Source organism: Lucilia sericata, unplaced genomic scaffold, assembly GCF_015586225.1.
Source record: "Lucilia sericata isolate MDLA Ls3-8-SP2 unplaced genomic scaffold, ASM1558622v1 Contig002335F_arrow, whole genome shotgun sequence".
In the NCBI taxonomy this organism is placed as follows: domain Eukaryota; kingdom Metazoa; phylum Arthropoda; class Insecta; order Diptera; family Calliphoridae; genus Lucilia; species Lucilia sericata.
In genome coordinates, this window is record NW_023996148.1 from 1 (window position 1) to 58,369 (window position 58,369).

General features: G+C 29.5%; 1 protein-coding gene and 1 long non-coding RNA gene across 2 annotated transcripts; one reads left to right on the plus strand and one right to left on the minus strand.

The window, feature by feature from the left end:
- The first annotated feature begins 11,098 nt into the window (after nucleotides 1–11,098).
- On the plus strand, nucleotides 11,099–17,219 carry LOC119613822 (structural maintenance of chromosomes protein 1A-like). The gene is given in 15 exon segments (XM_037969879.1): nucleotides 11,099–11,421; nucleotides 11,481–11,847; nucleotides 11,913–12,081; nucleotides 12,135–13,028; nucleotides 13,097–13,225; nucleotides 13,297–13,379; nucleotides 13,448–13,820; nucleotides 13,882–13,995; nucleotides 14,062–14,317; nucleotides 14,377–14,681; nucleotides 14,746–14,861; nucleotides 15,975–16,478; nucleotides 16,564–16,577; nucleotides 16,580–16,740; nucleotides 16,806–17,219. Coding segments are annotated over 15 exon segments (3,723 nt in total). The 5' UTR covers nucleotides 11,099–11,246; the 3' UTR covers nucleotides 16,869–17,219.
- Nucleotides 17,220–17,511: 292 nt separating this feature from the next.
- Nucleotides 17,512–19,735, minus strand: LOC119613823. The gene is made up of 2 exons (XR_005232275.1): nucleotides 19,560–19,735; nucleotides 17,512–17,684 (listed from the first exon to the last, which is right to left on the minus strand). It is a non-coding gene; the product is annotated as an uncharacterized LOC119613823 (long non-coding RNA).
- Nucleotides 19,736–58,369: the final 38,634 nt, after the last annotated feature.

Consider the following 58,369-nt stretch of genomic DNA (forward strand, 5'->3'; position numbering starts at 1 on the left):
TTGCTAATTTATATGTGGTTAGTGTTCTAGTCTGGTAGACCGGAGGTGGTGGGTTCGATTCCCACCTGAGGCACTGGTTAAGGAGCGCACAACAGGCCCGATAGAGGCCTAGGTGTATTTCTTCGGATTTGATGTATATACATCCTCCTTTCAACTACTAACTAACTAACTAACTAACTAACTAACTAACTAACTAACTAACTAACTACTAACTAACTAACTAACTAACTAACTACTAACTAACTACTAACTAACTACTAACTACTAACTAACTAACTAACTAACTAACTAACTAACTAACTACTAACTAACTAACTACTAACTAACTAACTAACTAACTAACTAACTAACTACTAAACTAACTAACTAACTAACTAACTAACTAACTAATACTAACTACTAACTAACTAACTAACTAACTAACTAACTAACTAACTAACTAACTAACTAACTAACTACTAACTAACTAACTAACTAACTAACTAACTCTAACTACTAACTAACTAACTAACTAACTACTAACTAACTAACTAACTACTACTAACTAACTAACTACTAACTAACTAACTAACTAACTAACTAACTAACTACTAACTAACTAACTAACTAACTAACTAACTAACTAACTAACTAACTACTAACTAACTAACTACTAACTAACTAACTAACTAACTAACTACTAACTAACTAACTACTAACTAACTACTAACTACTAACTAACTAACTAACTAACTAACTAACTAACTAACTAACTACTAACTAACACTAACTAACTAACTAACTAACTAACTAACTAACTAACTAACTAACTAACTAACTAACTAACTAACTACTAACTACTAACTACTAACTAACTAACTAACTAACTAACTAACTAACTAACTAACTAACTAACTACTAACTAACTACTAACTAACAACTACTAACTAACTAACTAACTAACTAACTAACTAACTAACTAACTAACTAACTAACTAACACTAACTACTAACTAACTAACACTAACTACTAACTAACTAACTAACTACTACTAACTAACTAACTAACTAACTAACTAACTAACTAACTAACTAACACTAACTAACTAACTAACTACTAACTAACTAACTAACTACTAACTAACTAACTAACTAACTAACTAACTAACTAACTAACTACTACTAACTAACTAACTAACTAACTAACTAACTAACTAACTAACTAACTAACTAACTAACTAACTACTAACTAACTAACTAACTAACTAACTACTCTAAACTAACTAACTAACTAACTAACTAACTAACTAACTAACTACTAACTAACTACTAACTACTAACTAACTAACTACTAACTAACTAACTAACTAACTAACTAACTAACTAACTAACTAACTAACTAACTAACTAACTAACTAACTAACTAACTAACTAACTAACTAACTAACTAACTAACTAACATATCAATATGAACAAAACTATATAAAACTGGCTTCATTAGACTGCAAAACCTGTCAGGAAAATATATATACTGTTAAAATAGTACCCAACTCCATCCATAACTTATTTTTTTTGGAAAGTGAACTCATACCACTTTGTATATTAACAGTACATATGTATGTTGTATGTATGTATGTATGTATGTATGTATGTATGTATGTAGTATGTATGTATGTATGTATGTATGTATGTATGTATGTCTGTATGTATGTATGTATGTATGTATGTATGTCTGTATGTATGTATGTAGTATGTCTGTATGTATGTCTGTCGTCTGTCTGTCTGTCTGTCTGTCTGTATGTCTGTATGTCTGTCTGTCTGTCTGTCTGTCTGTCTGTCTGTCTGTGTGTCTGTCTGTATGTCTGTCTGTCTGTATAGTCCCTTTCTCCTTGGCTCGTCTCTCTAGACTCGTCTGTAGTGTATATCTGATCCATGGACCTCTAAATACTATATTGTCTCTCTATCTATTAACTTATAGAATAAAACAATATGTAGACTAGATAATAGAATTGTCTAGACTATAGTGTAAAGAATTGTTCGTGTACTAGTCCAAAGACTAATTTATATTATAGTCCATAGAACAGTTGATAGACTATATTATTGAAATTAGAATAATCTAAGGAGGGGCTTTTGTAATCTATATAACACGATAAATGGAAAACCTGACGTGGTGGAGAAATTTGAGATTCAATCAAATAGAAGTACACTTTGGTCTCTGGGTTGCGACTTTTTAAAATTTATTATGTCATCTGAAATCTAATCTGTAGGTATTTTAATAAAGATTTATAAGTTCTATTATAATTTCTTTCTTTTTCGAGTTATCTTATACAGATTCGTATTCAGCGCTGCTCATTGATTTAGAATATTATACTTTGGTCTCTGGGTTAAGACTTTTTTAAAATTTTGTTGGTCTGTGTTATATAAATTTCGCTTTTCTTTAATTTTAAGGTTTCCAATAATGAATCTGTATTAGTTATGATTTTTAAAAAATGTACTGGGTTATAACAATTAATCAATTTCTTTTTGTTTAAACTAGGAAATTTAACAATGTAATAATTTAATTTAATTAGATAGACATTGTAGCCTCATTTTGCATTGATTAACAACCAGACAGACAATATGTGCTTTATACATACATACAAACATTAATTATAGAAAAAAGACAATGACACCAAGTCTATAAATTTTATAATAAGTGATTATTACAAAAGTTTTAATCATAATAAAATAGTTTTAAAAGAGAATTTTATGAAAATCATAATAACTATAAACGTAATAAGTAGAGCATCAGAAATTTTGAAAATAGACCTTCGTCTTCCGTATAAAACTGATATGAATTTACAATATTTTTAACTTTTTCTAAGAAATTTATTACTGTTTTTTTATGTATGTATGTATAAGTGATAGTACTGATAATATGATGATATTGCGTGTCAAAAGAAATGCAAGATTTAAATTGCACATATTTCCGGATGGACATTACGAAATACCTATTAATAAATAATTCTTAGGGTATTATTAACTAGATCGAAATCTTTTTTAATCTTCACCATATATGGTGCTAAAGGATATATGAATGTACCTATGTACATATGTATATTGTTATTGTTACGTCAATGACAATAACCACAAAATATGTACAAATTTCTATTATAATCTGCAGAGATAAGTTGTTTGTGGTTACAGCAGAAAAAAATACAATTAAGAATATTAGAGACGAATTGTTAAAAGTAAAATTATTATAGTAATATATGTACTATATTACAACAGTGCTTTCTAGACGATGATCGTTTCAATTTGCTTTTTCAAACGATTATAATTTTTTTAACATTCTAAATTTTTAGTCGCTTTAGGAATGTCCGTGTGTATGTCAATATTTAAATTGTTATGAATTTTCTGATGGCGTCAGATTTATTCAAGATATGGTAAAAATATTAGTTTTTAAGGGATTTTACATTTCAAGGAGTCAAGAATTGTACTACAATAACTTCTAGTCGTTCTTAATGTTTTATAAATTTTATAATCTATTATAAAATTTATTAATTAAATATAATATTAATCCTATTTAGACCCATTATCTTAACCTGCGGAGTTTGATTAAATGGGAGTTAAAGTTTTTATACCAACCATCAAAAGATGGGGGGTATATTGTTTTTGTCATTCCGTTTGTACACATTGAAATATTCGTCTAAGACCCATAAAATTATATATATTCTGGGGTCCTTATTAGATTCTAAGACGATCTAGCCATGTCCGTCCGTCTGTCTGTTGAAAACACGATAAAGTCCAAACGGAAGTAGCCAGAGATTTTGCTTTACTTTTAGTTGATGCAGTTTGTTGATGGGCAATATCGGTCCACGATTTCGCCTAGCCCCATATAAGGTCCCCTTCAGAAAATGACTTTAACGCTCATAACTGAATAAAAGAAGCAGCTATAGCGATGAAATTCGACATAAACATATTTTTTAGGAACCTTAATATATTTGTAGAATTTCGGTCCATATTGACCCTACCCCCATATAAGGTCCCCTTCTGAAAATGACTTTAACGCTCATAACTGTCTAAAAGAAGCATCTATAGCGATGAATTCGACATGAACATATTTTACAGGAACCAAAATCGCTTTGTAAAATTTTATAAGGATCGGTAAATAATTATAATTATATAAGGTCCTCTTCAGAAATGGCTTTAAACGCTTATTACTAGCCTAAACTAAAAGCGTTCTAGAAAATTTGACGAGGATCGGTCCATAATTGACTAAAAGAAAATAAATGTAATATGGGCATTTACATGATCTGAAGAAATAACCCCTTCTAACTTTCGCATCTTTCGAAAATTGATATATGGGTTCTATTATAAGTACTATGAATATATGTATATAAAATCTATCCATTATTTCACTTAGGACCACTAAAAATCGGCAGATCTTCAATTTATATAACCGCTAACCATAATGCCGATTTTTGGAATCATTAGACCCTCATTTGACCCTAGCCCCAAACAAGGTATTTTTTTCAGCGTTGTCAACATTACATAGTGTTGTTGTACTTATTGAAAAATTTGGTACCAGGCGTGTATATTTGTTTTTTCTCTGTATATCGATATTTCAATAATTTCTTTCAGTTGGGAAATGATCACTTTTAATAAAGAGTATTTTCATAACAACCAAAACAAAATAAAAAACATTCTAATATGTATTAATTTTAATTTAAAAAAATTCCATAAACTCATTCTCTTCATGAAATATGGACTATTATGTTTTAAATAACACACTACTTAATGCACGTGTTGCGACTAATATCGAGTCAGTTCCACGACAAAATGTTTTTAATTTCAATATTTTGGCAACAAAACAAATAAATTTTTTAATATTTATTCATTTTGAAAAAAAATATCATAAAACATTTAAAAAAAATTTCCACTAATAATGTTGTTGTTCGCTATGTGGAGGAAGGTCATACAATAATTTTTTGTTCCCTCTGGATGATACATTGTGCATCTTTAGTTTATCTATGTATATTTGGGGAGAATTTAATGTTAATTGATATTCCTTGGGCGGTTCACTTAGACAAGGTCATTGCTGAAGAACTACAAAGTGACACGTTTTATTTGAAATTGCAAAAATAAACATTTGATTAATTTTTATTTTTTTTAAGATTTAAAAATAACTGTTTTTGAAAATTAAAATAAATACGTGATATTTAAACATTTGAACATTCATATGTATGGGCTTTGAAATATAATAAGGTTTGCGGATTTGTTTATACTATTATTACTACTTCTACACCATTTCAAATTGTATTTCAAAAGTTTGTATTGCAGAAATTTTTATTGATGCAAATATTCAGAATTTTCCAATTCTCTTTCAGACATTCGAGGTATATTTTCGAGATTTCTGATTTAGATATTAAAAATAATAATTATATTATTATAATTTTTTAATTCAATTGCACAATTATATAAATAAAATATGTACTAATACAAATACTTCTGAAATTCTATTGTATACTTATTTCTGATCATAGATTTTAACAAAAGTCTTCTCTTATCGTCTTGTACGTAGACAATGAATTTCAAAATTTAGTTAATGACATTTGCAATAGATCAGGTCAGAAAAATCAAAAAATAATGATAATTGTTGTAGGAGCTACAAAAACAAATACAAATGTCTAGTTTTATTGTTTGGCAGATGAATCTAGTTTTGTTTTTAGATTTCTGATCTGATCTTTAACATTATTTTCAAATAAGAATATCATGTGTTTAGGTTTAAATTCCAGTTTGTCGTGTGCTTTAATATTTTTTTATAATAAGCCTAAAGTCCATATGCTGTCACTGTTGGGATGAGACGTGTTTACACCTTGTTTTAAAGATGAAAATTGAGGTGCTGCTTATCAAGAATTGCCGTGAAAATAATGCATTTAAATGATGACAATAGAAAAATTATATGTATTATGGAGTTTGTATTTGTGGTCATTTAAGAATTTGAAAATTGATTAGACATTTTAAAGGTTGGTCTTAAAATAATACAAGATTTGCATCCCGAAGATATCTGATTTCTAATATACAGAATTTTTAGAATATTTTCATTGTTGTCCAGATATGTTACTTTACACTTTATTGGTATTAATAAACACTCAGTAAAGTTATTGATGGTTTATTATAGAAAATTTGTATGGAAAAGGTTCTTATAAACGATGAATATATTTATGTATATGGAGGATCAGGCATGGAAAATTGAGATTTTGAATTGGTTTAAAATTTTCCCAAAAAATAGTACTTTTATAGGATTAAAAGTACTAGGGTTCTATAAATCGACTTTGAATAATCGAACAATCGACTTTTTGTCGAAAAAAGTCGAAGTGGACTATTTTGTTCCAAAAAAGTCGATAACTCGACTATGGTCTGTGAAAAAGTCGAAAAGCCGACTTTGTTAATAAAAGTCGAAAAGTCTGAAAGTCGAAAAAAGTCGATAAGTCGAAAAAAGTCGATAAGTCGAAAAAAAGTCGATAAGTCGAAAAAAGTCGATAAGTCGAAAAAAGTCGAATAAAGTCGAAAAAAGTGAAAAAGTCGAAGTCGGAAAAAGTCGAAAAAGTCGAACACTCGAAAATTGTAGAACAAGTCAAAATAGTCAAAAATCTTAAAAAATAAAGTCGAAGAAAGTCGAAAAGTCGTAAAAAGTCGAAAACTCGAAAATTGTAGAAACAAGTCAAAAATAGTCAAAATCTTAAAAAAAGTGGAAAAAAAGTCAAAAACTCTAAAATAGTCGGAAAAACTCGAAAAAAAGTCAAAAATAGTCGAAAAAAGTCGAACGAAGTCGAAAATAGGCAAAAAATCGAAAAGTCGGAATAAGTCGGAAAAAAGTCGAAAAAAGTCGAAAAGTCGAAAAAAATCGAAAAGTCGACTATGTATAAAATACTTATAGTCGAAAAGTCTAAAAGTCGACTTTTAAATTAAATGAAAAAAGTCGAAAAATCGACTTTTCATAAAATGCAAAAAGTCGAGAAGTCGAAAAGTCGGCTTTTAACTAAATCAAAAAAGTCGAAAAAGTCGACTTTTCGTTTCAACTATAGAACCCTAAAAAGTACTGAATTACATTTCAAAGTCTTTTGTGCAGTCTTTTAATAATGTATTGACTAGTCTGCTGATTAGTTTATGGACTAGTCAATTGATTAGTTTATGGACTAGTCTATGTAATATTCTATTGAAAAGTCTACTGATTAGTCTATTGAATTGTCTGTAAACTAAACTGTTGACTTGTCTATGGACTTTTGAATTTACTAGTCTATTGAATATTCTATTGATTAGTTTATTGACTAGTCTATTAATTACTTTATTAACTACTCTATTGAATAGTCTTTTGATTAGACTTCTGCCTATTCTAATGACTAGTTTCTTAATGTTGACTGGTCTTTTGACTAGTCCATGGACTATCCTATTGACTAGACTACTGACTAATCTATCGCCTATTATATTGATTAGTCTATTGACTTGTCTGAGAACTATTGATTAGTCAGTTGACTAGTCTATTTACTATACTTTTGACTAGTCTATGGACTATTTACTGGTCCCTTAACTATGCAGTCTACTAACAATCCTATTATGAGCAAGTTTTCATTTTGGAAACTACAGTTTGGTCTATATAAATATGGCAGATATCTTTAAGAACTAGTTTTCAGTTTAATATTTAGAGGTTAAATTAAAATTTTAATTGTTAATTAAATTTTCTTACGTTTGTAATTTTTTTATATTTCATTCGCTCACAGCTTATTCGTTCACGATCAAATATATTCTTCGTTCTGCTTATCTCATTTTATCTTCTTTCACATCCTATTCTTTTTTCAATTTGCAAATATTGTAAGATATCATCTTCACACACATTTTTTTTTAATTTTAGGAATAATATCACATGATATGGAATAGATTTGCATTAGGAGTAAAACTTAAAAAAATTAAGGTTGGATTTTTGTTTATGTACATTAGGGTGGCCCAGAGTGTAAGAAGAATAAGGAGGAGAAAAAAGTATTTTTAACGGTTTTTCAATTTCCTTTCATATTGTATTTCTTCATTTTGCATTAGCAAGGGAGAAAAATTTTGATAAGATATGAAAGGTCTCAAAATTGGACCTTTCAATCCTTTGATTCGGATAAATTAGAGAAATGGTATATTAGAATGAACTAAATATAAATTTTACTGCGGAAACAGAAGTAACTTTCATTTCGGGGCCGCCCTAATGAAATTTTGTACTCGCAGATGGCATAAGATAAAAATGAGCGTTAAAATGTTCGTTAAATACAAGAAAAGTAAAGAACATAGAAAACAATGACAGAACTTCGAAGGCCAAAGAAGAACAATTTAAATAACCCTTGTCGTATGTACAATAAAAAAACTTTCTTAAAAATTTTTTGAAAAATTTTCCATTCAAAAACCATTTAAAATAAATGCAGATTACCATTTCAAAAAAAAAAAAACAACAAACCCAATAAATTACCTTATTGTATTTCTTATGATGCAATCTTTGTAGACCGGATATATTGCCAGGAACATCGCTATCACCATTGCCCCACATACCAAGACGGTCACGAGGAGCTTTCTTCAAAGGACATTCAAATCCATTTAATTTAGTAATTTCCATACTGTTAATATTAATTTATTTTAAAAAATAAGGATGTTTTCTTCCGACAAATTTATTATTCTTTTCTGAATATTATTTAATTTTGTTATTTTCTTCTTTATTATTATTTTTTATTTCAAGTCTCTCACTAGACTAGAGAAAATAGAAATTGTTTTGTTTATTGCCAGACGGCGTTCCAACTTGTACTAATTTTTACAAAAACTTTGCTATATCATACATCTACTCTCATCCACAGATTTGTTCATTTTCGTATACTAGGTACTCGCTGTTTAGTGTTAGTTTTTGTATTTTCTTATTGTTATGTTTTATTTCGGTTTGATAAATTTTTGCAGTCGTATGATTTTTCGTTTGTTTAAAATATTGCGCATTCCCTCTGCCACAACAACTATATTTTAGTGTGAGCACACGGGTATGTGTGCATGCTAATTTGTTGCTCTTGAGGAAATCCCTCTTGTGCTTTCACGGTCATGGATGAAAGTATATTAAGTTGTACTGTTGTTGCTTTAAACGGCCAGCTGTTCCAAATTCCTATATCAACAATCTATCTATCAGCTGTTTGTGTTTATTGTTTCTCATAATGAAACAAACCTTTATTTCCCAACGCAAAATGTCTACAAAGTTCACATTTAATTAATTAGTTAGTTAGTTAGCTAGTTAGTTAGTTAGTTAGTTAGTTAGTTAGTTAGTTTAGTTTAGTTAGTTAGTTAGTTCGTTTAGTTAGTTAGTTAGTTAGTTAGTTAGTTAGTTAGTTCGTTAGTTAGTTATAGTTCGTTCGTTCGTTAGTTAGTTCTTCGTTAGTTAGTTAGTTCGTTAGTTCGTTGTTAGTTAGTTAGTTAGTTGTTAGTTAGTTAGTTAGTTGTAGTTAGTTAGTTCGTAGTTAGTTAGTTAGTTTTAGTTAGTTAGTTAGTTTTAGTAGTTAGTTAGTTAGTTAGTTAGTTAGTTAGTTAGTGTTAGTTAGTTAGTTAGTTAGTTCGTTAGTAGTTAGTTAGTTTTTAGTTAGTTAGTTAGTTAGTAGTTAGTTAGTTAGTTAGTTAGTTTTTAGTTAGTTAGTTAGTTAGTTAGTTAGTTAGTTAGTTAGTTAGTTAGTTAGTTAGTTCGTTAGTTAGTTAGTTAGTTAGTTAGTTAGTTAGTTAGTTAGTTAGTTAGTTAGTTAGTTAGTTAGTTAGTTAGTTAGTAGTTAGTTAGTTAGTTAGTTAGTTAGTTAGTTAGTTAGTTAGTTAGTTAGTTCGTTAGTTAGTTAGTAGTTAGTTGTTAGTTAGTAGTTAGTTAGTTCGTTAGTTAGTTAGTAGTTAGTTAGTTAGTTAGTTGTTAGTTAGTTAGTTAGTTAGTTAGTTAGTTAGTTAGTTAGTTAGTTAGTTAGTTAGTTAGTTAGTTAGTTAGTTAGTTAGTTAGTTAGTTAGTTAGTTAGTTAGTTAGTTAGTTAGTTAGTTAGTTAGTTAGTTAGTTAGTTAGTTAGTTAGTTAGTTAGTTAGTTAGTTAGTTAGTTAGTTGTTAGTTAGTTAGTTAGTTAGTTAGTTAGTTAGTTCGTTAGTTAGTTAGTTAGTTAGTTAGTTAGTTAGTTAGTTAGTTAGTTAGTTAGTTAGTTAGTTAGTTAGTTAGTAGTTAGTTAGTTAGTTAGTTAGTTAGTAGTAGTTAGTTAGTTAGTTAGTTAGTTAGTTAGTTAGTTGTTAGTTAGTTAGTTAGTTAGTTAGTTAGTTAGTTAGTTAGTTAGTTAGTTAGTTAGTTAGTTAGTTAGTTAGTAGTTAGTTAGTTAGTTAGTTAGTTAGTTGTTAGTTAGTTAGTTAGTTAGTTAGTTAGTTAGTTAGTTAGTTAGTTAGTTAGTTAGTTAGTTAGTTAGTTAGTTAGTTAGTTAGTTAGTTAGTAGTTAGTTAGTTAGTTAGTTAGTTAGTTAGTTAGTTAGTTAGTTAGTAGTTAGTTAGTTAGTTAGTTAGTTAGTTAGTTAGTTAGTTAGTTAGTTAGTTAGTTAGTTAGTTAGTTAGTTAGTTAGTTAGTTAGTTAGTTAGTTAGTTAGGTAGCTATTTTGTTTGTTGCATTTGCAAACATCTGTTACACCGTGTCTGTATTAGACAAATGTATATCATTTATAATTACAATTTAATTGCACAAAAACAAAATTCTGTACTAATTTTACAATACTATGACGTTTGCTATCAAGACAACGTTGTCTAAACAATTGTTTAGACAACACTGTCATAACGACGCTATAACGCTAATTAATGCTGTCTATACCTGCTAATTTTGTATCACGATAATAGTTTGACGTTTAATATAATAAATATTTGTCTAATATAGACACGGGTTTAAGATCTATAAAACGCGTTCTGTTATAGTAAAGTAGGGTGGGTATAAATAATTTTAGTAGCAAAGTATATGACAATTTAGCGATTTTCAAAGTAAAATCTAGTGATTTTTAAATCATTAGTTGTTCCAACATCTGGCATCACTATTTAGTGCTTACATTAATATCGATTACTCTTTTGTTATTATTGTCATCTCTAAAAAGCGCGTCGTTTCGCTTGTTTTTCTATTTGTGCTGAAAAATATTTACATTTTGTTATTTTTTATGTTTAATTAATATTGTAATATTTATTTAAAATTGAAGTCAAATAAAAACATAAAGAATATATTGAATAGCAATGACAGAAGAGGAGAATGCTGATACAACATTAACGGATGCTGGACAATTGCCGTCTGAAAATGATGTGGCTTTCTTGCAGTTCATTGAAATGGAAAATTTTAAGTCCTATCGTGGCCATGTAGTTGTAGGACCATTAAAACAATTTACAGCTGTTATAGGACCAAATGGTTCCGGTAAGTAGTGATAAATGTTCATATTTATGGAGTTAAAATCATCTGTGTGTTGATTTTAGGAAAATCAAATTTCATGGATGCCATCAGTTTTGTTATGGGTGAAAAGACGACAAGTTTGCGTGTGAAACGTTTAAATGATTTAATACATGGTTCATCCATTGGTAAGCCCGTATCACGCAGTTGTTATGTTACGGCCAAGTTTCTTATTGGTTCGACACAAATGGATTTCCAACGTGCTGTTATTGGTGGCTCTTCGGAGTATCGTATTAATGGTGAAGTTGTTTCAAGTAATACCTACTTGGGCAGACTGGAAAAGTTGGGAATTAATGTCAAGGCTAAGAATTTCTTGGTGTTCCAGGGAGCTGTCGAGAACATAGCAATGAAAACACCCAAGGAACGCACAGCTTTATTTGAGGAAATTAGTGGGTAAGTTAAAAAATAATTCTTTCTTGTGCTAAAGCTAATAGTGCAAAAAATATTTTTCTTTAAAGATCTGGTACTTTAAAAGAAGACTACAATCGCTTGAAACAGGAAATGATATTGGCAGAAGAAGAAACTCAATTTACTTACCAAAAGAAAAAAGGCATTGCGGCAGAACGTAAAGAAGCCAAACATGAAAAAATGGAAGCAGATCGTTATGCGCGACTTAAAAATGAATATGTAAGTTTGCGATACAATAAAATAGATACTTTTTCTAATAGTTCCATTTGCAGAATGAAAAACAAGTTGAATATCAAATATTTCGTTTGTATCATGTGGAAAAGGATATACAGCGCTTAAATGAGGATATCGAAAGCAAACAACAAGAAATCAAAGAAGTTGAAAAACGCAAAGAAAGTGCCGATGATGTTCTAAAGGAAAAAAAGAAAGAAGCTGGTAAACTAAATCGTGAAATGGCTAAAATTGATCAGGAGGCCAGAGAATTCGAGACACAAATGAATAAAAAGCATCCACTGTATATAAAGGCTAAGGAAAAAGTGGCCCATTGTCAGAAAAAGTTAAAATCTCTGGCGAAGACTTTGGAAACAGCACGCGAAGCTGACAATGCTCATCAACAGGATATACGTAAACTGGAAAAACAATTGGCTGATGTTGAACAAATGAAAAAACGTTTCGAAGATGAAATTGAAAATGAATCACAAAAACGCGGCAAAAGTGTACACATGGAAGAGGGTCTGGTGCAAGAATACGATCGTCTCAAACAGGAAGCTGAAGCTACTGCCACACAATATCGTTCTCAATTGGATTCAGTGAATCGTGAACAAAAATCTGATCAAGATTTATTGGACGGTGAAACCAATCGCAGAGCTTCGGTAGAAGAAGCACTCAAAAAATTGACACTGCAACGCGAGGAAGCTGTTAAGAGGCGTGACAAATTAATGGATCACATTAAATCATCCCAGGCGGCTTTGGAAGAACAAAATCGTATTAAAGATGAACTTAAACGTGATGTGGGTTGTTCAAAGGAGAAAATTTCCGAAATCCAACGGGAATTAGAGAATGTACGTGATCAATTGGGTGATGCGCGCAGTGATAAACATGAAGATGCTCGTCGAAAAAAGAAACAAGAGGTGGTGGAATTGTTTAAGAAACAGGTACCGGGAGTGGTAAGTTGTACAGTGCAGAAATGCTTTTAAGCGCAAAAAGTAATTTTTCTTAAATTGTATTTTTTTAGTACGACCGCATGATTAACATGTGTCAGCCCACACATAAACGTTACAATGTGGCCGTTACCAAAGTTTTGGGTAAATTCATGGAAGCCATTATTGTGGATACAGAGAAAACTGCCCGGCAATGTATTCAAGTACTTTACGAAAATAATTTCTTTAAATAAACGTAAACTAATATTTTTTTGTATTTCTTCATAACATAAAGATACTAAAAGAACAAATGTTGGAGGTGGAAACATTTCTACCTTTGGATTATCTACAAGTGAAACCTTTAAAGGAACGTTTAAGGTAATTTTTTTTAACTTGGAAAATTATTTACAAATGGCTACTAATTAATTAATTAATAATTTATACAGAAATATCAGTGAACCACGTAATGTCAAGCTGGTTTTTGATGTACTAAAATTCGAGCCACGAGAAATAGAACGTGCTGTTCTATTCGCTACCGGTAATGCCTTGGTTTGTGAAACTCCTGAGGATGCCATGAAAGTGGCCTATGAATTAGATCGTTCACGTTATGATGCCTTAGCCTTAGACGGTACATTCTATCAGAAATCTGGTCTTATATCTGGCGGTAGTCATGATTTGGCGCGTAAAGCCAAAAGATGGGATGAAAAACACATGGCCCAGTTGAAATCTCAAAAAGATCGTTTAACTGAAGAGCTCAAAGAGTTGGTGAAGAAATCAAGAAAACAAAGCGAATTGGCCACTGTGGAATCACAGATTAAAGTCAGTGTTTATAGTGCTAATTACTTAGTTGACATTAACTTTTCATACTACTTCATTACAGGGCTTGGAAAATCGTTTAAAATACAGTATGGTGGATTTAGAATCATCAAAAAAATCCATACAACAATTCGATAATCAATTAAAGCAAGTTCAAACACAATTAGATGAATTTGGGGTAAATTTTAAAATCTAAATTAATGTAAAAATAATAAAACTGTTTTTATTTTCTGCCTTTTTTTAGCCTAAAATCACTAAAATTGAGACTCGTATGGAGAAACGTGATGAATATATACAAGAAATCAAAGAAAATATGAACAATGTTGAAGATAAAGTTTTTGCTAACTTTTGTCGTCGTTTGAATTGCAAAAATATACGTCAGTATGAAGAAAGAGAATTGGTTATGCAGCAGGAAAGAGCACGCAAAAGAGCAGAATTTGAACAGCAAATAGATGCCATCAATACACAATTGGATTTTGAGAAACAAAAAGATACCAAAAGTAATATTGAACTACTTTTTTAAGGATAAAAAATCTAAAAATTTGTTACCTTTCTACAGAAAATCTCGAACGTTGGGAACGTAGTGTACAGGATGAAGAAGACGCTTTGGAGGGTTTAAGAGCTGCCGAAAAACGTTATCTTAAAGAAATCGATTTGGATAAGGAAAAAATGGAAAAGTTTAAACAAGAAAAACAAGCCAAGAAACAAGCTGTCGACGATATGGAAGAAGACATATCGAAAGCACGCAAAGAGGTGGCAAATGTGGCTAAAGAAATACACAATCTAAGTTCACAACTGTCGGCGATTGAGGCCAAAATTGAGACTAAGAAAAATGAACGTCATAATATTTTGTTACAAGCAAAAGTAAGTTTATGTTTTTATTTTTCCTTAAAGCGGGATTTAAGTTTGTATTTTATTTCATAAATAGATGGACTGCATTGCCATACCTCTGTTGAAAGGTTCTTTGGATGATTGTGTGAGTCAAGGTGATTCGGAAACGACAAGTGCTACATCAACTTCCTTAATTTTAGAAAAAGAAAATCTGTAAGTTTGTTTGCCATCTTAAGTATGAGCAGAGGAGAGAGAATTTTAAGTCAGCGAGATAGAGAGAAATGGAATTAGACTAGAGGATAAATTAGTCTATAGACTACAGAAAATGCTAGACTATATATTACAGAAAAGACTAGTCTATAGAGATAATACTATAATACTATTCCAGACAGTAGCCTATAGACTGGACTATAGATTAGTATATATACTAGACTATATAATAGACTAGTCTATAGATTAGACTATAGACTATAAAAATAATGGTCTACAGACTAGAGAAAAGACTATTGTATAGACTTGAGGAAAGACTAATCTATAGACTAGAGGAAAAACTAGTCTATAGACAGGAGGAAAGACTAGCCTATAGACAAGAGGAAAGACTAGTCTATAGACTAGAAGAGTCTATAGACAGGAGGAAAGACTAGTCTATAGACTAGAGGAAAGGCTAGTCTATAGACTAGAGGAAAGGCTAGTCTATAGACTAGAGGAAAGGCTAGTCTATAGACTAGAGGAAAGGCTAGTCTATAGACCTAGAAGGAAAAGGGCTAGTCTATAGACTAGAGGAAAGGCTAGTCTATAGACTAGAGGAAAGGCTAGTCTATAGACTAGAGGAAAAGGCTAGTCTATAGACTAGAGGAAAGGCTAGTCTATAGACTAGAGGAAAGGCTAGTCTATAGACTAGAGGAAAGGCTAGTCTATAGACTAGAGGAAAGGCTAGTTTATAGACTAGAGGAAAGGCTAGTCTATAGACTAGAGAAAAGGCTAGTCTATAGACTAGAGGAAAGGCTAGTCTATAGACTAGAGAAAAGGCTAGTCTATAGACTAGAGAAAAAACCAGTCTATAGACTAGAGTAAAGACTAGTCTATAGACTAGAGGAAAGACTAGTCTATAGACTAGAGGAAAGGCTAGTCTATGGACTACATAATAGACTAGTCTACAGAATAGTCCAAAGACTAATTCATACACTAGTCTCTAGACTCTTTATTTCAATAGACCACAGAAAAGCCATTAGACTAGCCCATATTCTAGTAAAAAGACGACGATTTTTTAAGTTTTATCCATATTATTTTAAAAGAACTTAGAACTTATTATCTCATTGGTTCCAGAATCGAAGTAAACTACTCCAGTCTACCGCGTGAACTATGCAAACTCAAAGACGATTCTGCCTTTAAGAAAATGAACGATCAACTCCAAAAAGATCTACAAGCCAAACTGGACGTTTTGGAGCGTATTCAAACGCCCAATCTAAAGGCAATGCAAAAATTAGATCGTGTTACGGAAAAAGTACAATCGACCAATGAAGAATTCGAATTGGCTCGTCGTAAAGCAAAAAAAGCCAAAGCCGCTTTTGAACGTGTTAAGAATGAACGTGCTGAGAAATTTATACAGTGCAGTAATCACATATCGGATGCTATTGATGCGATCTATAAGAAATTAGCACGTAATGAGGCGGCACAAGCCTATTTGGGTCCAGATAATCCTGAAGAACCCTACTTGGATGGTATTAATTATAATTGTGTGGCGCCGGGTAAACGTTTTCAGCCGATGAGTAATTTAAGTGGTGGTGAGAAGACAATTGCTGCCTTGGCCTTGTTATTTTCTATACACAGGTAAGGTGGGGTGGGGCGCTCTTATATTAAATTTACTTTTTTGCCTAAAATTTACAACATTCTTTGCTTCTTTCTTTTTTTTCAGTTTTCAACCTGCTCCCTTTTTGTGCTTGATGAAATCGATGCTGCTCTTGACAACACTAACATTGGTAAAGTGGCTTCCTATATACGTGATCATACCACAAATTTACAAACCATTGTTATTTCTCTAAAAGAAGAATTTTATGGTCATGCTGATGCTTTAGTTGGCATAACTCCTGGCGTAAGTAGGCTTTATTTTCCCTAAAGAAATGTTTTATTAAAGAAAACTTTTTTTCTCTTTATTAGGAGGGCGACTGCTTGGTTTCAAATGTTTATCTCTTCGATTTAACGTTATTCCAGGATAAATAATTTACTTTATTTTTTGTTTATATACGTTTTTTCTTTGTTAAAAAAGTTTAATTGTATTCTAAATATAAATATTAATTAAGTTCACAACAAAATTAAAATGTTGTAGTTTATAAGAGACCCTAAAGTTTATTTGTCATATTTTGTGCATTAATATTAAATCAAAGCTAATTTTTTTTTTAAATCAAGAAAAACTGTAATTTAAATTATATAAATTAATCATATACGAGACAACATAACAAATGATCCTTGAAGAAAATATATAACTACAAACATAAATTGTACATTATTTTGTTCGACTATAAATAAAATCTAATGTGTGTAAAGCGGGATTTCTTTAACCAAAATAATAAATATTTATGGTGTTTTCTTTTGAAAGAGTTAAAGGGAGGAAAAATGTTATTTAGATTGAATATATTAACTGACTAAGCTTTTATGTTTGAGTTTTTTATAGATTCTGTTCAATTATACGATAGTTTAAGATATTGTTTCCTTTTAATGCCTCCATTTTTTCAATGAAAATCTATGCAAAATTAATTAATAAAACTCCATTTTATTTTTTTTTTTTTGTAATTAAGTTTTGTTTCTGTTTATTTAAAGAATTGTTGGTGTACTTCTTTTTGTTTGTTTTTATTGTTTGTTATTGTAACTTTTTGTGTTTTGTGTGTTTTTTTTTTACAATTGTTTTTGTTTATTTATTTTTGGGATAAATATCTTTTTTTATATATCGGTTGATATTGTTTTGTAGTTTTTTTGTTTTATATTTTGTTTTAACACAAATTCACTGAATTTCAGCTTTTTGTTGCAGGGCCTTTATTACTGTAAAGAAAATAAGAAGAATATAAATTGTTAATAATTTTAAAGTAATAATAATAAATGTTTTTTTAATAATTATTTCAAAATTTAGCAGATTTAAAAAAAAAAAAAATTATAAGAAATTTTTAATCGATCGATGTTAGAATCATTGTTAAATTCAAACAAGTTCTATATACGGCTAAGTCGAATTTTATATACCCTTCACCATATTGTGTTAAAAAAAACGGCCAATAAGTATTTTGTAAAAAAATACCAGTTGGAAAATGAAACAGTACCGTAAAGCCCAAATTTATTATATGAAGCTGTACGTTTTTATTCCCCCGGGGGCACGTAACCTTTATGAAAGACCCCACCTTGGTGTTATTGCAATCCCAGGGAAAAGGCGCTGAGATTATATACTGGTGATGATCAAATGTATCATTCACCTTTCCTTGGAATGATTTGACATGGATTCGAATTAGAGAACCATATAATCTGGTACCACCTGAGTTTCAGACTTTGTCTTTTCTCAGTTATTGGAGAGGCCCCTTCGTGTTGTACGTGGTGGCTGTTGTTTAAAGCCAAATTCGCGGGGAAGAGATTGTTGGTTAAAAGTCTGTCTCGGTTATTGGAGAGGCCCCTTTGTGGTGCACGAGGTGGCTGTGGCTTAAACCCAAATTTGCGGGAAGAGAATGTTGGTTAAAAGAGTAAAGTCTATAATTCGGGATAAATTCGGTGCTGCAGCCGAAGTCAACAGAACAGTGACTGGGAATATGCGTAGGTAATGAGTTGGTTTTAATTGTATATGATATAGGATGTATGTGGGGGTATATTGAACTTGCCCGCCCTTATACCGAGAGTGAATTTACCACAGTTTGCTCTCTGTGAGTAAAAAATCTTCGACTTATTTGATGAATTCGTATTTCGGTCTACCGAATACGTCTCTAGATGCCGACTCAACTGTGGGACTGACCGTTGGAAATGTGTTTGTATTAAAGGATGAATGTAACTTGCCCGACCGTATGCCTAGAGTGAGTGTGTCGGATGAAAAGTGTGATGTGTTAAATGTTGATGGATGAAAGGTATCTTATATAAGTGATACCATAGAATTTTCCTTCCTTGTACAGGTATGTTTAGGATTTATTCTGTTCATATCAGATTTGCCACAGTGTGTTCTCTGTAAGAACAAAATCCTCGACTTATTTGATGGATTCGTGTTTCGGTCTACCGAATACTTATCTAGATGCCGACTCAATAGAGTCGTCAACCTATGTGTGTGGTTGTAAACGGAAGTGATGTTTTTGCATCACGGAAGTTTAGCAATGGGGCATCAATGGTCAGAGATTAGATAGCTCGAGAAAGTGCTTTTTGTACCGGTCCGGCGTGTATGATACACAAAGGAGCGGTGGTGAGTAGTCTAGTTATCTCACCCAGTGGTTGAAAAGGTATCACCGTGAACTAAAGCCAACACGGCAGGTGTTTACGTAAAGCACTTCGACATCTTGTATGTTGTTATAATTATCCCTTCTTATATAATCATGCACAAAAGTTCTAACATTTTATGAAATTTTAATAGGTTGTCTCGGTTGTTACTCAACACGCCCTTATTTATGGGTCGATTTTGCTAATAGCGATCTTTTCCAAAGCATGTCTGACACAATTATTGAAGGTTCGGATCTTGCTAATATCTGGGGTCGTCAAGATACATACAGACAGAAAGACAGGCGAACATAGCTAAATCGACTTTGCTATCTTTAAGGACTCAGATATATACTTCATAGCGTCGGAAAATTATATTATAGAAATTACAAACGGAATGACAAACTTATATATACCTTTGTCACGAAGGTGAAGGGTTAATATAGATTTAAAAAAAAAAACAATAAATTTAGAACTTACATTGCTACATATTTAAGGCTATCACAGTGTATCTTATACTCCATTGGCACGGTAACAGGTATATTTAATATCCTACGTAGTGTATCTCGGATACGTGTCGTACTGAAGTAATCAGAGGCATCGCGATTCCAGACTGATAATGTACCTTCCTATTTGGGTTAAAAAAGAAAACAATAAATATTAAAATCATTTTAAAAAACTATATAAATTTATTTTAAAGAAGTCGTTCTGTTTAAGGGGAGTTTGAATATGAAAGTGTTTCTTCTTGATAATTCTTACTGTGAGTTGTTATTTAATATTTTAAGAAACCATTTTAAAATAATAACTACCTTTGTTGTTTGTTTGTTTTTATTTAATAATTTTTATTTTTTTTATCAATTGAATATTTTTAAATTATTTTTTTCTGGGTTTTAATTTTTTGTTAATTTTTTAGACCAATTAATTTTTATATAGTTTTTTTATCAATCCAAATAAAAAAAGGAAATACTAATGTAATTAATATAAATTGTTGTTTATTTATTTTTTTTTGGTATTTTTAAATTTTTACGCATTTTTTTATATTGTTAAATTTATTTAATGTTTTTGTAATACTAACACTTAACTTGTTAATTCAATAAATAACTAATGTTTTTTATAATTATTTTTAATTTTAATTAAGTTATTTTTTTTTACTAAGGAAAGAGAAAATATATAAGATTTATTTGTTGTTGTTTTTTAATAATAATTAATTAATAGTTTATTTTTAACACATTTTTGTTTATAATTGTTTTTATTTTTTATATGTATGTTTATATTTAATTAATTTTAAATGTTTTAACAATTAATGAGTATTTTGTTTTTTATAAAAAAATTTTGTTTTTTTTTTCTTTTTTCCATATAAAAATATTTTACACTCAGAAAAATTAAAAGATAAACTTGAGAGCATAACAATAAACTAATTTTGTTGTAATTTTAAAGAAATTTATTAAGAAATAACAATAATTTTAGTAGCCAAAAATGTATTTTAATTATAAACTAATTAATTACCTAAAGAAATATATTGATGGGATTTTTTCGTCCAAATGAATATTAGCATTACAAATAAAGATTCTTAGAAAACGTTCATCCACTTAACTTTTGCTCCATCCACTTATAGGAAAATCGGTTTTGGGACTCCTTCTGTAAATTATTATTTTGGTTCAAATTTTTTGAAACTGTAATTAACTCCAAAACGCATATTTTTGAACATATGTATTTACTGGTATATCTGTAACATATACATATCTATATATATGAACATAGCATCTGATACAGGCATGGATAATTCAGTACTTTAGTAATTTTTTCAATATTTTTTGATATAGAGAAATACTATGGTACCCCCACGACCTTTTCCCTACTTTTCTAACTTCTAAACTTTTGATAATTAGCCATTAGACCAGTTTGTAGTTTAGTATAGTCTATAGACTAGTCTAGTCTATAGTCTGGTATATAATCTAATGTATAGTCTAGTCTATAGTATAGTCTATAGTCTAGGCTATAGTCTAGCATGTAGTCTAGTCAATAGTATAATCTATAGTCTACGCTATAGTCTAGTCTATAGTCTAGTCTATAGTCTAGTCTACAGTTAAGTATATATGTAGTCTAGTCAATAGTTTCGCCTATAGTCCAGTCTACAGTTTAGTATATAGTCTAGCCAATAGTATGTCTAGTCATCAGTATAGTCTATAGTATAGTCTAGCCTAGTCTATAGTCTAGTCTATAGTTTAGTGTATAGTCTAGTCTATAGTCTAGTCTATAGTCTAGTATATAGTCTAGTATATAGTCTAGTATATAGTCTAGTCTATTGTCTAGTCTATAGTTTAGTCTATAGTCTAGTCTATAGTCTAGTCTATAGTCTAGTCTATAGTCTAGTCTATAGTCTAGTCTATAGTCTAGTCTATAGTCTAGTCTATAGTCTAGTCTATAGTCTAGTATATAGTCTAGTCTATAGTCTAGTCTATAGTCTAGTCTATAGTCTAGTCTATAGTCTAGTCTATAGTCTAGTCTATAGTCTAGTCTACAGTCTAGTCTATAGTCTTGTCTATAGTCTAGTCTATAGTCCAGTCTATAGTCCAGTCTATAGTCCAGTCTATAGTCTAGTCTATAGTCTAGTCTATAGTCTAGTCTATAGTCTAGTCTATAATCTAGTCTATAGTCTAGTCTATAGTCTAGTCTATAGTCTAGTCTATAGTCTAGTCTATAGTCTAGTCCATAGTCTGGTCTATAGTCTAGTCTATAGTCTAGTCTATAGTCTAGTCTATAGTCTAGTCTGTAGTTTAGTCTATAGTCTAGTCTATAGTCTAGTCTATAGTCTAGTCTATAGTATAGTCTGTAGTCTAGTCTATAGTCTAGTCTTTAGTCTAGTCTATAGTCTAGTCTATAGTCTAGTCTATAGTCTAGTCTATAGTCTAGTCTATAGTCTAGTCTATAGTCTAGTCTATAGTCTAGTCTATAGTCTAGTCTATAGTCTAGTCTATAGTCTAGTCTATAGTCTAGTCTATAGTCTAGTCTAGTCTAGTTTATAGTCAAGTTTATAGTCTAGTCTATAATCTAGTCTATTGTCTAGTATATAGTTTAGTCTATAGTCTAGAATGTAGTCTAGGATAGATAAAAATTATTTCCGTACTTAAAAACCTAAAAAGTACTATTTTTGTTATTTGTTAGTACTATTTCATTTTCGGAAATTTATATTTTCCCATAGACTAAACTATAGGCTATGCAGCGATTTTAAGTAGAAAACTTATCGAAAATTTCTATCCCAATGATATCTGGAGCCGTCAGAAATGTGTTTTCAACATACATACGGACAGACAGTTATCGCTAAATTGCCTACGATTTTTAACAATTAGAAGTGATTCCGTTCTTATAATAAGAATTTCGTATAGAAAACAGGCTTTTTGAATATGGATTTATAAATTTTAGCAAAAAAAAAAAAATAAAATACTTATTAAAGAAATAGTATAGTTACTACATATTTAGCATAACATTTCCAAGTGAATGAAAAATAATCAAAACATTTTATTTTAACATATTTATATTAAGTTATAAATTCTATTCAAATTTTATATAATCGATCTATGAAATATTTATTTTGCAGTTCATTTTACAAAAATATTACTTTGTTAAATTACTTTAGAAAAACTAAAATTTTAATTAACTGAGTGTAAAATTTTATTTTTTTTCCATTAAAAGTGGCCATTTTGTATACAAAGTTAAAAGTTTATGTAGAAAATCTTAATGAAATATACCCAGCAACCTGAGGCAAAAACACATAAGAAATTTTTTTTAAAAAATTTTTCAAGTTCCAAAAACAGTTTTTAAGCCATTTTTAAAAAAATTTCATAATCCTTTTAACAAATCAGGCAGTTGTTATTTTTAAATTACAATCTGATTTTGTTTTTTATTTTTTTTGTTTTGATTTTGAATTTCATTTAAGAGTGTGATTATGTATGTTAGTTTGTGTATACATTTGTGTACTTAGTATTGGGGGCGTGTATAGTTAAGGGGGCGGAGTAACTTAGTTTATATGTGTATATATTTATGTAGTTTGTGTGTGTGTGCTGTGGTATTTGTTTTATTTAATATATTTTTTAAATACTATTTTATTTCAATTTTCACATTTTGTTTATTTTATTGGTTTATTTGCATAGAAAGATTAAATATATGAATATTTTGTTTTTCTTTTTTTTTCTGCTTTAGGTATAAATATTTTTTTTAACTTTTTTTTTTATAAATATAAGTGATAAACTGCTGTTGTTGTTGTTTTTCAAAGGTAAACAATTTAAATTGCACATTGATATAATTCTTGTTGTTGTTTTTTTTTCTTCTTTAATTTGTTAATACAATTTTTTCTTTTGCTAATTTTTTATTTTCTTTTTTATGGGTTTAATATTTTCAATTTATGTTTTTTTTCTCATATTTGTTGAAAATTTATTAAATATTTTATTATGTATAAATAATGCTAAATACAGGCTAATTCTTTCATTTTATTTTATTTTCTTCATTTTATATTATTTTTGTGGTTTATGTTTTATTTATTCAAAATATTTAATGTAAATTTGTTGGGTTTTTTTCTTTTTGTTTTTGCATTTAATGTTATTTTTCTTTTATTTAAATTTGAAATACTATTATTGCTTTTTTCAGATATATGTATGTATATAAACGTTATTATGTATATTCTTTTATCTTATATATTTGTTTGTTTATTTTTTTATAACTATATTTTGTATTTATGGGATTTTTTTTCTGTTTGTTGTCATGTATCTGTGGGTTTTATTGCTGATTTTTTTTTCTTTTTGATTTCGTTAAAGGAAAATCATATGCATATACTAAAGTTTTTAAGACATTTTTAATATATAAATATTACATACATTTATTGTAAAGAAACCATTTTCAATTTTTCAGTTTGATTTTTATACGTTTGATCCAACTATCTCTATCTACACATACATACATACTATAGTCTTGCATTTATTCGTTATCTTGATGTTTTATTGCCTTTTAAAGTGGCTTAAAAATTTGATATGCTTATTATTAAATTTATTTTGCTGGCATTTCACTTAAAAAATCTACTCATCTGTTTCTTTACAATTGCAAAAATGTAATATATATAAATATAAATAAAATTAAAAAATAACATTTTGAAAAAGTTGTACATAAACATAAAGTTTGTAAGAAAATATAATGGTTTTTTGACATATCAATGAGTCAATGAGTTATCATTTCACAGTGAATGTCAAATAATTTTCAATCGAATGAAAATAAAGCAAACATTAACCACAATTTTATTTTCGATTTTTATAAAGTTTTACAAACTATTAGAAGTTAAAAAATTCCTCTTTTACACACTACGCCTTTTTTGGAAAACAAAATATTATGGACAATTTTGTGAACAGACTTTTAACAATTCTACAACAGATTGCACTAGAACCGGTTCTACTTGATTAGTTTTTGGCAAAACAATATTATTTATTATAACAACTTTATCCATTCTACAATAGGATCCATTTGAACCGGTTCTTTTAGGATAAAAAAAAATACCCAGGATTTATAAACAGGTTCAAAATTTACAACAGCCCTGATAAAATTAATGATCCGTTAAAGAAATCCCAAAACTACTCCCTTGAAAACATGATTGGAGGACATGATCCGTTAAGTTGTCTAATGTAATGCAGGTATGGGTTATGTTTATTATTTTGAAAACAATATGGTCTGTTGTCTGCATTACATAGGACTATGTGGGCGATTAAGTACTCCTATAATTTTAGCAAGGGAGTTGTTTAGGAATTACTCTGATGCAATGCATAGATGGATTACATGGTACTCACATAGGGTCTTACAATGTTAAATGGAATATGTTTTTTCCATCTGGATTCGTTTTCGACCAGTCCTAACCTTTTGTGGAGTAATCTTTACACGCGTGTGCGGAGTGGTCTCAATTTCAGGCAGGTTTCACTAGAACCATTTCTTTAGGCATTTTAGGCAAATACTCTTATATAGCATTAACAATATGCCACGCCCACAATTTCCAATATTTAGATCTATTTTGCGTGACATTAGATTTTTGCAAATCGGTGTTATTAATGAAGTTAATTTCAGAGCCATCATGGGGCTGTAACTGTGAAGCTGTAACTGTTGTTTGGCTTTCGACAATTTTGCGTACCGCTCGCACCAGTTGGGTGGATGTAATACTTCGTTGCCCATGTGTTCTTTGCAACAGTGCTAATAGGACTTCTTCAAGAAAAAGTGCTAAAAAACGTGGAAATTTATATAAAAATTTAATTTTTTTAATAAGATACTAAAGTCGATAAAAAAATTACATTACAGTGCAATGTATGCACTTTAAATAACGATATGATAACACCGGTTTGCGTTAACTGGGTGCTGTCGTTCTACCTCATTTTAGGGTTATATTTATACCCTACACCACTTTAGTGGGGAGGGTATATTGGATTTGTGCTGATGTTTGTAACATACAAAAATATTCGTCCTAGACCCACCTTAAAGTATACCAATCGGCTTAGAATCGTTTTCTGAGTCGATTAAGCTATGTCCGTCCGTCCGTCTGGCTGGCTGGCTGTCCATGTAAACCTTGTGCGCAAGGTACAGGTCGCAATTTTCAAGATAATTGGATGAAATTTGGCACGTACGTTTTATTTGACCTAAGGACGAAGCCTATTGAAAATGGTTAAAATCGGTCCATTATTTCACCTAGCCCCCATAGAACAGAACCCCCCGAAAAGGGCTTCTGAGCTCATAATTATGTTAAATATACAGATATATCGGTAAAATACGGCACAACTAAGTTTTATAGAAGTCTTGATGACCCTGCCAAATTTCATAAAGATCGGGCCACATTTGACCCTAGCTCCCATACAAAGTCCCCTTCAGAAAATTACTTGAATGTCCCAAATTGGCTTATAAACACAAATATCGCGATGAAATTCAGCACAATAAAATATTATGTCAATATAAATATATTCACAAATTTTATCGGGCTTGGTCCATATTTGCCCCTAGCCCCAATATAAAGCCTCTTTCAGAAAATTAGTTTTTCATCCATAAATTGCTTAAATGTATCGGAACAAGGGAATATTGAAGATAAATGCTTTATTATGAAAAATAAATCACATTTAATATTCATAACTGGTGTAGGGTATCATATGGTCGGCCACGCCCGACTATAATTTCTTACTTGTTTTTTAATGGTGGATATAAATACTTTTGATTTTAACTTCGTATACCTATATGTGAAGGTTTGATTCATTGGAGGATATTGGATATTTCAGCATTTATTACTCGCCAACAGTTTTTTAAGAAAAAAAATGAACCAACTATATATGTGAATAACCTGCTTTTATGATATTTTCTAAATTCAAAAATGTTAAAATTAATTATCCAATTCATAACCCTCTTGTATCTGCATAGCGTGTGTATTTTTGTATTAGTAATTTTCATTAAAAAAAGCCCGTAACTTTACGTTTGTTTTTCATATTCGTATTGAATGTCAAACTATCATTCTAATGTGAATGCCCAATTTTAAAGAAGATAAAACAGATGATAAAGTAAACATTTAAAAAAAGTGCTTTAAAGTGCAATAGAATAATAGTTAAATGAATTTAGTTTTTCAATTTAAATACAAAATACAAGACCAGTTATGAATTGTACAAATATATTTGTTTAAAAGCAAGTAAAATGTACAAACGTATATTAAGTCCAATACCTCAACATTGTATATAAATGTATCTTTAGAAATTCACTATAAAAGTTGCATCACAAAGGCATTCAACACAACATTTACGCCTTCATTTTCATGTGAATTTAAATAAAGCAAAATCAATCAAATCTACGACGCACCACAATTTAAATTTTCAGAATTTATATTAAAACTGTATAATCTCTGTCTGTTCACATTTGCCACAATTTTCCGCGAATGACAAACTGATGAAAATTAATCGTGTTCAAATTTTATACAATTTTAAACCGTGAATTAAACAAAAAAAAAAAAAAAAAAATTGAATTGGAAAAATGCTTAATACTTTAAAAATGATTTATCATAATTTTGTAGTGAATGGATATTGAAGCCAAATAATAATACCAAGGACAATATTAAATTGACATTTAAATAAAAAAATTATTTAGAAAAGAATTGGGCTTCTAATTTAATTAGATTATTTACAATTTTATTCTGGTTATTTAATTAGTATTGAAATTGAAACAAATTCTGAAAAAAAAAATTAAATTTATAAATTAATGAATAATTGTTTTGTGGTTTTAATGATTATTGTTGTGCTTATTATTTTGTTTATAACTGTTTCATTAAATATTTTATGTTTTCTTATAGAATTTTTTTATAATATGTCTGTCTCTATACGTATTTATTAATAATTTATACTAAATTTATTAATTGATCTCTTGAATTTTTTTATATTTTTTTTTTTGTTGTATTATTTTGAAAAATATAAATATATTTTATTTAATTTTTTTTTTTATGTATTTATATATAAATTTGTTAGTTTTTTATATTATAATTATGAATAAGTTAAGCATAATAATAAAAAAGAAAAAAAGTAATTACCATAACTAGACATTTAGATTTTTCTAAAAAAAATTAAGTATTTATAAGCTTTAAAAAGTTTATAAAATAAGCTTTTTAAAGTTTCGTTTTTTTTTATTTATTATAATAATTTTCAATGTTTGCAGTTTAATAAAGGGCAAGTTTATATTTTTCTTATTTTTTAATAAGGGAAAAATTATTTACATTTTTGTTAGTATAATTAAGTTTATTTTACATTAAAATGTTTTATTTTATTTCTTTATTATAATAAATATTTTTAGATATTTTTTTCAACAATTTTACATTTAAACTAAAAGGAACAACATATACAAAATACATTAAATATTTAATTAATTTTAATAATTAATATTAAATTGTTAATAATATAAAAAATAATAGGGTATGTTTTATTGTAATAGTTATAGATCAATAGATTTTTAATACATATTTATATAGTTTTTTAACATAATTATAATAAGCTGTTTTCTTTTTTCTTTTCCGGGTATGTTGGAAGAAGTGGGATTTTAAATAAATTTTAATTTTTGACATTTAAAGTTTTAAAATTATATGTTTTTGAATTGAATCGCTTCAAGGTGCTTTTTTAACATGTTTCTTTTTCTAATAATTAATTACAATAGGTATAAATAGCTAGAATACTAAATGAACACTTACTAAAATAGTCGCTTTAAATATTTCAACATTTTCATAGATTTGAAAACTTTTTGTTTTTCAAATCAAACAGGTATTTTATAATTTTTTTAAATCCGACCAAAGTTGAACTAGTTCAGAATCAATGAAAAACAATTGCTAAAAAACTAAGAAGTACATTTCAAGCTAATATTTTTTTCAAAATTTTTGATCACATTCGAGTCATTTATGACGCTTCTGTATGATAAAAGAGATCTCTGATCATGATCGTCGAGAGTAAAGGTTATCCTATCATATTCCTCTTATAAAAAGAGCCCCTCTTTTGATCAGTACTGGCTCATTTTGGAGTAATTTTTTAGGTCATTAGAGTATTTTTGATCTTCCGATTGCGCGAAATATAATTACGAAATAAATTTATAAACAATCTTATTTCGAACACCTGGATGATCTATTTATGATTGCTGTATTGTTTTTCGAATAAATCACATTTTAATCAGTACCGAAAACAAAAAATTTATAAACAATCATATTTCGAACACCTGGACGATGTAATTATGATTGCTGCATATTTTGTTATTGTTTTGTCGAATAAATCACATTTTAATTATTACTTGGAATCCTTTTTTTAGGCTCGAGACTAATGAATCAGATGGGTAAGTAATCACCAGACTTAGTTTAGTGATTAGTCAATCATCATCAAGATTGTTTAACATAGATAATTATAATTATTGCATAATATTATAAAAATTATGTTAACTTTCTAATGCTAGCTGGGTTCTTAAGAACTAATAATTGCAAGGTTGCTGTTCAAGTATCTGAAATATGTAGTTATAGTTGCACTTACGCTGGAACTAGCGCAGGAAAAACATAGTAATGACTTGTACTACCACAAGAACTTATTTTTCAATGTATATACCGCCTGCATTACTTAGAAGGTCTATTAAAGACTTAAAAATAACGGTATACCCAAGTACAGATTTTTTAGTCTTGACGCAGTGGACGTAGGGTTTTATAAATCGACTTTCGAATAATCGAACAATCGACTATTTCTCGATAAGTCGAAGTCGAATATCGTCAAGTCGAGAAGCCGACTTTGTAAATAAAAGTAAAAAAGTCGAATCGAAATCGCAAACATTAGAAAAGTCGAAAAATCGACTTTTCGTAAATGGCATATAGTCGAAAAATCGACTTTACATATATCGTAAAAAGTCGACTTTTTGTTTTAACTATAGAACCCTAAGTGGATGTATCATAGTAGCGTGTAAGTACTTACCTAACTCCCTACATTTAAGAGAGCGTAAGTAAGTTTTTGCTGGGTAGTATACCATATACACACTACACAGTAAAAGGATAAAATTCGTAAACTAGCGGAGATTTACCAATGATTGCTAAATTTTAAAGACGACCACTTTTTTATAAATAGAATTTTTCTTTTCAATACAAATATTTTCAATAAATTATTATTATATTTTGTTACAAAAAAGTTTTAACAACATTTTAGATAAATTATATTTTTAAATTTTCTTATTAAATTGTTATGTGTTTTTTTAATTTATTTAAATTTTTAACATCACATCATACTTTTTTTTCTAAACTTTAATTAAATTTAATTACTCTATTTTCGTGTTTTTTTTGTTGTTATCGGTAAATGTGTTTTGTGTGGGTGTTTTAAGGGATTAGTGTGTAATTATGTTTCAAGGATTTGTTTACAAATGTAAATTGGTATTAACGCTGCCTCTGTTAATAATATTATTCAAAATTAATATAAATTTTCATTAACAAGTGGATTAAACATATATAAAGTGATTTTCGTGATTTTAATAGTTGTGCGTTTTTAAACACTTTAAAAGAGTGGGGGGAAACAAAAATATTTATGAATTTTACCTAAACATTTTATTTATAATATAATTAGCAAAAGTTGAAAGCTAATTTTGTACATTGTTTATTATTTTTAACAGTTTACTTCTTAAAGTAAAATGTTTTAAACAAAATAATAGATTTAAATAAGTCAAAAAGGTGAAATAATTATTATAATTTCTCTCGGAAATAAAGCATTTAAAGTTTATTCTTAACTTGAAATTATACATTTCTGAATAAAATTTGCAATTGTATTTTAATCTTTAAACAATCTGCTATTTAAACAAAAATTTAATTATTCCACAGGTTTTTTTTTTGTATATTTAAATAAATTACTTGGAAAATGTGTAGCACTAAAAATAAATACACTTTTATTTTTTTAATTAAAAAGAAAAACTATTTACAAATATTTAGTTTGCTGTTTTTTTACGGTTTTTTAGATGTATTTTTACTGATTTTCTCGTTTATTTATTTTTGTTTTCCTGTACTGTTTGTATTGCTGTACGTTCTCTAGGCTGGTTTGGGTAACTGCATTCGTTGCTTGCTTTTAGGCGCTTTAAATTTAACATGCTACAATGAAAAAAGTGTTTAAAGGAAGAAAAAAGTTTTATTATAAAACCATTTTTTCGACAATTGTTGAATTGTGTGATTTTGTTTTTTTTTCGCAACAAACCATTTGGAATTTAATTTTTCATAATATTGCACATTTTGTGGATTTAATGGTTTTTATAAACTAATATTTTATAATGAGTGAAAATGATATATATAATTTTAATAACATTTTATTATACAAAAGGTTTATAAAACTAAATTTTCAAACAAAATTTGTTTTATTAAACGTTTATTTAATAAACAATTGTTTATGAATAAAACCAAAGCAGCATACTTATAGGCTGTTGCCTATACATATGTCAAAAAATATTTCTGTAATTTATTTTTCATTTAAATTATGGTTTCAATTAATCTCGATTATTTTAATCATTGAACACAGTTTTTTCTATGAAAAATTAAAACATTTAATTGTAGTTTGGATTTATTTGAGAGAGAAATCACAAAGGAATTTTTTAAGCAATTTAAAAAAAATCGCTACAAAAATGCTTTAAATTTCTAAAAAAAAAAACTGTCACCACAGTTATAATTTTTAGCCTAACTATCGCTTAATTCTCATGTATGTTTTTTTATTTAAAGTTCATTAACATGACATTGTTAATCGAAAAATATGTTAATTTTTAATTAAAAATATTTGTATTTATTTTTGTAGTTCTTTGTTTTTTTGAAAAACGTGCTTTGAACTATTGAGCATGGAAAATAGTAAGTATGTACGAAAATAGTTCTACGCCAAATGAACTTACTGTTTTAGTTACTTACATATTCCAGTCACACAAATGTCATGTTATGTGACATAACACTTCCGAGTACTTAAAGTTTTATTTGCAGGCGTTAAATTTCTTTTAAGACAACCTTCAAAGCGAAAAAAAACATGTGTATGTATGTTTATAAAAAAACGTTAATACACTGTTGAAAAATATCACGATAATAACAATAATAGTAAGAAAACATTAAGGGTATTCATTTAAATCCTAACATATAGTCAAGTCTATAGTGTAGTCTATAGTCTAGTCTATAACCTAGTCTATAGTCTAGTCTATAACCTAGTCTATAGTCTAGTCCATAGTTTAGTATATAGTCTAGTCTATAGTCTAGTCTATAGTTTAGTCTATAGTCTAGTCTATAGACTAGTCTATAGTTTAGTCTATAGTCTAGTCTATAGTCTAGTCTATAGTCTAGTCTATAGTCTAGTCTAGTCTATAGTCTAGTCTATAGTCTAGTCTATAGTCTAGTCTATAGTCTAGTCTATAGTCTAGTCTATAGTCTAGTCTATAGTCTAGTCTATAGTCTAGTCTATAGTCTAGTCTATAGTCTAGTCTATAGTCTAGTCTATAGTCTAGTCTATAGTCTAGTCTATAGTCTAGTCTATAGTCTAGTCTATAGTCTAGTCTAGTCTAGTCTATAGTCTAGTCTATAGTCTAGTCTATAGTCTAGTCTATAGTCTAGTCTATAGTCTAGTCTATAGTCTAGTCTATAGTCTAGTCTATAGTCTAGTCTATAGTCTAGTCTATAGTCTAGTCTATAGTCTAGTCTATAGTCTAGTCTATAGTCTAGTCTATAGTCTAGTCTATAGTTAGTCATAGTCTAGTCTATAGTCTAGTCTATAGTCTAGTCTATAGTCTAGTCTATAGTCTAGTCTATAGTCTAGACTATAGACTAGACTATAGTCTAGACTATAGTCTAGTCTATAGTCTAGTCTATAGTCCTAGTCTATAGTCTAGTCTATAGTCTAGTCTATAGTCTAGTCTATAGTCTAGTCTATAGTCTAGTCTATAGTCTAGTCTATAGTCTAGTCTATAGTCTAGTCTATAGTCTAGTCTATAGTCTAGTCTATAGTCTAGTCTATAGTCTAGTCTATAGTCTAGTCTATAGTCTAGTCTATAGTCTAGTCTATAGTCTAGTCTATAGTCTAGTCTATAGTCTAGTCTATATCTAGTCTATAGTCGTCTATAGTCTAGTCTATAGTCTAGTCTATAGTCTAGTAGTCTAGTCTATAGTCTAGTCTATAGTCTAGTCTATAGTCTAGTCTATAGTCTAGTCTATAGTCTAGTCTATAGTCTAGTCTATAGTCTAGTCTATAGTCTAGTCTATAGTCTAGTCTATAGTCTAGTCTATAGTCTAGTCTATAGTCTAGTCTATAGTCTAGTCTATAGTCTAGTCTATAGTCTAGTCTATAGTCTAGTCTATAGTCTAGTCTATAGTCTAGTCTATAGTCTAGTCTATAGTCTAGTCTATAGTCTAGTCTATAGTCTAGTCTATCTAGTCTAGTCTAGTCTATAGTCTAGTCTATAGTCTAGTCTATAGTCTAGTCTATAGTCTAGTCTATAGTCTAGTCTATAGTCTAGTCCATAGTCTAGTCTACTCTATTGTCTAGTCTATAGTCTAGTCAATAGTCTAGTCTAGTCTATAGTCTAGTCTATAGTTTAGTCTATAGTCTAGTCTATAGTTTAGTCTATAGTCTAGTCTATAGTCTAGTCTATAGTCTAGTCTATAGTCTAGTCTATAGTCTAGTCTATAGTCTAGTCTATAGTCTAGTCTATAGTCTAGTATATAGTCTAGTCTAGTCTATAGTTTAGCCTAGTCTAGTCTATAGTCTAGCCTAGTCTAGTCTATAGTCTAGTCTATAGTCTAGTCTATAGTCTAGTCTATAGTCTAGTCTATAGTCTAGTCTATAGTCTAGTCTATAGTCTAGTCTATAGTCTAGTCTATAGTCTAGTCTATAGTCTAGTCTATAGTCTAGTCTATAGTCTAGTCTATAGTCTAGTCTATAGTCTAGTCTATAGTCTAGTCTATAGTCTAGTCTATAGTCTAGTCTATAGTCTAGTCTATAGTCTAGTCTATAGTCTAGTCTATAGTCTAGTCTATAGTCTAGTCTATAGTCTAGTCTATAGTCTAGTCTATAGTCTAGTCTATAGTCTAGTCTATAGTCTAGTCTATAGTCTAGTCTATAGTCTAGTCTATAGTCTAGTCTATAGTCTAGTCTATAGTCTAGTCTATAGTCTAGTCTATAGTCTAGTCTATAGTCTAGTCTATAGTCTAGTCTATAGTCTAGTCTATAGTCTAGTCTATAGTCTAGTCTATAGTCTAGTCTATAGTCTAGTCTATAGTCTAGTCTATAGTCTAGTCTATAGTCTAGTCTATAGTCTAGTCTATAGTCTAGTCTATAGTCTAGTCTATAGTCTAGTCTATAGTCTAGTCTATAGTCTAGTCTATAGTCTAGTCTATAGTCTAGTCTATAGTCTAGTCTATAGTCTAGTCTATAGTCTAGTCTATAGTCTAGTGTTTAGACTAGTCTATAGTCTACTCTTTATGTTCTAGTATGTAGTCTATTCCAGATGAAAATAAGTTTAGTACTTTAAAACCTAAAATGTACTATTTTTCCTTTAAGTTAGTACTATTTCAAAATTTGAATAGTCTAGTCTATAGTCTAGTCTATAGTCTAGTCTATAGTCTAGTCTATAGTCTAGTCTATAGTCTAGTCTATAGTCTAGTCTATAGTCTAGTCTATAGTCTAGTCTATAGTCTAGTCTATAGTCTAGTCTATAGTCTAGTCTATAGTCTAGTCTATAGTCTAGTCTATAGTCTAGTCTATAGTCTAGTCTATAGTCTAGTCTATAGTCTAGTCTATAGTCTAGTCTATAGTCTAGTCTATAGTCTAGTCTAGTCTAGTCTAGTCTAGTCTATAGTCTAGTCTATAGTCTAGTCTATAGTCTAGTCTATAGTCTAGTCTATAGTCTAGTCTATAGTCTAGTCTATAGTCTAGTCTATAGTCTAGTCTATAGTCTAGTCTATAGTCTAGTCTATAGTCTAGTCTATAGTCTAGTCTATAGTCTAGTCTATAGTCTAGTCTATAGTCTAGTCTATAGTCTAGTCTATAGTCTAGTCTATAGTCTAGTCTATAGTCTAGTCTATAGTCTAGTCTATAGTCTAGTCTATAGTCTAGTCTATAGTCTAGTCTATAGTCTAGTCTATAGTCTAGTCTATAGTCTAGTCTATAGTCTAGTCTAGTCTAGTCTAGTCTATAGTCTATAGTCTAGTCTATAGTCTAGTCTATAGTCTAGTCTATAGTCTAGTCTATAGTCTAGTCTATAGTCTAGTCTATAGTCTAGTCTATAGTCTAGTCTAGTCTATAGTCTAGTCTATAGTCTAGTGTTTAGACTAGTCTATAGGCTAGTCTATAGTCTACTCTTTATGTTCTAGTATGTAGTCTAATCCAGATGAAAATAACTTTAGTACTTTAAAACCTAAAAAGTACTATTTTTCTTTTAAGTTAGTACTATTTCAAAATTTGAATTTTTCATGCCTGGAACGAATGGGTACGAAAACACGAACTTTCTATATTTTCTACACATTTGGTACCTTTTGTATCTAAATAAACGTAAAACTAGTTTACTGATTGTAGTGTGCAACAGCTCATGTGTATAACTTTTATTTTGACAACTTTTTACATTCTAGTACATTGTATGAATGCGTAAAAATATGAATGTATAAAAACAAAACGGCAAAACTACCAAAAAAAGTAAATAAATAAAAATAAATTTCGCGTTATAGCCAAACAGAAATACATACTTATGTATGTAGTAAATAAAAACAACAAGAAGTACATAAAAATGCTCATACAAAAATTGTATAGCGAAAACAGCAAAGTAAAGTACTCGTATAAAGTACTTTACTCGCATGTAACCAAGCTTGACCCAAATTTTTTAGTTCAAGGTTTATTTTAGCATAAAAATGTTTAAAAACAAAAATAATACGATAGACAAATTACTACGATATTCATACGTAAAAGAAATATTTGCCTTTTTTTACTTAATAGTACTATCATTAAAATAATAATAGTACCCCATTATTAAATATGCACATACATACTGACTCACTCATTCACTGAGGCAAAAAGGGTTATGCATAAAGTTTATTTCGTTGTTAAAATAATTTGTTGAAATTTTTTGTTTATAAATATTTTTTTATTAAATTTTTGTTTGGGTTTTTTTGTTAGCTCCAACTCCCTTTAGAGATTTGTAGATTTAATGAATGCAAAATAAAATTTATACAAAACAATTGAATTTTGTTTTCTTTTTATTTTAAGTTTAAGCTTAAGATAATTCCCATATGATTAGTTTGTGTAATTTTATTATTTTGTTCATAACAAAAGTTTCAATTAGAAAATAAATTTATAAAATTTGAAGATTATGCATTTAATCCCAGCAAATACAAAATCAGACGTTATAGCGACACACCCGACCATATGATACCCTACAACAATAAGTGTGACACAAATATACTCATATTTCCAAAGAAAACATTTTCTTTCTTCAGTACATTACGTATTATCATCTATATCTATAGTCTAATCTAAAGTCAAGTCACAAGACTATAATATAGTCCAGTTTCTAGACTTTACTATAGTTTACAGTTAAGTCTAGTCTATAGTCTAGCCTATAGTCAAGTCTATAGTCAAGTCTATAGTCTAGTTTATAGTCTAGTCTAGTCTAGTCTATAGTCTAGTCTATAGTCTAGTCTATAGTCTAGTCTATAGTCTAGTCTATAGTCTAGTCTATAGTCTAGTCTATAGTCTAGTCTATAGTCTAGTCTATAGTCTAGTCTATAGTCTAGTCTATAGTCTAGCCTATAGTCTAGTATATAGTCTAGTCTATAGTCTAGTCTATAGTCTAGTCTATAGTCTAGTCTATAGTCTAGTCTATAGTCTAGTCTATAGTCTAGTCTATAGTCTAGTCTATAGTCTAGTCTATAGTCTAGTCTATAGTCTAGTCTATAGTCTAGTCTATAGTCTAGTCTATAGTCTAGTCTATAGTCTAGTCTATAGTCTAGTCTATAGTCTAGTCTATAGTCTAGTCTATAGTCTAGTCTATAGTCTAGTCTATAGTCTAGTCTATAGTCTAGTCTATAGTCTAGTCTATAGTCTAGTCTATAGTCTAGTCTATAGTCTAGTCTATAGTCTAGTCTATAGTCTAGTCTATGGTCTAGTTTGTCTGTAATAGCTCTTGATTGATTTGAGCACGGATTGCTCAATTGTTTTTTCTACTGTAGGTGAAATAATGGACCGATTTCGACCGTTTTAAACAGATTTCGTCTAATATTAACACAAATTTTAAAATCCAAGAAAGTAATGTACACTAATTAACCAACTCTTTTATAATAACATCGACTTTTCAATTTTAAAGTTAAAATTATATCAAATTAATTTATTTAATATCTTAAATTAAATCAAATAAATAATAACCTAAAATTTGCACTACCAGTTTTTTCCTCTTACCAACCACATTCAACAAATTACAAATGTTTCATCATTAATTTTTTTTATTCCAAATGTTGTTATTGTCTATTTTTTTCTTGTTCCTGATGCCAACACAACAAGAAGTTGATTTTAGTTTTTTTTCTACATTCTTGTAAAATAATATTAAATGTCTAACTTAATAATCTTGTAGTTATATATTTAAAATATCCCTCTTGCTTCACTTCCCATTATTTTTAACTTGCACAATGGTCTAAAAATAAAATAAATGATATACATTTGGTATTGTAAGAATGTTAGAGAAAAAAAGAATAAAAAAAATATAGAAAATATTGAAAAGAGAATAAAAACAATAACAGTTTTACTTAGTTTTAACTGGTATATGAATAGCATTGTACATGCTACAAAAGAAATGTACAAAATTGACCGGATATAATTTCGTTTCCGTTATTGTGCTAAAACACACACACACATAGAGTTGTGTGTGGGATTTTGGATTTCATCATTACAAACACTTCTAATGTATTTTCCATTTAGCTGTTATAGATAGAAAAAAATAACTATTGCAGTTATAGAATATTATGTCAGCATTTACTAGGAGAGGAGAAGTTTCCATTATTAACAGGGTTTAACATAATACATACATACACATTAATAAATGCTTAAGCTATAGCTTCTGTAAAACTGTATAAGACATTGAAGCAAAGTTGAAAATATGAAAGTTTTAAAGTCTACTTTTAGGCTTAATGCTTAAAAATCAACCAACTTATTTAATTCCTTATTTGCAGTCGATCGCAGTAAGCACTTATCTAACTCACTACTTGTTGGCAAGCATGGTAAGTTATTGCTTTCAATATCAACACCGTGTTAAAATAATGACTTACAATGTTATTGTGTAAGTAATTTAAATAAGAAGTTATAGATTGTAAAATAATAGTTAATTTTTGTTAATCTCATCTTAGCACACCCTGTTACAAACGCTAAACTAAACATTAAAAACGAACAATATCTACAGCAACAGCAGCCAGCACTTGTTAATGTTAGCAGTTTTAGTCAGTGTATTGCTGCTGTTAATGCCACTTGGTCTTTGCTACGAAAATTTACGACTACTACAGTTGAACATCATATTTCCTTCCTTCCTTAATGACTGACTCTGCTGACCCTCTCTCTCCCCCTCTACTCATAGACTTTTTTTAATTCTAGTTTACAACAACATCTGAGTACATTTCACTCTTAAACGTATGTTGCATGTTTACTCTATACATATAAAGGGATATTTGTATTAGTGTGTGTTTGTGTTTATTGGATGATTGGGTGTTTACGTGCAATGATTCTCCAGTTACTCACAAATTAAATGAGAATTTTGTTCAACTGTTTTTTTTGTTACTTTGCAGCTCCAACTATTTAATCTTTTTTTTTTTTTTTTTTGTTTTCATATTCGTTATTCTATATCCTTTACCAAAATACAGCACTTTTTTATATTTTCTATTTATTATTGTTGTTCATATTTTTTTTCTGAGGTTAACCTTCTTCTTGCACTACTTCGTCTTGTTGTCTGTAACAATTCTGTTGCATTTTTCAGTTGGTTGATCACAGAGGATTTTTGTGGCGTAATATCCATATATGTATGTATATTTTTTTTTAATTTTCAAACAGAAAAATTCATTTGGCATTTAATTTTCGTATGTGTGTTTTTCAAACACAATAATTTATAAGAATATTAAAATTTGCTGTAATGTTTATTGTGCATACTTATGGCAACATTACTGTGATGTAGTTAATATATAATTTCCATAAAAATTTTAAATTAAATTTATGTTCATATTTCAATGGTATTTTTTTGTATTTGTTTAATGCAAATGATTTCTTTGTTAAAAACAATATGGCAGTAAATTAAATTAAAAGCTTTAAAGTTAATAAAAAAATACACATGTTTTATTTTAAATAGCACGTTTTCATAAAAGAAAATAATTTAAACAATTATTCACAATTTATTATTTATTATCATACAGAGTTTGTAAATCACTTTTATTGAAGGTTTTTTGTAAAATTTCAATTTAATTCCAACCTTGAGGGTAATTGTATTCCTAAAATATCAAACAGTTTCAAAAATTTTAGCAACTAAATTTTATAATTATCATTGTCGCCAAAAAGTATGCACTACAACCATTAAACTCCTTAAAGTATACACTAAATATTAAAGTTCATTTTTAATGGCTCATTAAAAGGGCGTTACCCAATTTCAAAAACAATAATTAAGTAAAAAAAACATTAAAAAAAACTTTTCAATAGTCACTTCTTCATAAAATAATTAAGCTCAAGCCTAAAATTATGCAAGTCATTTTATTTATATGAGGCATGCACATTATTTAGAGCATATAATGAAGGTATTTTGAGAGAGAAAATTTGCATGTAAATTGTACAAAGCAGGCATGGAAAATTTAAATTTTGAAATAAAAGGCAATAGAATAAACTTTAGACTAGAGTGTAGACTAGACTATAAACTAGACTATAGACTAGACTATAGACTAGACTATACTAGACTATATACTAGACTATACTAGACTATAGACTAGACTATATACTAGACTATAGACTAGACTATAGACTAGACTATAGACTAGACTATAGACTAGACTATAGACTAGACTATAGACTAGACTATAGACTAGACTATAGACTAGACTATAGACTAGACTATAGACTAGACTAGACTAGACTATAGACTAGACTATAGACTAGACTATAGACTAGACTATAGACTAGACTATAGACTAGACTACTAGACTATACTAGACTATAGACTAGACTATAGACTAGACTATAGACTAGACTATAGACTAGACTATAGACTAGACTATAGACTAGACTAGACTAGACAATAGACTAGACTATAGACTAGACTATAGACTAGACTATAGACTAAACTATAGACTGGTCTATAGACTAGACTATAGACTAGACTATAGACTAAACTATAGACTGGTCTATAGACTAGACTATAGACTAGACTATAGACTAGACTATAGACTAGACTATAGACTAGACTATAGACTAGACTAGACTATAGACTAGACTATAGACTAGACTATAGACTAGACTATAGACTAGACTATAGACTAGACTATAGACTAGACTATAGACTAGACTATAGACTAGACTATAGACTAGACTGTAGACTAGACTATTCTATAGACTAGACTATAGACTAGACTATAGATAGACTAGACTATAGACTACTCTATAGACTAGACTATAGACTACTCTATAGACTAGACTACTCTGTAGACTAGACTATAGACTACTCTAGACCTAGACTATACTGCAGATTATAGACTAGACCTAGACTATAGACCACAAACTAAACCATAGACTATACTATAAATTAGAAAATAGACTGCTTTATACTGGACATATATTAAACTACAGACTGGTCTAGTACTGACAAAAGTACTAAAGTACTGAATTTACCATGCCTGGTACCAAGTTTTGTTTAATTTGCCATGAAATTGTAGATTTTTATAATTTTGTATTCTATATAAGTATTATAATTAAAGTCTACAAGCAAACTTGCAACAGATTAGTTTCCACAGATTTTTATGTAATAATATTACACAACCCCAAAAAAAAAAAACTATTAAATCATATTGTACATAGTTTTTTTCCCCGTTTTTATTAAAGCAAATTAAAACTGACACATAATTGAAGATAAAATCCCTTAAGTCCTGCGTTAAATATGCACACAATTTGTTAAAATAAATTTATTTATAAACTGGATTTTGCAAAACGTTTAACAAAGCAATGACAAGGCAACAAACTGAAAATGTGTGTGTGTGTGTGTATGTTTGTTGGCTAAAAATGGTCATTGTCATTTAGTGTGACAGACAAATATACGTTGTAAAAGTAATTACATTCTAATATAGTGAGCCCAGTGAGGTGACAGACAGACAGTTTGTGGGGTAATTCAAATGTATAAATTGGATAAACATGCAACAATGAGATTTTCAAAATAAATTGTGTGCCAACTTAATTCTATAACAAAAAATAAAATAATATCAAAGGTGTGGAAATAAAATTTAGTTTGTGTATACACTAAACATCATGGTCTAGTTTAAGGCTCTTAGAGAAAAGAAAATATGTTGCCTACTTTTAGGTAAAATAAAATCCAATTTAAACAGACTTTTTAGATATTGTAAATTTAGTTACATTTACATATATAGCCTACTTTTAGGTTTTATAGTAACAATAGAAAAAATAAAGAAATCATGGCATAGTTTTAGGTTTTGTACTTTTTTTGCATTTTTGCCTAAATCATCTAAGCGTTAAAAAAGTTACTATTGGTTATCATTTTTTATATCAAAGTAAATTTGTATAAAAACAAATTGAGTAGTTTTTTGCATGTTGATATTGTAGTGGTTGCCTAAAGTGTGTTGATCGGATTTTACCTTTTGCTGTGGTTTTTGTTTAATGCTTCTTCTAACATTATAAGACCACAGAATTCAAATTTCAACTCTCTATAATGTGTTTGTATATAGTAGTTAGATAAATACATGGTTTGCGATATTTTAGCCTTGTAATGATATTATTACATTATGCTGGTCAAATGGGAGGCAAAAACTTTAATATTATTTGCATTAATGACACAGTGGTATTTACGGGATTGTTTTAAAGAAAACTACTTCTCAAACTACAAAAACTTTCAATCCAAAACAATTTTCTGCCTTTCGTAATGTTTTAAGAAACCTGCGTTGAAAAGATTCTCTTTTTGTACCCTTCATCTTCGTGAGAAGGGTATACAATACTTATGTATATAAGTTTGTCCTACCGTTTGTAATTTCCAAAATGTAATATTCAGGCCCCAGATTCTAGATATTCAGGCTCCTTATAGATAGCGGAGTTGATTAAGCCATGTTCGTCTGTTTGCCTGTCCGTCTGCATGTCTATTAAAATCAATTTTCTAAAGACCCCAAATATCTTTGGGATCGAAGGGAAGCAACTAAAAACTCTTTAATGTGAGGATTCCCGAAAAAACTGGATAGATTTATAAATACCAAATAATATGTCAATATTTAAATGTTTAAAATATTTATACAATTTTTGTATAAATTAACGAATTTTAGGCAATTTTAGTATTAAACGCTTTATTCTGACAAATTCTTTGATAACAGTTAAACAAAATTGTTCATTAAGTTCCTCTTAAAACAGGATAAACTTAAATTCTAGTTTAAAATATAAAACCCGCAAATTTTTCCCCAAACAGCCCAAACCAATCATCCAAATTTTCTCTCACAATACCCCACCTACCTGATATAGTATGTTTTTATACCCTACACAACTAAAGTGGGGAGGGTATTATGCGTTTGTGCTGATGTTAGTAACGTCCAAAAATATTGGTTCTACACCCATCTTAAAGTATATTAATCGGCTCAAAACCACTTTCGATTTGGCTATGTCCGTGCGCATACACCTTGTGCGCACGCTACAGTTCGCAATTTTCAAGATAATTTGATCAAATTTGAAACATAATAATTCTGCATAAAAAACTATTATGTAGACGTTAATCCCTCTACCAATATGTATAAGGATAGGCCCATATTAACCCCCTGTCCCAATATAACCCATCCCTCATTTAGAAAAAAAAAATTCAAAATTAATGCTTTATTATTAAAAAAAAAATTCCACAGTTTTAACATAATCACTGGTGTAGGGTATCTTATGGTCGACCATGCCCGACTGTACATTCTTACTTGTTTTTTTTATTAATTTTTTGGTTCAAATATTTTTCAACTAAAATTGAAATTTCTAAAAACTATAAATCATTTTGTGTAAGCTTATTTCTACATGACAAATTTCTAGCTATACCCGGTAGTAATTGCTACTCCCTTACCAATATATGTAAATAAAATGGTAATATATCATTTTAGTTTTCTTTTGGACCTTTGAAAACATAATAAAGCCCATACTAACCTATGCTGCCTTGGTTTGGTGGAATAAGCTAGATCAGGCTACAATAAGGGTTTCGTTGGACAAAATCTATCGTCTCATTTGTGTCTCCATAACAGGGGCCATGAGAAGTTGTCCCACATATGCTATTGGCGCGCAAATCTGCACTTCGCCTACCGGAAATAAGCAGTTTAAAAGCTGGCAACTTGGTGGGACACATGAGTATTATAAGCACATTTATGGCTGATCCATATTTATGGATTCCTGACTGCGGTCCAACAGTTTTGATACAACACAGAGACTTTGAGGTTCTTATACTGAACAGGGACCAATGTACAAACGTAAATTGGTGGCAGGAACATGTTGATCAAGTATGGTTTACAAATGGTTTCAAACAGATAAATGGCAATACTGGAGCGGGAATCTACGGCCCAAATTTCCAAAAGGCCATCCCTATGGGTAATTATCCCTCAATCTTTCAGGCAGAGGTGTATGCAATTATCATTTGCATTAGAGAATGTCTGAGAAGAAAACTGAGAGGATTAGAGATATTTGTGATGTCGGATAGTCAGGTCGGGTGTCGTATTTGACTGTTTGACATCTGTACATGAACTGGGTAAACATAATAAACTCAAACTATGTTGGGTACCTGGCCATGAAGGACACTCTGGCAATAAAAGAGGAAAATGTCTGGCAAACAGGGTAGCACGGCGCCTATTGGACCAGAACCATTCTTTGGTACCACCAAAGGATACATTAGGAAAAAATGCGATTTATATGTTGAATCTGAATTTCTCCGCCACTGGGACTCAATATCAGGACTCAGACAGGAAAAAAGCTTCATAATTCTAATGAAAGGTACATCCCAAAGTTACTGTCACTTAGCAAGTGTGACCTAATATTACTAAAGGGACTTTATACCGGACACTGTGGACTTAATTAACACCAGCACATTATTGGTAACAATGTGACGTGGCTATGCAGATTCTGCGAAATGCATGATGAATCCTCTGAACATGAACTTTGTGACTGTCAGCCATTATGGTCTCTGGGAGACGCTTTTCTTTCGCCTAATGAATTATTCAATCTCTCGCCGTCTAGAACATTAAGATTCGTACGTGAACTTAATCTCCAATGGCGAACCAAAAGGGTTGCACAAAAGATCTTAACTTGGGTCGTAGTGCTTTGTGCCCTCTTAATTAATCAATCAATCCCACAAAATTTTTATGTTTTTGTAAACATTAAAATTTTAGCTTTTACTGTATATGGTAGCTGCCACGCCCACTATTTATGATCCGCCCATTTTCCCTAAAATGTTCATATAAATGTTAGATTTGTCTGTAAAGAATTTTAATATTTTTTTTGAGTGGGCATGGCACTTCGCCCACTTAAAATTTCATACAAAAGTCTATAGTTCTTTCTAAACATAAATAATAACAAACACACATTCATAATAATATACATAGTTAGATTTCCATTTGCGTGTGTTCGACAATTTTTTTTTCAAATTTCTAAAATAAAGAATTTTCTGAGTTTTTATTACATTGTCTGAGGCAAAGCAAACTTTTAGATTATTTGCAACAGTTAGTGATGCCATGATGATAATATTACTGGCTGCTGGTAAATTTTACCTTTTTCCCCTTATTGTTGTTGCTGCAAAAAAAAAAAAAAAAATTTTCTCTGGTTTTTGGCAATAATGAAATTGTTGTGTAACCCCACCATTCAACTGGTTACAAATAACAAAAAAAGAAAAAACAAGGTTGAACTTTTCACTTAAATTTTTTATTATCTGTTGATTTGAACTCGAAAATAAATTTGTTAAAAAATAAAACTAGAAAATGTTTTAAAACAAATGGAAGAGATAGTTTCGAAAAGGAATAAATAAACTATTTTAAAGTTATATTTTGTATAGGCTATGTTTCAGAGCGAATTTTCAGACAATGTATAAAGAGTAAAATGTAACAAATTTAATGAGTTTTAAACAGTTAGTGAACTATAAAACTAATTTATTAACATTTTATTTACATTAAAACTTATTTTAGTTGGCACCTTAGAGTATTTAGTTTAAATTGTTGCAGTTGTGGTTTTTATAAATAAAAAACACAACAATTTATCACATAATACATAATTGAAGCCCTTTTAAATATGCTATAAAAAACATTTTATGCAAAACTTTGTAGCTAAAGTACGAGTACGTTTACAACTTTAAATACTTCATTAAAATAAAGTTTTACACACACTTTCAAACAACTACACACACGTTAAAGAGAAAGAAAAACTAAAAAACATTTTCATCATTATGTTGCTACTGCTGCGGCTGCTGTTGTTGTGTGGCACGTTCAACCTGACTGCTGTGGAGAGAGAAAAACGGAAAATGCGTTGGTTGGGCGCTTTTGTGATTTACGATGTGCCTGGCGTCGTCTGTTTAATATATATATTTTTTTAACTACTCGACTTTGGTATCGGCAACTTGTGCCATATTTGTGTGTTGTTTGGTTTTTTGTTGTTGGTAGGCATTAAATATAATCTATAGGAAGAACGTGTTGTATATTTTTTTTTATTTACAGGACTTATGAGGTGAGGCAGTCACACACGCCTGCATGTGTAGGTTAATTTATAACGGTTTAAGTGTTTGTTAGAATTGATTTAAGAATCAGTCAGTTTAAAGAGAATTTGAAATATCCTTTAACAGTATAAGGCTAATATGTCACAGGGCCAAGAAATTAGGATATATACACACGTATCAAGAGGTCATGGCCTCATTTCAATAATTTTAAAATTTCAATATAAAATTGTTATAAATATTAACAATTTTTGGACTTTAAAGAGAGTGTGGCACTTGATTTTCTTGATATTAAGGGAAAGAGTTGGCAAAGACCTTCGCCCACTTCGCGCGCCTAACGAAGACTTCTCAAATTTTGTACTACACGAATGGCTAGTTCATTAGTAATGGGCGTGGCAGTGATGTCTCCCATATCAATTACATACTGTGACTTTATAACAGCTAGACTCTGAAAATCGTTTACTACAAAAATGGGCGGGTGTTTAAAAGTGGGCGTGACAATTTCTATATAAAGAAAGTACGTTGTTTTGGCAAACAACTACTGTTTAAAAATTTTGTTCTTTAACTTTACTATCGATTTCAATATGTTGGACGGATCTGAAAAGCGAGAATAGCTCCTTTTACACGAAGTACTGGATAATGAAGAACATAGAGTTAGTTAATTCTAAACAAAAGCTAAATTGGTTTTTCTTGTTTATAACAATAGTTTAGTTTTTAGTTAAAGTCCCTAAATTTTATGTATTTTTCATTATGAAGTTGTCTGGGCGCAGTTATAACGTCTCAAAAAAGGACAAAAATTGTGTTTTTTAAAACTTAAGCACACAATATCTATGTGATGGAGAAAATCTCAGATTTTGGATTCGTCGCGGCTCAATAATTTAGAAAAGTATAATTTTTTTTTAGATTTTGTTGGACTGATTACACAGTTTCTTTAGATTTATAATATAACACGGCGTATGAATGTTATTAATTCTAATTAATAACACTCATACGTCATGGAGTACAAATTTGGTATTTCTAAGCGAAATATTTAAATAATCTGATGCAAAAGATATTGACAATTTTCTTGAGATTTAAAAAAAAAATCCAAACATTTCTTTGAAATTACACTTAATATAAAATAAAATCTTCACTTTATGTATCATGAGTAATAGCGATATCTCACACCTTGTTTTTCCCACATTTTTCGATTACGTTGCTCGTTGTATTTAGAACAAAAGACACGTAAAATTTATAACGAAAAACAAACATAACATTTTATTTAACTAGCAACATTGATAATGTTAATGATGATGTTGTTTAGTGATGGTGGTGTTGCTGCTGATGACGTTGTTGCTGTTGATGACTCAAGAGTTTTTCCATTTAATTTTCATAGTTATTAGTTGCCAGGTTTCGTCATTTTTTGTAGTTTATTATGGGAATAATATTGGGGATATTAGCTGATTTTTTTTTATTTTTTAGGGAAAATAATTTTTTAGAAAATTTCGAATTGATTGAAAAAAATATTGAAATTTCGTACAAAATTTTTAATTTTGGGAAAAATTTTAATTTTTTTTAAATTAGATAACTTTTAATTTCTAGTTAAAAGTAAAACCCTATTCTTTCTAATAGGAAGTAACAAGAGCTGGAATCACTTCCATATGATTTTCGTACGTGTGTCAATTATTTTTTTTATTTGTTTGTTTAACGGTCATACGTAATTTTATCGCATAAACAAACAAAAAGGAAGAATATATACATATGTATATAAATTTTTACATGATATTAAGGTAAATTGAAAAGAATACAGGTACATTAGGGTGGCTTCAAAATCAGCCACTGTAACCAAATTAAAATTAAAACCTAAATGAGTCTAGAGCAAAATTCTCATAATTTTCCTTGTTGCGACAATATTTAAGAATAAAAGGATCCTTTTTGCTCCAAGAAGCCTATCTTTACCTTAGTATGAAACGTAAAACAGATTCAAAGGAATAACAATTGGATATCGAAAAGGTCCCAAAAAGTTTTCATTCCAACAGTATCCTAAATGTATGTATTCTAGATTCAATAATTCAGAAAAGAAGTACTATTAAATGACGAAAAAGTACCAGAAATACTAATTTTACAAGTTTTAATTCAATCAGTATAATGCGTGTTTAATTTTGCGCTTTTAAGGTACAATATTATAAAAGATTTAAATATTACCAATTGAGGAACTAAAAGTACCAAAAAATTCACTCTTATAGATTTTCATTCCCTTTAGGATATATGTATTTGTGATTGTATGCTTCTATACAGAGGGACAAAGAAATATACACGCCTGGTACCAAATTGACACCAAACTGTTTATAATTTTTCAATACCATCAGTTGTCAAAGTATATACATACGTACGACAACACTATGAAATGTGGACAATATTGCAACAATTCGTTGTCGAAATCTAAATTGATTTTATTTTATACACAACCGTTGTCTAATTGTTAACAAACGTGGTAAGCTCACTATTGACAAACAATCCGTTGCCAATAGTGAGCATACCACGTTTGTTAACATTTAGACAACGGATGTGTATAAAATTTAGATTTCGGCAACGAACAACGTTGCGTTGTCAACATTACATAGTGTTGTCGTACGTATGTATATACTTTGACAACGGATGTTATTGAAAAATTATAAACTCTTTGGTGGCAATTTGGTACCAGGCGTGTATATTTCCTTTTCCCTCTGTGTAGGTTCAATATTGCAGAAAAACCTAAAAGTACTAGTTGCAGAACGAAAAAGTACCAAAAATCCATTCCTACAGATGTTTATTCGCTCACGACTCTGGATGTTTAATTTTATGTTTTTAAGTTCAATATTATTGAAAATTATAAAAAAAATAATTTTTTTGATGAATGAAAAGTTTCAAAAGTACCCTTTAAGAAACGAAAAAGTACCAAAAAATAGTCCTTGATACCAGAGTTACAAATAACACCCCATTAGTATATTTAGTTTTTGAAATTTTAATAATAAAAATTTTAAATAAATTTTTTATTTTTCCCATCCCTGTTTACTTTAACACACATAATTTTCCATCTTTGATTTTGGCATTTACTAAGCAATAACAATACACAGCGTCATAACGTATTGTTTTTGATCTGGTTTGTTTTTAGAGACAAGCAACAAGAACAACATCTAATCTTATGAGGCTGGTTGTTGTTGTTGTTATCTATCTTATGAAGCTGTATCTTATGAAGCTATATGTTGTTGTTATTTCGTTTTGTCTAAACATGCACAAAAATCAAATTTTTGATGAAATAAAGATTGACTCGTCTTTTTGCTCATCTCTCCGCTATTTATGGAACGATTTTGCTAATTTTAAATGGGAAATTTCTCGAAACATTTTCTGATAGAATTATAGAAGATTTAAAACCCAAAGATATACAGACGGACATGACATAATCGACTTCGCAATCTATAAGAATGGAATTTATGGGATTGGTAAATAAAATGGTGAAAATTACAAACGGAATGACAAACTTATATACATATACCCTTCTCACGAAGGTGAAGGGTATAAACATTCAGAGTTTTTATATTCTTTAATCCATTTCGATAAAATTTTCAGAATTTTTTTCCTTTTACATACTAATTTTTCATAATCGCTATGACACTATCACACATTTATTATTGGCTGTATTGCAAAAAAAAAAAAAAAAACGACAATTAATAACTTTCTGAAAAATCATTAAAAACTACATAACTGTTAAAACAAAAGTTCAAAGACCACTTGCGAATGCCATAAACAGAAAAGTACACTAATAATTCTAAATAGAGAGAAATACATACATAAACATAGAAAAATTTGCCACAGATAGACAGAGAAAGGAGGGGTATAGAGGCGAACAAATAATAATAAATAACTGTGATACAATAAATACTTGCATGTGTATAAGTGTTATGATATGATATCGCGTGACAAAATATACGCAATGTCATGTACACTCTACATTAAGAAATATTTGTTTGTATTGTGTTTTTATTAAAAAATATATATATTTATAAATGAATAGATACTAAACAATAGGGAGAGCACATTTTTTTAACTCGATCGTGATTTTTTACGATTTTTTCTTTAGTGATTTTACTCCTTAACGTTAAGTTCAAATTCTACTTTCAAATAGACTCTTCCTACTGCCCAGCACTGTGTGCGTGCAAGTTACTGAGTATGTGTTTTCTAGCATTTAAGTACGTGTAAATATGTAAAATTTTTTTCTATAATATACTTTTTATTTTCTGCAGAGAAAACAGAAACATTATACGAGTAATAATGAAAAATACGACTCGCTTCATAAATTAAAATACAAATATTTCATTGCACACTTTTGCTTGTTGTTTATATTAAATAGTTTTTGCATACTTTTAGGCGTCAGCTACATGTTTATTTTTGTCTGTATAAAGTATTTAATTTTAGCCATACATATTTTTTTTTGGCCCACAATAAATACAAAATTGCGTGCCATGACGCAAAATATTTTATTTTTTTTTTCTCAACTAACGTTAATATTTCTTTCCGACGTCCTTGTATATATCCGCATGGCAACAAATTATTAAAAAATAATAATTTTACTAAAATTTAAGGAGTTTTAATACATCACCTTCGTGATAAGGTTATATATAAGTTTGTTATTTGGTTTGTAATTTCTATAATATAATCTTCTGATTATTATGTACGTCTGTCTGTCTGAATGTTTCTTCAAATCAATTTTGTGCCTCCGTCTGTCTGTCTGTCCACCTATATGTTTCTTAAAATGAATTTTCTAAAGATCCTACACATCTTCAGGATCTAACTATTCAATAATTCATGTGATAGAATGCTTTCCAGAAGTTTCTAATTTAAAATCAACAAAACTGGTACATCAGTCCAAATCAATTTTGTGTGTCCGACTGGCTGTCTGTTCGCCTATATGTTTGTTGAAATTAATTTTCTGAAGATCCTCGGGATCCAAATCTTCAAAATATAGCGTCCAAATACAATGAAACAACAAGTAAGAAGTTATAGTCGGGCGAGGCCGACAATATAATACCCTACACCAGTTATAAAAATAAAATGTGATTTAGTGTTCATAATAAAGCATTTAAGTTGAATTGTACTTTGTCTCAGATATACTTTAGCCATTTTTTGTTGAATAAAATTGTTTACATTTAAGTTATATTTCGAAGGGGGCTTTGTAGAGGGGCTAGGGTCAAATGAGGGCCTACACAGAGGAAAAAAATATACACGTCTGGTACTAAATTGACACCAAATTTTTCAATAACATCCGTTGTCAAGTTTATACATACATACAACAACAACATGTAATGTAGACCACGCAACTTTGTCAACATTGCAACAATTCTTTGTCGCAATGTAAACTTTATGCACATCCGTTGTCTAAAAGTTAACAAACGTGGTAAGCTTAAAATGCGTTGTAAATAGTGAGCTAACCACGTTTGTTAACATTTAGACAACGGATGTGCATAAAGTTTAGATTGCGACATCGAATTGTTGCAATAAAAATTCAACTTTTTTTAAAACTCACAATGGTGAAGCGTGTACAAGAATCGGCTTAGCCTAACTAATACTTGTTTTAATTAAGTTTAAGTTGAAATATAGAAATGTCCTTTTTCATTAAAAATTTCTATGTGTTTTGCAAATATGTACATCTGTATATGACAAATTTTGTATGTATGAATAAATGTATGTTTGTTTGTATTTATGTATTTGTACATAATTTATTTTGTATTCCAATCTTGTGTGCAATTTATGACTTTTATTTAGAACATACGCCCTCTTAAATCCATATAAGAATACATTTGTATGTACATTAGACGGGCTTGCAGAAAAAAAGTGATTACAAATTTTTAAAAAATCCTTACTATTGTTAATATTAAAAGCATGTTGTTATCAAAATCATTGAATTTTTGGAAAATATTTGACAAAATATGGTGGTACATTTTTGCTTCTCATGCAAAGTGAGTCGGTCTAATATATTTAAATACATACATTTGCATTCACTTGATCTCTGTGTATACACATATGTATGTATGTAATTGTCATAAAAGATTATTTGGATTTTATAGTTTTTGTACACATACAAATGTGTATATGGAAAATACTTCCTATTTAGTGTAACTACATAAATCCCAACCTACAAGTATCCAATTGTATTTATGTATTCAAATTTTGTATGTAGGCTGTACATTGTACACCTAAGAGGTGTATATACTTTAAATACGTGTTATAAAAGTTTAACTAGATCTTTTGAATGCAAGTTGATGTTAGGACGTTTAGTATATATCATCATAATAGCAGGAATTGTAATCATTCAAGTGATAATAAGAAGACATTCGTAATGACTTTGATGTGATTTTAAAAGGATTTGTTAGTTTATGACGGTAAAGTCTAAATCGGCTGTTGCAAATGAAAACTGTTTTGTTTTTGTTGTTAGATGAGTAAGAGATGAAAATTATGATATTGAAAACTTTTCGAAAGCATGTCTTGTAGAATTATTGAAAATTTTTTATAACTGGGGTCTTCAGAAAATTGAATTAAATAAATATACCCACACAGAGGGAAAAATAAATATACACGCCTGGTACCAAATTGACACCAAATTTTTCAATAACATCCATTGTCAAGTATATACATATATACAACAACAACATTTAATGTAAACCGCGCAACAATTCGTTGTCGCAATCTAAACTTTATGTACATCCGTTGTCTAAAAGTTAACAAACGTGGTTAGCGCACTATTTACAACGCATTTTGAGCTTACCACGTTTGTTAACATTTAGACAACGGATGTGCATAAAGTTTAGATTGCGACAACGAATTGTTGCAATGTTGACAATATGTCTACATTACATGTTGTTGCTGTATGTAAGTATATACTTGACAATGGATGTTATTGAAAAATTTTGTGTCAATTTGGTACCAGGCGTGTATATTTTTTTCTCCTCTGGATACACACATTTCAAGACAGACGGACAAATGGACAGACGGACATAGCACAATCGAGCTCTCTTTCTATAAGGATCCACTTGTATACTTTTCAACTTCTTGAATGTTTCCCATTAATGTGAGGGAGTTGGTGGTCGATGATTTTTACACGGAAACAAAAATTGCCCCACACCAGTTAAAACAGTTTGAAGGCCAAGAATATGAGCTATTTTTGGATGAATACTGTTGTCAAAGTCAATATGAACTCAAACAAAATTTGGAAGCTATTCAAATAGCTATTTCAAAATGCAGGGTAATTAGGTATTATTCCCTGAATATTGTTGTCAAACTCATCATGAGCTTTAAAAATCTTTGAGAGCTACTCAAGCAGTAATTTCAAAACATCTGGGAGCGGTAGGATTCATCCAAAAGCAGAAAATTAGTTACCATGCGAATTGAAGGCAAAGGACTAAAAAATCTTTTATTTAAGATATAAAATGTGACTCTAAAATTTGTTTCACTACCACTTTAGATTTAACAGATTTCACACATAGAGGGACGGACACAGCTTGAGCTTCTTAGGTTCTTTTATAGATCTGCGATCAATTTTTCATTTTAGCTTACATACGTCAAAAAGGCACAAGGATAAGAGAACACTTTACCAATCTCTGGTGTAAATAAATAATCATAAAATAAGAAGTAAAACTTATATTTAGTTCTCTGTAAGTTGTGACTCCAAAGTATGAAAGTGAAGTTTAATAAAAAACAATAAAACTTATTCAATGTTTTAGAAATATTTTGTTAGCAGGTTGTTAACCTTACATAGTAAGGAAATCCATTTGTACAATTCATTTATAAGGGTGTTTACTATTTATATTTAATTATTATAACAATAGAACCACAACAACATCAACTATTAGAAATGACGAAGGTCATGATGACGACAATGACGTTTTTAACATTATTATGATCATTCCCTTCAAACATTTGGAAGTTAAAATTATTGCCGATTTTTGCATTTCCAGATGATAGTCAGATTTTGATGTTCCGTACGGATATGTTCAAGTCACTTCTAGACGATAGTTGTTAGGTGTCTTTCTGAAATCACTTCCTCGTGTCTTCTAGAGAATGTTTTAAGAGCAACTGTTGTTCCTCACGGAATATAGGAATAATACATAAACGGTCCTTAAATAAGTGATTACTTTAGAGAGCGAAAGTCACTTCCGGGTGACGACTTTTGCGATAAGAAAATGTTTGCAGGGTTTAAACTCTTTTGTTACTTTGTAGTGGTTAGTATAAATGTATTGCTGTGGTATGTATTATCCGCTGTTATTGTTGTTGATGCCGTCCTTTTTTGTTCTTCTTTTGATTAGTAACGGTGTTGTAAAAATGTAAATGTATGCATTAAGTAAATGTAAATGAATATATAGTTGTTTGTTTATGTTAAAGGGGGTGTTGCTTTTTTCTCTGTTTGCTAACATGCAATTCTTTTATGTTTTGGTAAATTTTTCATTATTGATGACATGTTTTTTTATTATTTATATTTGAAGTATCATTCAATAAACATGAACTCTTAGAACAGACATATTGACAGAGTTTATTTTATTTTTTTAAAATTTTATTGCTTGTTAAGTATTGTATTGTAAAAATTTTGTTATTTATTTGTCTGTCTGTATAAATTAATAAAGCTATATAGCTGTTTAAATATTTATTTATTTATAAAAACAATTTAAGTTATAATAAATTTATTGCATGTTGTTCTTGTATATGACACTTAAGATAGTTTAAATAATGAATTTAATTCGTTGTTATTGTGGTTGAGTTTTTTTTTTCTTTCAATTTTATTTATTCAAATAAGAAGAAAAAAACGTCTGGTTTTTAGTTCAGGTTCCTGTACTGCTGTTTGAATATGAGGTTTATTAATTAGTCATTCAGTGTATTTTTGTATGTAGTTCAATGTCATTGATTTCCCTACAAATTCAAACGGATTTCATTTGGTTTTTTTTTATAAGGTATACAATGACGTATGAGTATTATGGAATATTTGTTAGAAGAAAATAAACTTCATAAGTCATGGTGTACTTTTTATAAAGAACTACACAGGCCAACAAATTTTTAACCCAGAGACCAAAGTATAGTTTTCTAAGGATTGAGCAGCGCTAAATCCGAATCTGACCTCGAAATTTATCCATCACATCAGGTTTTCCAGATATTGTACCACATTTGAGACACAATAACAGCATGAAGACTCCTTTATTTATTAAATTTGTTATATCATCTGATAGTCCTATTCTTCGTCTTTTAAAATATAAAAATACTAATAACAAAAAATTTCCTCTGGAGCACACCAATTACACACCGAAGCTTTTGGTGAATGTTTTCCAGCAGTTTAAATGAGCGAAAGATGGTTTGTGTGGTTCAGATAGTAGTGATTTTGACATGGAAGCCGAACATCGCCCAGGTCAGTCAAATAAGTTTGAAGACCATGAATTAGAGATAGTAATCTATGAAGAATGTTCTCAAACTCAAGCTAAAGAAGCAGCGTTACGAGCAATAGTATTCATTAAATATATAAATTGAAGCCATGACACCTTAAATGATTTCTGCACCTCTTTATTTTGCATGTCCAAAATGCAAAACCAAATCATTACTGGCAATGAAAATAGAGCCATTATCATAACGAGAAGAGATCGTATGTAAAACCCTGACAACTAGCAGAAGCGACTACGAAGTCATACATCATGGAGCTAAGCATTGCTACCTTATCAAAGGTTTATAAAACAAATTTTCATCGAACTTTTACTGTCTTATTCATAAGTATTTACCAAAGTTTTACAGAAAAGTATTCTTTTAAAATTTGTCTTATAAACCTTTGATAAATTCTTAAACTTAAAACTTTATAACTGATTAAATCTATTGTTTCTTTCTCGCTTGTTTTTCTCATTATAACAACTCTTATATGAATATTTTTTTTCCCGGCAAAGAAATTGTATTATTTTAATCATAAATCTATTGCATAAACTAAGTATATAATATTAAAAATAATAAAAATAAACGTAAAGAAATATATAAATTCCTGTATCTGTTTTTTTTTAATAGAAAACTTATTTAAACTTATTTTCATTTAAAAGTTTATTTCTCTCCCCCATTCTTAAATAATATTTCTGTTCTTTTCTTCAAACATTTTCCATTGACTTGGTAACTAAATTTAAAAGATTTGTATCGAAACACAATAGTGACATAATGGTAAAGATACATTTCAAACATTACAAAACAGCTGCAACATGAACTTATTGCTGTTAGTTGTTTAAGATGAAAAAAAAAGATAAAAAGTACCAAAATTCTTTAAAATGTATTATAATACATAAAGCACATTAAAAAAAAAATACTTAATAGTTTAAATTGGTTTTAGATCATGACAAGATCATTTCAAGTAGCAACAACTAAAGAGAATAATTTTGAATTTATTTTATCAAATGTTTTGAAATCATATCTTTATGATTTACATATATTTATAAAAGAAATTGTACCAGAAAAAAAGTACCCACCATTTCATCTCTAATGCAGGCAGACGTGTGTAAGAGCTCAAAAAAAAATATATATATCGTTACAGGAAGAGAACATTACAATAGTAGTACAACAATAAAAACAACAATAAGAAAAAGAACTTTATCAGGGACAAAGTTTTTTTTCTTTGCTTTCCTTTCCTAAGTTCTGTTTTTATTTTATTTACATTTATAGCATTTAGTTTTATCGTGTTTTTTTATACTCTTGTCCTCGTTGTCGTTTTCTTCCTTTAGCAACAAACTTAAAATGTTGCTGCTGCTGTTAGGTTCTATTGTTATTATTGTGTTGTGTTGTACAACAATTGTGGGAGAGAGAGAGAGGAAGGGCTGTTAAATCCGGCAGTTTTATAAGAAGCTAAGGTATACATTTTTTAAAACGTAGTCTAATCTATAGCCTAGTCTAGTCTATAGTCTAGTCTATAGTCTAGTATATAGTCTAGTATATAGTCTAGTTTATAGTCTAGTCTATAGTCTAGTATATAGTCTAGTCTATAGTCTAGTCTATAGTCTAGTCGATAGTCTAGTCTATAGTCTAGTCTATAGTCTAGTCTATAGTCTAGTCTATAGTCTAGTCTAGTCTATAGTCTAGTCTATAGTCTAGTCTATAGTCTAGTCTATAGTCTAGTCTATAGTGTAGTCTATAGTCTAGTCTATAGTCTAGTCTATAGTCTAGTCTATAGTCTAGTCTATAGTCTAGTCTATAGTCTAGTCTATAGTCTAGTCTATAGTCTAGTCTATAGTCTAGTCTATAGTCTAGTCTATAGTCTAGTCTAGTCTATAGTCTAGTCTATAGTCTAGTCTATAGTCTAGTCTATAGTCTAGTCTATAGTCTAGTCTATAGTCTAGTCTATAGTCTAGTCTATAGTCTAGTCTATAGTCTAGTCTATAGTCTAGTCTATAGTCTAGTCTATAGTCCAGTCTATAGTCTAGTCTATAGTCTAGTCTATAGTCTAGTCTATAGTCTAGTCTATAGTCTAGTCTATAGTCTAGTCTATAGTGTAGTCTATAGTCTAGTCTATAGTCTAGTCTATAGTCTAGTCTATAGTCTAGTCTATAGTCTAGTCTATAGTCTATTCTATAGTCTAGTCTATAGTCTAGTCTATAGTCTAGTCTATAGTCTAGTCTATAGTCTAGTCTATAGTCTAGTCTATAGTCTAGTCTATAGTCTAATCTATAGTCTAGTCTATAGTCTAGTCTATAGTCTAGTCTATAGTCTAATCTATAGTCTAGTCTATAGTCTAGTCTATAGTCTAGTCTATAGTCTAGTCTATAGTCTAGTCTATAGTCTAGTCTATAGTCTAGTCTATAGTCTAGTCTATAGTCTAGTCTATAGTCTAGTCTATAGTCTAGTCTATAGTCTAGTCTATAGTCTAGTCTATAGTCTAGTCTATAGTCTAGTCTATAGTCTAGTCTATAGTCTAGTCTATAGTCTAGTCTATAGTCTAGTCTATAGTCTAGTCTATAGTCTAGTCTATAGTCTAGTCTATAGTCTAGTCTATAGTCTAGTCTATAGTCTAGTCTATAGTCTAGTCTATAGTCTAGTCTATAGTCTAGTCTATAGTCTAGTCTATAGTCTAGTCTATAGTCTAGTCTATAGTCTAGTCTATAGTCTAGTCTATAGTCTAGTCTATAGTCTAGTCTATAGTCTAGTCTATAGTCTAGTCTATAGTCTAGTCTATAGTCTAGTCTATAGTCTAGTCTATAGTCTAGTCTATAGTCTAGTCTATAGTCTAGTCTATAGTCTAGTCTATAGTCTAGTCTATAGTCTAGTCTATAGTCTAGTCTATAGTCTAGTCTATAGTCTAGTCTATAGTCTAGTCTATAGTCTAGTCTATAGTCTAGTCTATAGTCTAGTCTATAGTCTAGTCTATAGTCTAGTCTATAGTCTAGTCTATAGTCTAGTCTATAGTCTAGTCTATAGTCTAGTCTATAGTCTAGTCTATAGTCTAGTCTAGTCTAGTACAGTCTAGTCTATAGTCTAGGCTATAGTCTAGTCTATAGTCTAGTCTACAGTCTAGTCTATAGTCTAGTCTACAGTCTAGTCTATATATAAGTTTAAAGTATAGACTATAGTCTAGTATACTCTATAGTCTAGTCGTTAGTATATTCAATAGTCTAGTTTACAATCTAGTCTATAGGCTAGTTTATAGTCTAGTATATAGTCTAGATTACTTACAGTAGCTTAGTCTATAGTCGAGATTCAATAGTCTTTGGCTTTGTCAAAACAGAAATCTGACGGTTTTTGTGACATGGTTTTACGGGAAATGGTGGAAAATATTGGCAACGCCGGTCAACACGAACAGCCGGCATGGATACTATGTCGAAGAGGTAAGTACGTTGTTGTAATAG